We start from the raw sequence: 69,308 nt of genomic DNA, 5'->3' as shown, positions 1-69,308 counted from the left end.
GCTGGTCTGGGGAAGTGCTGAGCCGGGCACATTCCCCTAGAGAGGCCTGCTCTGGGCCCAGGAGGCCTGGTGCAGGTCAGACCTCATTCAAGCTCTCTTCCCAGCTGGGAGGGTTTTTTTTGTTTCCTCTGAGACAGAGTCTCTCTCTGTTCCCCAGGCTGCAATGCAGTGGTGTGATCTTGGCTCACTGCAAACTCCACCTCCTGGGATTACAGGTGACCACCACCACACTCAGCTAATTTTTGTATTTTTAGTAGGACAGGGTTTCCCCATGTAGGCCTGTCTGGTCTCGAACTCCTGACTTCAAGTGATCTGCCCACCTTTGCCTCCTAAAGAGCTGGGATTACCGGCGTGAGACTTTGCACCCAGCCAGAGGCTGGGAGTCTTGAACAACTAGGGCAGTGGGTTGGTTTCAAACTTGACCTCAGGTACATCAGAATCACCTGGGGTATCTGGTAAAAGAACAGACTCCCACGCCCTGGCCTCTGAGGTTCTGATTCAGTCAGTCTGAGTGGAGCCCAGGGAGCTGAAGTTTTGGCTTTCCTGGTGATTCTGTTGCCAGAGGCCCAAACTGTGGAAAGCTGGAGCTCAAGAGGGTGAATAGCACAAAGCCAGGCCCAGCTCCACTGCTCACATGCTGCTGACCTCCTAGAGCTGTGCTGGCCAGTTCGGTAGGTACTATTCAAATCTAGAGGCCAGGTACGGTGGCTCATGCCTGTAATCCCAGCACTTTGGGATCTGAGGTGGGCGGATCTCTTGAGGTCAAGAGTTCAAGACCAGACTGGGTAGCATGGCAAAACCCTATCTCTACAAAAAGTACAAAAAAATGTAGCCGGGTGTGGTGGTGTACACCTGTAGTACTAGCTGCTCAGGAGGCTGAGGTAGGAGAATGGCTTGAGCCCAGAAGGCAGAGGTTGCAGTGAGCTGTAATTGCACCACTGCACTCCAGCCTGAGTGACAGAGTGAGACCCTGTCTCAAATAAACAAATAATTAATTTAAATTAATTAAAATGAAATAAAATTAAAGTCAGGTCTTCAGGTGCACCAGACGCATCTCAAGTGCTCAGTAGCTGAGTGTGGCCAGTGCAGAGCAGATGTAAAACGTTTCTTTCTTTCTTTTTTTTTTGAGACAGAGTTTTGCTCTTGTTGCCAAGGCTAGAGTAAAGTGGTGTGATCTCGGCTCACTGCAACCTCCGCCTCCTGGGTTCCAGTGATTCTTCTGCCTCAGCCTTCTGAGTAGCTGGAATTACAGGTGACTGCCACCAAGCCTGGCTAATCTTTGTATTTTTAGTAGAGATGGGGTTTCACCATGTTGGCCAGGCTGGTCTGGAACTCCTGACCTCAGGTGATCCACCCACCCTGGCCTCCCAAAGTGCTGGGATTACAGGCGTGAGCCGCCGTGCCTGGCCCGGGTGTAAAATGTTTTTGTCCATCCATAGCAAGTTCTTCCAGACTGCTGTTCTCCAGTGTCAGCTTCACAGAGGCAGAGATCTTTGCTCTGTTCATTGCTACACCCACAGCGTCCAACTCAGTGCCTAAAACAGAGCTGGAGATCAGTAAATTTTTTTTTTTTTTTTTTTTTGGAAACAGAGTCTCATTCTGTCATCCAGGCTGCAGCACAATGGCACAAGCTCAGCTCATTGCAACCTCTTTTTTTTTTTTTTAAAGACGGGGTTTCACCATGTTGGTCAGGCTGGTCTTGAACTCCCAATCTCAGGTGATCCACCCGCCTTGGCCTCCAAAGTGCTTGGATTACAGGCATGAGCCACCACACCCGGCAGCTCACTGCAACCTCTACCTCCCAGGCTCAAGTGATTCTCCTGCCTCAGCTGGGATTACAGGTGTGCACCACCATGCCCAGCTTATTTTTGTATTTTTAGTAGAGATGGAGTTTCACCATTTTGACCAGGCTGGTCTCAAACTCCTGACCTCGAGTGATCCGCCTGCCTCAGCCTCCCAAAGTGCTGGGATTACAGGCGTGAGCCACCATGCCGGGCCCAGTAAATCTTTTTCATTTGTGTTTTTATGGTGGTAACATATATGTAACATAAAATCGACCACATTAACTGTTTGGGAGAGCACAGGTTGGTGGCACTAAGTGCATTCACATTGTTGTGCAATCACGGCCACCGTCCATCTGCAGAACTTTTTCATCATCCCAAACGGAAACTCTAAACTCAACCAAAGCTCCCATCAATCAATGTTTTCTGAATAAATGAATAACCTTGGTCAAATCACTTCCGTTCTCTGGGCTTCAGCTTCTTCATTTACAAAACAGGTAGCATGGCCTGTAATCCCAGCACTTTGGGAGGGGGGTGGATCACGAGGTCAAGATTTCGAGTCCATCCTGGCCAACGTGGTGAAATCCCATCTCTACTAAAAATACAAAAATTAGTACTGGCACACGCCTGTAGTCCCAGCTTCTCAGGAGGCTGAGGCAGGAGAATCTCTCTGTTTTTTTTTTTGTTTTTTTTTTTGAGATGGAATTTTGCTCTTGTTACCCAGGCTGGAGTGCAGTGGCGCGATCTCGGCTCACCGCAACCTCTGCCTCCTGGGTTCAAGCAATTCTCCTGCCTCAACCTCCGGAGTAGCTGGGACTACAGGCGTGTGCCACCATGCCCAGCTAATTTTTGTATTTTTAGTAGAGACGGGGTTTCACCATGTTGACCAGGATGGTCTCGCTCTCTTGACCTCGTGATCCACCCGCCTCGGCCTCCCAAAGTGCTGGGATTACAGGCGTGAGCCACCGCAGTGGGCGATAGGAGAATCTCTTGAATCCGGGAGGCAGAGGTTGCAGTGAGCCGAGATCTTGCCACTGCATTCCAGCCTGGGTGACAGAACAAGACTCCATCTCAAAAACAAAAACAAACGAACAAAAAACCCAAAATAGGGATCGTATGCGTTCTCGCCCGGCAAGTTCATTGCAAGGATTAAATGAGATGAAGCCTGTGTTTAGCACAAGCCCTGGCACACAGCAAGTGCTCGTCAAGTATTAGCTGTTCCTGTATTATTATTACCTCATCAGGAAGTCTTCCCTGAACATTCCACACCACTCTGCAAGACCAGAGCAGCCCCATTCAAGGCAACTGAAACAGAGACCGCTGCTGGTGTGAATCACGTGGGCGTGTTCTGTCTCCAGGGCGTGAACTCTCGCTTGCCCTTTGTGTGCCAGCTAGCTTAGTTACCCGGATGACCAAGGGCCCCCACCCACATCCCAGAACAACCCTCTGAGATGGGGAAAGGAGTTGGAAGGAACTCTTATGTGGATGCCATTGTACAGACGGGAATGCTGAGGCCCATGGTACCGAGGAAGCCAGTGACAGAGCCAGGACTCAAAGCAGGCTTCCCGATTCCAATATCCTTCGGAGACACCACCCAGCACAAGGGAGCCAGTAACTGAAGAAATGGGTGGATGGATGAAGTGAAAGTCGTCAGGCTGGAGGGCCCCATTTTGCAGCTGAAGAAACAGGCTCAGGGAGGGTAAGCAGGGCGCTTGGCAAATATTTGTGGAATTGATCACACATGGTCAGAGGGCAGGGCACGCCAGCCAGGGGCTCTGAACCTGTAGTACCTTTAATCTCTGCCCCAAAGGGACAGTCAGGACAGTTTCTTGCCCTGGACAGGCAGTTGTCATGATGGGGTATGCCAGTGACACAGCCCAGGGCTCTTCCTTTTCCATTTTTTTTTTTTTTTTTTTTTTTTTGAGCCGGAGTCTCACTCTGTTGCCCAGGCTGGAGTGCAGTGGCGCAATCTCGGCTCACTGCAACTTCTGCCTCCTGGGTTCAAGCAATTCTCCTGCCTCAGCCTCCCAAGTAGCCGGGATTATAGGTGCCACCAAGAGACGCCAACTCTTGGCCTCGTGATGGAAAGAAGGCGTCTCTTTGGCTTTGGTGTCAGCCAGCCTCAGTTCTGTCACAGGTCCCGAGACAAGAGAGGAGTCTTCTCACGCCTGTAATCCCAGCACTTTGGGAGGCTGAGGCGGGTGGATCACGAGGTCAAGAGATCGAGACCATCCTGGTCAACATGGTGAAACCCCGTCTCTACTAAAAATACAAAAATTAGCTGAGCATGGTGGCGCGTGCCTGTAATCCCAGCTACTCAGGAGGCTGAGGCAGGAGAATTGCCTGAACCCAGGAGGCGGAGGTTGCAGTGAGCCGAGATCGTGCCATTGCACTCCAGCCTGGGTAACAAGAGTGAAACTCCGTCTCAAAAAAAAAAAAAAAAAAAAAAAAAAGAGAGGAGTCTTGCTAAGCTCTGAAACTTTCTAAGCTCCAGACCCTTCCGGGACGCTGTGAACGCTGTGGCCTCCAGCCAGGGGCGAGCTGGCAAATGTTTAACAACTTGCTCTCTCAAAGGAAAAGAGAAAAAAAAAAATAAAAAGGAAAAAGGTGGCTTGCGGCTGTAATCCTAGCAATTTGGGAGGCTGAGGTGGGCAGATCACTAGAGGTCAGGAGTTTGAAACCAGCCTGGCTAACACGGTGAAACCTTGTCTCTATTAAAAATACAAAAAATTAGTTAGGCATGGTGGCAGGCGCCTGTAATCCCAGCTACTAGGGAGGCTGAGGCAGGAGAATTGCTTGAATCCAGGAGGCAGAGGTTGCAGTGAGCCAATATTGTGCCACTGCACTCCAGCCTGGGTGACCGAGCAAGACTCCCTCTAAAAAAAAAAAAAAAAAGGCAGGCATGGTGGCTCACGCCTGTAATCCCAGCACGTTGGGAGACTGAGGTGGGTGAATCACAAGGTCAGAAGATCGAGACCAGCTCGGCCAACACGGTGACACCCCATCTCTACTAAAATACAAAAAAATTAGCTGGGCGTGGTGGCAGGAGCCTGTAGTCCCAGCTACTTGGGAGGCTGAGGCAGAGGAATCACTTGAACCCAGGCAGCTGAGGTTGCAGTGAGCCTCCATCACACTATGGCACTCCAGCTTGGTAACAGAGCAAGACTCCGTCTAAAAAAAAAAAGAGTCATTTCTATGATCCAAACTAGAGGTGAGGTGGGAGAATTTTTGGGGACTGGCGAGGACAGGGGAAGGTCACATCTTGCAGTCCTTAGAGGTGCATCAGGGGAGGGCAGAAATCGGGCGGGTACCTCACCTCTTCATGGTTCAGAGGCTCCTGCGAGCATGTCTTTCTTTCCCAACCAGCAGAGGTGACCATGTGGCTCCCTGACCTTCTCTTTGGGCCACTTTCAGAAGCCAAGCAGTGGGGAGGTCAGAACAGCCAGGCGCTGGTGACAGAGTTTGCCCAAACCTGGAAAGACAGGCTCCCCTGTTCCCACCTCACTCACCCCGCACACTTACCCTGACTTCACTCCTGGGGCTGCAGAGTTGGGGGTAGAATTGGCCCCTGCCACCCAGGCAGCCCCTCCTGTCCCTGCGTGAATGCTGGCATAACCCTGGGCACCCAAGAAAGCGCACCTTTGGCCAGGTGCGGTGGCTCGCCCCTGTAATCCCAGCTCTTTCGAAGGCCAAGATGGGTGGATCACCTGAGGTCAGAAGTTTGAGACCAGCCTGACCAACACAGAGAAACCCCGTCTCTACTAAAAATACAAAAATTAGCCAGGCGTGGTGGCGCACGCTTGTAATCCCAGCTACTTAGGAGGCCGAGGCAGGAGAATCTCTTGAACCCGAGAGGTTGTAGTGAGCTGAGATCAAGCCATTGCACTCCAGTCTGGGCAACAAGAGCAAAAACTCCGTCTCGAAAATAAAAAAGAAAGTGCACCTTTGGCAATGGGGTGCCAGATCACGGTGGCACCTCTCGCCTTGGTGGTGGTATCTGGGGCCCTTGCACCCAGGGAACAGGGAGCCTGAAGCGAAGGAGACTTGACTATTGAAGCTACACTGAGGACAGTCCTTCTCACTTTGGGAGAGGAGATGGCACTCCCTGCCCACTGTTCCAGAATTGTTCTCCATGGAAGGAGAGGAGAACGCCGTGACACATTAGAGCAGAAAGGGGCTCCGTGGCGAAGGCAAGGCTTCTGTTACAAAGATGGGGACCTGATGCCAGCCAAGGGGAAGGGCGTGTTCACAGTCACACAGGGACTCAGAGGTCGAGTTGGGACCTGGACCCAGTGCATGGGTGGCCAGTCTCTCCTCTCCTCTCTACTGCCTGCCAGAAGGGGCTGAAAGGTGGGGGCCCAGCAGCATGGCTGTCCTGGGGGAGGGGTGACCAGCCAAGGTAGGACATTTTCCAGGGGGACCCTTGTGCTGGGTGACCACCTTAGGGGAGGGCGTACCACCTCCTAGGGAGCAGACCGCCCCCCCGAAAGATGCAGGGGCCTGAGAAGTGTGGTATCTGTGGGTTTGGGGGTGGCAGTGATTTCGCTCGGGAGCGGGGGACCTGGGTCGGCCTGGCTTTGCCGCTAACCTTCTGTGCGCTGTTGAGCAGGCCGGGGCCCCGCCTCGGCGACAGTCTCTGGCTGTAGATGGGTGGTTTGGGCCAGACCAGTGTTTTAAAACCTGTCTCAAGCTGCAGACTTATTTTCTGGATGCTTAGTATAGAAAACAGACACAGGAAGGGCAGATGCAAGGGCGGTGGGGGCTCGCAGGAGGAGCCCCGCGAAAGGTGGAGCAGTCTGGCTCTGGAGCCTTCGCTGCTAGACACCCCCTCCCTCCCCGGAGCGGCTGAGCCCCGACTTAGGGCCATGGCCAGCCTGGGGATTTGATGGCAGGGGCCCGGGCCGTACCCTGAGGGAGGCAGTCTGCTACCTCTCCTGACTCCTGAAAGCTGGGGACAAAGAAATAGAGAAAGAGATAGAAAGAAAAAGAAAGAATGAGAGAGAGAGAGAGAGAGAGAGAAATAGAGGAAGACAGAGAAAAACAGGGAAAGGGAGGTAGAAAAAAGAGAAATATCCTAGATGAGATGGAGAAAGATAGGGAGAGAGGGAGGGGGAGAAAAAAGAAACACATGTTTCCACTCAAAGTTCTTTTTTGTTTAAAATAAAACCAACCCAACAATCTCTGCTGCTGACGGTTGGCCGGAGCCCAGCCCCGGGCGGAGTGTGACCGCCGGCTTCCTGGCGTCCAGCCTGGAAACTCAAGTCATCACCGCCTGAGTTTTGCTCTCTGCAGCCTCTGACATGGTGACTTGTCCCCCGACACTGGCTCAGGTCTGAGGGTCACAGGACAGTCCCTGGTGCAGGCAGGGCCCCTGAAGCCTCTCCCAGGTCTCTCGAGGTTCCTGCCCCCTAAGGGAGCCTCTGGGCAATTCTAGGCCGGGAGCCATCAGCCACTGTGAGGCCCGGAGCAGAGGGCCAGGCAGGGAACTGTGGCCAGGAGGAGGGCCTGCCTGAGCAGGGACAGGCTCAAGCTTGGCTTTAATTTGAGGCCTGATCAGCAGGGGGCCGGCATCCACCCCCCTCACCTCCTCGCCCCTCCCTGCCCCCCCCGCCCCCCCGCCCCCCGGCTGCGGAGGCCCCTCCGTTCCTGCTCTGGAGAGACACATCTCGGCTCCTGCTGCCACCCCCCCTCACCCGCCCCGTCACAGGCCCTGCCTCCCGGCACACCTGGCCAGGCCTGTTCCGAGCCCCGTCCCACCGTCTCCCACCCCCTCACGTAGATTGTGCTCTCCGTCCCAAGATTTGTTCCGGCCCAAGTCCCATATACCCAGGCAAGAAGGAGGCTGGTCTAAGAGAAGCCACAGTCGTAGAGCACATGGGGCCCCCAGCCCTGCCATGTGCCGAGTGCATCATCTCATTCAAGCCTCCTGCACCACGTGCGATTCTAATGTCCACTTTACAGATCGTGAAACTGAGGCTCCGAGGGCTTAAAACACTTGCCCAAGTCTCCTGATGGGTAAAACGTGGGATCTGAACCCAGGTTTGCTCATCCACTGTAGCTCCACAGCGGGGGGTAGTGGCAGTGGGGAGCTTCTGGGTTATGGGGCCAGCCCCAGCACCCCAGGGCCCATGGAGGGGGCGTAGCCCACCTCTCAAGCCCAGGCTTCCGTCCCTTCCGGAGCTGAGAGAGGCAGGCCTGAGAACGGTTGATCCCCCGGGTTTTGTTCTTGGCACAAAGGCACCCGGATCCAGGCTTAGCGGTGAATGGCGAGGGGCCCGCAGCCCCCTCCCTTGGGCAGGGCTGGCAGGCTCAGCCCCTGCCTGCTTCCCCGCAGCCCATGAGCTCTCAGCTTCCTATTCAGAACCCAGCTCAGCCACCCACAGGAATATCAAAGGCTGGCAGATCTGCAGGGATTAAAGGAGGCAGTGAGGGGCCAGGGTTGGCTGGGGGAGTGCTGGGGGCACGCACATGGGACTCCCCTTTTCCCAGAACCTACTCTGTGCTGGGTAGATGACAATGGGAAAAACCAGAGACGGGAGGGGACTCTCCCAAGGTCACACAGCAAGTCAGACAGAATCAGGGTGAAAATCCGGATGGCCCTGCTCCCAGCCAAGGCCTGTTTTCATCACACGAGTTTCTTCTGTGCTTTGGAAACCCCTGTCCTGTGGCCTCTTTCTGGGATGAAGAGACGGAGAGAAAAAGAGAAACGCAGACAGAGAGGAGAACCTGGCAGGGCCGACACGGAGGGAGGGAGGGAGGGAGGGAGGATTTCCTGTGGGCAGCTCCTCCCATGACTGCCTGATGGGGGCGCTGGGGACCGGGGCTGGAAGGATGCAGGTCCTGACCCCAGTAAATGCCCGGTCGTCTTGAGGGGCAGTGGATGGACGGGCAGGGGTCCCCGCTTGGGCGGAGCTCCAGGAATCGGGGAGACGGAGCCCCGCACAGGAGAATCGTGGAGCCTCCTGCACCAGGTCTGGCCCCGGCTGGTGGGAGGAGCCGCATCTGGGGGTCCTCACCGACCTGGATGCAGATGGCATCGGCATCTTTCCGGGGGACAGGGGAGTGCAGGTCTGGCTAGTGAGGCTCTGGGTGGGCGGAGAGAAGTGCGGGTATGATGGGCACTCAGGCCCTGGGGCCTAGACCCGCTGTGTGGCCTAGGGGAGGTGCAAATGCCTCTCTGGGCTTCAGCCCCACTCTAGGGCCCAGAGCTAGAAGGCCCCCTGATTTTGTTACGGGGTGAGGGTCTGCTTCACAGAATCCCCACGCGGAGGCAGGTTGATGCTGAGCCCCAGATGGGCAAAATCTCATTCAGCCCTTCTCGAAAGCCTACCAGAAGGCTACTGTTATTCACCCTCTACGTTACCAGGGAGGAAACTGAGGCTCAGAGAGGCCTTGTTCAAGTCACATGGCTGGTAGAGATTTCACAGCCTCAAGACTTCACCGCCCTGGCTCCTGGCTCCCTTCTCCCTGAGGCAAGGTAGCCGAGGCAGGTGCCTACCTGCCCCCCACCAGCCCCCCAGTCACAGGCACTGTGCCACGGCACCCCCCAGGAATGTTGCTGCATTCTTGTGGCAGGGGTGTGGCTGCCGTGGCTCTGTTTGCCGGAGGCCTGGGCCGTTGCTAAAGCGAGTCCTATCCTCAGGCGCTGAGTCAGCAGGCCGGGCAGCTCTGGCACTCCCAGCAGAGCCCGACCCTCACCAGGAAGGTGTTGGAGGACCAAGGAGGAAGCTCCACTTCCCATGGAGGAGGGGGGGGTCCCGGGCAGGAGTGAGACAAAGGCTGGGTGTGGGGGGGGGCGGGGAGTCAGACCCAGGGGTCCAGGAAGGGGAAGGGAGATCTCCTAGAGAAGCTGAGGAGCAGAGTGAGGATTTCAGACCCGAAGGAAGGCTGTTGCTTCGCTGAGCGCCGTCTGTGCCAGGCCCCATGCCAGCAGCTTTGTCCAGCCGCCTTATCTCATATAATAAAACTGACTCACTCTTCTCAGTTCCTCAGCCTCTTTCTTTCATAAGGGGAATCTGAGGTGTGCTCAGTTCTTTCGCAAGAGAAGGACACAGCCAGGTCTGTGCCCCGGGTGGGAATGGTGGGGACGTGACTCCCCCACCCCTCCTCTATGATAGGCCCTGTGAGCCTGGACTCCCACTCCTGGCCTCAGTTTCCCAGCTTTGCTGGGGTTGGCCAAGAGGGAGAGGCCCTGTGACTTCCTCCTCATGGCTAATACCTTTGATGAGGGATGAGTGACCTCAGCTGGCCTCCCCCACTGAGGTCATCTGTCTCCAGACATTGATCCCCCAGGAAGATCTCCCAGGAATCTGAAGGTGGAGGGTCCTTCATGCTCAGATTCCTTTTTTCATTATAAGCCATGCCCCTGGCCTGCTGCCCTCACCGCACTCCATCCGCTGCCACCATCCAGAGGGCAAAGAAAGGCACACCCTAGGAGAAACAGGAGCAGAAGGTAGAGGGCCCGGGGCCAGGAGGGTCTGGGGATCGAGGGGGCCTGGACTGCTGGCCTCCTGGTGCCAGCTCTGCTCCCTTCTGGGTCTTCCCAGGAATGGAATTGGCAGGTTGTGGGCTCCGGATGCCAGTGTGGGAAGACAGGTGGAGCCAAGACAGTGCGGGGGTCAGGAGGCAGGGAGTTTCCACGGCAGGTTTTGATGATTTTTGATAAGAGAACCAAGGGGCGGTCAGAGTCCGTGGGAGCCAGGGCTGGGCAGGGCAGGGTGTGGGGAGGGGCAGTGATCTGACTCCTGGCCAGCCACGCACTTGTGTCCCACTGCCCAGGGCCTCTGCCCAGGTCTCAGGACCAGGTGTTCCCAGCCGCAGCTGCCCTCCAAGGCTTGGAGTCGGGGGGACTCCAGTAGATGACATGAATCTGGGGACTTGGGACTGAGAGAGGCAGTGTCTGCCATGCTGATCCCCCTTCCGCAGAGACGTTCACCTGAGAGCAGCTGGACTGAGCTGAGGTCCCAGTCTGATGCGGTGAGGTCGCTCTGCCCTGGGAATATCCCTACTCTGACATAGGATCCACAGCCTCTGCCCTCACGGAGCTCCTAGTCTGATGGCAGAGGCCTGGCCATCAGATCCTGCTCAAGCCTCCACTCTCCCAGGAAAGCCACAGCCTCTGCCCTCTGAGGAGGGGACACACACTCCATTCTTGGAAGAGCCCCCCAATCTGCTAGAGGAGTCACCACCTCTTCCCCTTGGGGAGCTTGCAGTCTAAAGGCAGAGGCGGGCAGACGTAGTGCTGACTGGCGGAGCTGCCCAGAGCCCGGGCCTTTCACCTGCTGGGCCTGTGGAGGCCAACTTGGGGTTGAGGAAGGCAGGGCAGGGCCCAGAGATCCCCACCCCTCCCAGGGATCAGCCCAGGGTCAGGCTTGGGCGAGGCCTGGCCTGGCTGCCCTGACTGGGGGGTGGTCTCTGCAGACGGGCCCCGAGGCACATTCTCAAGCTATGGCATGAGGCACAGCTACTGGGCAAAACAGTTATTACCGCCCATCACTGGCGAGACAGGGAGGGTCTATTACAGGGTTGGAGCTGCAGGCAGCCCCTCCTTCACTCCACCCTACCCACCGCGCACACATACCTGCACCCACACACACCCATGGGCAGACTCACTACCTGCATGATTTTGAACGAATCCCTTCACTTCCCCATGCCTCAGTTTCTTCATCTGTAAAAGGAGGATAATAACATAGGCCTGCCTGGACACGTGAGGCCTGCATATGCCAGCGTCTCCATCCCTTACCTGGTTCCATTGCACAGGACACATGCACTGTCAGACGTGGACACTCTATGACCCTGAACACTCACCTGGGAACTCACATGCAATGTGCACACACGTCCTGGGAACTCACATGCAATGTGCACACACGTCCTGGGAACTCACATGCAATGTGCACACACGTCCTGGCTTGCACACTTTCACCCAAGTGCACACACACCTGTATAAGAAGTTAGAGAGGGGCCAGGGGCATGGTGGCTCAAACCTGTAATTTCAGCATTTAGAGATGCTGAGGCAGGATTGTTTGAGCTCAGGGGTTCGATACCAGCCTGGGCAACACCGGGAGACCCTGTCTCTACAAAGTTTTGTTTTTTGGTTTTTGGGTTTTTTTTGAGATGGACTCTCGTCTCGCTCTTGTCCCCCAGGCTGGAGTGCAATGGTGCGATCTCGGCTCACTGCAACCTCCACCTCTTGGGTTCAAGCGATTCTCCTGCCTCAGCCTCCCGTGTAGCTGGGATTACAGGCACCTGCCACCACGCCTGGCTAATTGCAGTGAGTCAAGATCACGCCGCTGTACTCCAGCCTGGGCAACAGAGTGAGATTCTGTCTCAAACAAACAAACAAAATTTTTAAGACGTTCTGGGCACATAGCCAAGCTCACTAAGTGGAAGGGATGATCATTGTGCTGTTGCTGCCCTGGAAGTTGTCTCTGGGCCCCTTTCTCCTCTTCTGAGCCAGAATTGGAAAGGGTCTGAGGGTCTGGGATGAGGCTGTCTCTTTTTTTTTTTTTTGAGATGGAGTTTCACTCTTGTTACCCAGGCTGGAGTGCGATGGCGCGATCTCGGCTCATCGCAACCTCCGCCTCCTGGGTTCAGGCAATTCTCCTGCCTCAGCCTCCTGAGTAGCTGGGATTACAGGCACGCACCACCATGCCCAGCTAATTTTTTGTATTTTTAGTAGACACGGGGTTTCACCATGTTGGCCAGGATGGTCTCGATCTCTCGACCTCCTGATCCACCCGCCTCAGCCTCCCAAAGTGTTGGGATTACAGGCGTGAGCCACCACGCCCGGCCCCGAGGCTGTGTCTTTCTATGGCAGAGCTGCAGGTTTCCTCGCCAAGAATCCAGTCCTGTAGATCTCAGATCTCAGGATCAGGGCAAGGGACTGGGGCACTTTGGAGTGTGCTTGTCCTTGGAGACACGTGGTCAGTCTCCAGCCTGGATTTTGGTATTTCTAGTGACCACAGACCTGGAGGAGTGACAGAGGTGTCCTAACCCTTAGCAATGTCCAGTCTGACAGGAGAGGCACAGCCCCTTGCCCCAGGAGCATTGAGTCAGAGGAGGAAGACAGCACAAGTCACCCTCTTAATGAGCCGAGACTTCAGAATGGCAGAGCTGGAAGGCCCCTTAGAGATGTTTCTTGAGTCACCAGGAGCTTGGTCTGGAGAGATTCACTTAGGGTCCCAAGGGTGGGGGTGCACTGGGGGACAGAGAGTGGGGAGTGTGACGCAGCAGGCCTGAGGCGAACTACAGCATGCATACCCTGACTACAGGCCTTCAAAGTCAGAATGGCACACTCAGCCCCCGGCTCAGACAAACCTTCTGTCTCACTCCCACCCTCGCCCAGTCAGTCAGCAAGCGCCTGGTGTGAGCTTCTGTTTTTACAGATGGGAACATGAGACCAGAAGGAGGAGGGAATTTTCCAGGTGTGAGACTGAGCAGACGCCCTCCCAGCTTTAGTTTTCTCATTGGTAAATATCTACAAAAGTGGCCTTTCCATACAGGGTTGGTACGATGATGACAGAAGGAAGCACAGAGGCAAAGCTCAGCCAAGCCTAGCTACGACGACGACGATGATGATGAATTAGTGTTATGAGGTGCCAGTGGCGCCACTGGGCATGGTAACGGCAGCTGAAGGCTTCTTGGAGGAGGTGACTTTTTTTTTTTGAGATGGCTGTCGCCCAGGCTGGAGTGAAATGGCAAAATCTCGGCTCACTGCAACCTCCACCTCCCAGGTTCAAGCAATTCTCTTTCCTCAGCCTCCTGAGTAGCTGGGATGACAGGTGCATGCCACCGCACTTGGCTAATTTTTGTATTTTTAGTAGAGACAGGGTTTCACCATGTTGGTCAGGCTGGTCTTGAACTCCTGACCTTGTGATCCACCAGCCTCAGCCTCCCAAAGTGCTGGGATTACAGGTGTAGGCCACGGCAAACAGCCAGTGGTGACCTTTAAAGGCAGGGATGGCCAGGTGCAGTGGCTCACGCCTGCAATCCCAACACTTTCGGAGGCGGAGGTGGGCAGATTGCTTGAGTCCAGGAGTTTAACACCAACCTGGGCAACATGGCGAGACCCTGTCTCTATTAAAAAAAAAATACAAAAATTAGCCGGGCGTGTTGGTGCAGCCTGTGGTCCTAGTTACAGGGAAATCGAGGTGGAAGGATCACTTGAGCCGGGGAGGTGGAAGGCTGCAGTGAGTCATGGTCGCACCATCGCACTCCAGCCTGGGTGACAGAGCGAGATCCTGTTTCGAAAAAATAAATAAATACGTTTTAAAATAAATTTAAAACAAATAAAGGCAAGGGTGATGAGTTTGGGGAGGAGGGGCGGAGAGAGAGGCGCGGCCCGACGAGGCTGGCGGGGCTCCGCGGGAGGAACCTGCAATGGTATGCAGAGCGCGTGGGACTCCCCGGACCGCGGCTTCCCCTCCCGTTTCCATGGTGACGGAGGCCGCCGCCCCCCAGGCCCGGACCCCTTTTACGAGACGCAGAGGCGGTTCCTCGCCGCGGGGTAGGGGCTCTGGCTCCGCGGTAAACTGCACGCGGCGACCCTCAAAGGCGGCACCTGCGGAGCCGGAAGCTGGGGCGGACCGGGGTGCGAGACTTGGGGGATGGGGGTGAGGTTGGGACCGGGGCTGCCCCGCTCCGCTTCCTCTCGCCTCTTGAGCTCGCTTCTACACAGCGCTTCCCACCCCAGGAACCTGGATTCCCCCGGACCTGCTACCAGGGCAGGTGGGGTGCCCTGTCCCCCGCCCCTGCCCCCACCCCCAGCACACTTCCCGCCTGCCCTGCTGGGCCCGGAGTTCCACCCCCTGCCCCCCACCGCACCCCCGGCCCGCGTCCCTCCCCGCGTCTCCTCTGGTCCCGCTCCATTGTCCTGGGCTCTCTCCTGCCTCCTCCCACCTCCCTCTCCTCCACGTGGCCCAGGCTCCTTCCTGGGCTTTCCTGGGCGCCCAGCATTCTCCATCTGCCTCTGTGTCTAGTCTCTCCATGTCTCTTTCTGCCGGCCTCTTGTCTCTCAGCAGCAGGAAGAGGAGAGGGAGCGGTGGTGGCGATTGAGGGTCCTTCCAGGGAGGAGACTGGATGGCCCCAGGCAAGGGACTTCCAGGGCTGGGGGGCCTGGGTCCCCAACCGTGCCCAGCATTGGTCAGGGCCCTCTTAAGGAATCAGGAAGTAAGAATGGAGGCCGGGCACCGTGGCTCACGCCTGCAATCCCAGCACTTTGGGAGGCCAAGGCAGTAGGATCCCCTGAGGTTCAGGAGTTTCAGACCCATGACGAAACCCCGACTCTACTAAAAATACAAAAATTAACCAGGCGTGGTGGCGTGTGCCTGTAATCCCAGCTACTTGGGAGGCTGAGGCAGGAGAATCGCTTGAACCCCGGAGGTGGAGTTTGCAGTGAGCCGAGATCTGGCCACTGCACTCCAGCCTGGGTGACAGAGTGAGACTCGGTCTTGGGGAAATAAAACAAAGATTAGTGGGCCATGGTGGTGCAGGCCTGTAAAACCAGCAACTTGAAAGGCTGAGACAAGAGAATCGCTTGAACTCAGGAGGTGAAGTTTGTAATGAGCTGAGATTGTGCCACTGCACTCCAGCCTGGGAGGCAGAGCGAGTCTCGGTCTCAAAAAAAAAAAAAAAAAAAAAAAAAAGAGTGGAGATGGGAGAGTTTTTCAGTTCTGTATTTATTTTTGAGCAGGCCATTGATGCCTATGGTGCTACAGACCACGGGGAGAATACACAGGGAAACCGCTGTGCTCCACACCAGGGGGTTCCCAGTCTCCCCTGTCCCCGACCCCTCCCCAGCTCCAGTCCAGGTCCCTGGCCCTCTGCTCAGCACAAGGCATGCTGGCAGCCACAGAGGCATCTACTGACGTGAACACACACCTCCACTTACTCAGTGCTGGCAGGGGGATACCACAGGGGCCCAACCAGGGAACATGTGAACGGTGGCAAGAATGGACAAGTGGCCTGCAGCATGATGGATGGGCTGGCAGACAGACAGACAGATGGAGCTGCTAGGAGGTGACTACCTGGCTGGGCAGGGCTGTCTGCGAAGTGATGGATGGGATGCAGAGAGAGCTGAGAGGGGCTGGGCCACGGTGGGAAGGAAAGATGGATGGATGGATGAACAGACTGACAGATGAAGGACACAGCTGAACGGGTCGGGGGATAGATGGGTGGGGTCTGGACAAGTGATGAGAGAGCCTGCTGAGGACTGGGACAGGGTCTTGCAAGAGTGTTGCGGTAGAAGCGATGGACAGGACTGGGTGGGGACAGACTGCTCACTGCAGGGCTAGCTACAGGCAGACGACAGACAGATGGACCCATGTGTGGATGGACGAATGGGCAGAAGGATGGAGGGGGAACCGGGAGGGAGTGAGCAGGGCCCCGCTGGGACTGGCTGATGAAGATGGATGGACAGACAGAGGGAAACAGAGCAGGAAGGGGAATGAGGGGAGGGGAGACCATGTCCTGTCCCGAGGTGGTCCCTACAGAGCCCCTGAGACCTGGCCATTAGAAGAGTGTGTGTGAGTGTGCACGGACAGGGCTGTGTGAGTGTGTGAGTGTGCACGGACAGGGCTGTGTGAGTGTGTGAGTGTGCGTGGACAGGGCCGTGTGTGTGAGTGTGTGTGTGTGTGTGCATGGACAGGGCTGTGTGTGTGTGAGTGTGCACGGACAGGGCTGTGTGTGAGTGTGCATGGACAGGGCTGTGTGTGAGTGTGCACGGACAGGGCTGTGTGTGTGAGTGTGCATGGACAGGGCTGTGTGTATGTGTGTGTGAGAGTGTGCACGTACAGGGCTGTATGTGTGTGTGAGTACATGGACAAGGCTGTGTGTATGTGTGTGAGTGTGAATGGACAGGGCAGTGTGTATGTGTGTGTGTGCACAGACAGGGCTGTGTGTGTGTGAGAGTGTGCATGGACAGGGCTGTGTGTGTGTGAGTGTGCATGGACAGGGCTGTGTGCATGTGTGTGTGAGAGTGTGCACGGACAGGGCTGTGTGTATGTGTGTGTGAGTGTGCACGGACAGGGCTGTGTGTGTGTGTGTGAATGTGCATGAACAGGGCTGTGTGTGTGTGTGAGTGTGCATGGACAGGGCTCTGTGCATGTGTGTGAGAGTGTGCACGGACAGGGCTGTGTGCGTGTGTGCATGAGTGTGCATGGACAGGGCTGTGTGTGTGTATGTGAGTGTGCACGGACAGGGCTGTGTGTTTGTGAGCGTGCATGGACAGGGCTGTGTGCGTGTGTGTGTATGTATGTGTGTGTGTAGGCGTCTGGTGTGGCTGTGTTCCTGGCACTTCCTGGTGTTTGTGTAGGCTTGTGAGGGCCCAGGCCTGGAGATGGGCACGGGAATAGAGACCTGGAGGAGCGTAGGGTCTCTCTCCTTCCCTCCGGGGCTGAGGGGGTCCTGATGGGCTTATCCTGGAAGCGTAGCAGCCAGGGGGTCTGGGGCAGATTTCTGGTGAATGGGGGCCTTGTGCGTTAGTGCCTGCAGGGAGGGGAGGGGGCTAGAGTCAGATTCGGAGCTTCTGGGAGACAGAAAGTAAACAGAGGGGCTTCCCTGACCCCTTCCTCCTTGCCTCCTTCCTCCTTCCGAGCCTCCACCCAGGCCTGCAGCCAAACTGTCAGGACTCAGGAAGGGGTGGCACCTGGCAGCTTCTCTGCCAGCCTGGGGCCCCCAAATATGGTGTCAATGATAAAAATAATCCTAGCTGACATTTACGGAGTACTTGCCATGTGCCAGGCACATCGCCAGGTTTTTCAGGCTCCCGTGTCTCCCCTACAAGGTGGGAATTGTACTATATTTATCCCCACTTGACCGAGAAGAAAAGCTGAGAGCAGTGAAGCGCCTCATCCGAATCTCCCAGCGAGTGGCCGTGGGAAGCCAGAAATTTGCCCTCTGACCAACAACAGCTTGATCTTCCTCTGCACATCTGCCCAGGGGACACCGGTTGTCAGGCTGACCCTCAGAACACGGTGCAAGGAGGAGAGGAGGGTAGAGAAAAGATGGCAGCGATTTCCAGAGACCATGTGGTTAGCTGAGTAGCATGAGGACCTTTAGAGCCCAGCGGCCTGGATTTCAGATCCTGACCTTGCCACTTCCTGTGCAAGACTGAGCAGGTCACTTCACCTGTGTCGGCCTCAGTTTCCTTATCTGTGAAATAAGGAGTGTGCTGCTCACAAGGGCTGTTGGGAGTATAAAATAAGATCATGTAGGAAATAAGTGCCTGGAGGGCTGGAAGTCCCCAGGGCCACAGACGAGGACCCTGGGACTCAGGTAAGGCCACCTCCTGGGGGCTCTGGGGCACAGGTCGCACTGCCTTCTGCGGCAGCGGGAATCCCCCATTTGTCATTGTCTCTGGATTTTATCCTGGGCCTCTGGGCATGACGCCATGCTCTATGCTCAGCATATGGTAACTTGTGCCATCATCATACTGCTCTAAGAGGCTGAGCTGCTGTCACCTCCCAATGCGCTGATGAGGAAAGGGAGGGAAAGACAGCATTGACTAGCCTAGATCACGCAGTGTAAGCGCTCATCACAGTCAGTTGGGAAGCCGCCACATTCATTTGCTCATTCATTTAACAAATTTGTACGCCAGACTGGGGGTGGGGGCAGTTCATGACTCACAGAGCGGCAGCAACCCCGGCCCTCCTCCTGGAGCTCACACATGGATCAGGGGTGGTGGGTGCAGGGGGAGACAGACAATAGACAAATGAACGGTAATCTCTGGAGTGTGGCAGCTGGTGGTGGTAATTGCTATGAAGAAAAATACAGCAAGTAAGGGGGACAGGGAGTCCAGGGGTGGAGTGGGGTGAGAGGCTGCTATTTTAAACAAGGTGGTCAGGAAATGTGGCAGAGCTGAGCTGAACTTCCAACAAGGATCTGAAGGAGGTGAGGGAGCCAGCCCTGAAAATTTGGGGGTAGGGGCACAAAGTGTTCCAGGCAGAGGCAGAGGGGACAGTATGTCAGAACGTGTAAGAGCACTGAGGTGGGCCTGGCCTATTTATAGCATTTTTTTTTTTTTTTTGAGATGGAGTGTCACTTGTTGCTCAGGCTGAAGTGCAATGGCTCAATCTCAGCTCACTGGAGTGCAATGGTGCGATCTCAGCTCACTGCAACATGCGCCTCCCTCGTTCAAGCTATTCTTCTGCCACAGCCTCCCAAGTAGCTGGGATTACAGGTGCCTGCCACCTTGTCCGGCTAATTTTGTATTTTTAGTAGAGACGGGGCAACTCCATGTTGGTCAGGCTGGTCCCGAACTCCTGACCTCAGGTGATCAGCCTGCCTCAGCCTCCCAAACTGCTGGGATTACCGGCGTGAGCCACCATGCCCAGCCAGCACTGTTATTTTAATTTAATTTAATTTAATTTTTTTTTTAAAGACAGGGTTTCACCATGTTGGTCAGGCTGGTCTTGAACTCCCGACCTCAGGTGATCTACCCGCCTTGGCCTCCAAAGTGCTTGGATTACAGGTATGAGCCACCAGGCCTGGCCAATTTTTTTGTTTTTTTGGTTTTTTTTTTTGAGATGGAGTCTCACTCTGTTGTCCAGGCTGGAGTGCAGTGGCACCATCTCGGCTCACTGCAACCTCTGCCTCCCAGATTCAAGCGATCCTCCTGCCTCAGCCCCCTTAGTAGCTGGGATTACAGGCACACGCCACCATGCCTGGCTAATTTTTGTATTTTTAGTAGAGACGGGGTTTCGCCATGTTGGCCAGGATGGTCTCCAACTCCTGACCTCAGGTGATCCACCCACCTCGGCCTCCCAAAGTTCTGGGATTGCAGGCATGAGCTACCGCGCCCGGCCTTTATTTTATTTTTATTTTTTCACACACATCCCACAGGATGAGATGGTTTTTCTTCGATTTTTAAAAACACACCTGGTTGAAGACTGGCACTCAGAGGCCAGAGAAAAGCCCGTGGTCCCGGTGGTCCGGGAAAGGCACTGGGGGTCGAAGCTGAGTAGTGAGAGAGGAGGATGTGGCCGGATGGGGAAGGGAAAGCCGAGCAGAATGAGGGGCGCCCGCAGGGAGCCAGGTGATGCAGGAAGGGGGCTGTGAACGCAGGCAGGAGGTGGGTGGAAGCCGCCCAAGAGACGGGGCGGCCGCCTCCCCAAAGCCGGCCCAGGCTGAGGCCCCGCCCCGCCCGGAGGCTCCGCCCGCATCCAGGCCCCGCGGGCAGGATTTACCAAGAACCCACTTCAAAGGCGCCCAGGAAGCGCAGGGGAGCCCCAGAGGAAGCGGCGCAGCCTCTAATCCAGCTCTGGGGGTGGGGGAAGCCCCGCAATTATTGGGGGGCTTCCTCTTGCGCTACCCCCTTTAAAACCCTGGAGCCCTCATTAAGTCTCCCCACCCCCACCTCAAATTGCCTCCTTGTTGGAGATGGGGCGGTGTTCAGCAAAACCTTTATTCGGACGAGTTCACCCCAAAACCTCACCCGAAAAGCTGAACTGTCTCTCTTTGCGGCTGCAACTGGGGAGTGTGCTCTTTTAAAAAAGATAGGGCCCTAGTTACCGCATGTGTTTGCAACGCACATTTACTGGGCACCACTGTATGCCTGGCACCATGGGGATGGCAAGAGGGAATAAAGCCAGGCCTCTGTCCTTCAGGGACCCCCCTGCCTAAAGAGGAGGGAGTTAGAGCATGCGGTGAGAGCCGGGATTTGTCCCGGGAGGAATATTTGGCTTGGTGGGGGAGCCCAGTCGGCTCTCCAGAGTGACTTGATTGTAAAGCTAGCAATAGCTAAGATTCAGTGCACATTCACTGTGTGCCCAGCACTGAGCGAAGGGCATGTGATACACGATGATTTCACAGAGTTCCAGCAGCAGCCCTGGAGTGTGGAAACCAGGATGATCGCACCCACATGGCTCCCCCAAGGCCACACGGTGGGTTACGTGGGAGAATCCGAGTCAGCTGGACCCACTGCTCATCATTCACTGAATCTGTGCTGGGCGCACACTATAGACCAGGCACTCCCGTACCCTTTTTGCACTCTGTTCTCCTGTTATGTACACCAAGGCAGGTCTGGTAGGAGCTGCCCAGATGGAAGGGGCATCCGGGGAGAGGGCACAGCTGGGACAAAGGCATGAAAGCCCAGTATGTGTTCAAAAAAGGGCGGGTCGACTCAGCTCTGGGGGAGACACACTGAATCTTTCAGTCCCACCTCTGCCGCAAACCAGCTGTGTAACTGTGGTCATTTCGTCTCTCAGAGCCTCACTTTGTTGTTGCAAAAATGGAGGCAGCATTAGTTTTTCCTTCCAGGGCTAAAGAGGATTAAATGAGTTCAGAGAGGTGAAGTGGCCTGCCATACAGCAGGCTGTCAAAAAATGTGGATTGAAATGAATGGAGGGGGCTGGGTACCTCCGGTGGCTCACTTTGGGAGGCCGAGACAGGCGATCACTTGAGGTCGGGTTGGAGTTCAGCCTGGTCAATATGGAGAAGCCCGTCTCTACTGAAAAGACAAAATTAGCTGGACATGGTGGGGCATGCCTGTTATCTCAGCTACTTGGGAGGTTGAGGCAGGAAAATCACTTGAACCCGGGAGGCAGAGGTTGCAGTGAGCCGAGATGGTACCATTGCATTCCAGCTGGGGCAACAAGAGCAAAATTCCATCTCAGAAAAAAAAAAAAAAAAAAAGTCCTTCAAGAAATGTGGATTGAAATGAACGGAGGGGGCCAAGTGCAATGGCTCACACCTGTAATCCCAGCACTTTGGGAGGCCAAGGAGGGGGAATCACTTGAGGTTAGGAGTTCAAGACCAGCCTAGTCAACATGGTAAAACCCCGACTCTACTAAAAAATACAAAAATTAACTGGGTGTGGTGGCACTTGCCTGTAATCTCTGCTACTAGGGATGCTGAGGCAGAAGAATTGCTTGAACCCGGAGGTGGAGGTTGCGGTGAGCCGAGATTGCACCACTACACTCCAGCCTGAGAGACAGACCAAGACTCCGTCTTAAAAAATAAAAAAGAAAAGAAAATGAAGGGAGGGAACTAATTTAGAATGTCACCATCAAATGTGAGCATCTGCTGAGTGACTCCTGTGTACAGGGAACCGTTCTAGCTGGTGTTGGATTCATTCCCCACCTCTAAGGGGTTTACAGTCTAGTTGAGAAGACAGTTCAGAGAGTTTGAAAAACCCTGGTTGGCTGAGACCAGGGTCCTGGTGGTCATACAGCGTTGAGGCCCCTGGGGTTCTAGGGCGGGCCTGACCCCTGGGGGCTTCACCCAAGAGGTAGTAATTAGACTGCCTTGAAGATCCCAGCTGTAGAGAGTCGGCACCTTTCAGGAAGGCGGACTGCTCTCCGGGTTCAGTGGAATTCAGAGGCAGTGGCGGAGACAGGTACCCCTGAGAGTGTGTGCTGGATATAGACTGTCTGGGCTGGAACCCCAGCTCCAAATTTTACTTCTGAATTTGCTTTTCTGCAAAATGTGGACAGAAGCAGTGCTCACCTCATGGGGGTGTCATGAGAATTAAGTGGATCAGTATCGATGAGGTACTTAGAACTGGACCTGGCACATAGTAATGCTTTCTAAGTATTGGCTACAATTATTATTTTTTTCTTTTCTTTTCTTTTTGAGACAGAGTCGCCTTCTTTCCCCCAGGCTGGAGTGCGGTGGTGTGACCTTGGCTCACTGCAACCTCTGCCTCCCGGGTTCAAGCGATTCTGCTGCCTCAGCCTCTGGAGTAGCTGAGATTACAGGCACCCGCCACCATGCCCAGCTAATGTTTTTTTTTTTTTTTTTTTTTTTTTGGTATTTTTTTTTTAGTGGAGATGGGGTTTTCACTGTGTTGGCCAGGCTCGTCTGGAACTCCTGAGCTCAGGTGATCTGCCCCCCTTGGCCTCCCAAAGTGCTGGGATTACAGGGGTGAGCCACCTTGCCCGGCCTTTTCTTTTTTAAAATTTTTTGTGAGACAGGGTCTCACTTGGTTGCCTAGGCTGGAGTGCAATGGTGCAATCACAGCTCATTGCAGCCTTGACCTCCCAGGCTCAAGTGATCCTCCTGCCTCAGCCGTCTCAGTAGCTGAGGCCACAGGTGCTCACCACCATGCCCAGCTACTTTTTTTCTTTTGTAGAGATGGGGTCTCACTATGTTGTCCAGGCTGCATTATTTTTCTGATGTTCTTGGCCAAAGGCAGGCACAGATCAAAGGTGGGGTAAGTGAAGCCATGGCTTCAGCATTCACCTTTGTGGTCTCCTTGCCCCCAGCCCCCAGCCCCCAGCCCCAGCTAAGTCCTAACAAAGGCAGGCTGGTGGGCTGGCGGGCTGGTGGGCTGGAGGCAGGGATTGGCAGGTGAGGCAGTGACACACAAACACACACTCACTTGGGCTCCACCTGCCTGTACTGGAGCCCTATCTGCCGCAGTGGCTCTGAGGCCCTGAGGGCTCCTTGGGGCCTTTGTAGGGTAATTCCACCTCCATTAAGGCTGATTATGTCACTATAAATACCACGTTTTGGTGCCGCTTTGTAAGACTCACTGAAGAACTTTCCTCTTAGCACCCAGTCACCCAGAACAGGAAGGACTCTGAGTCGGACAGGAAAGAGGGAAGGGTGTATCACCAGATGGGTGACTAAAGGCCAGGGAACTGCCCCCATCCCACACCCTCTTACTCCCACGTGACATACCACTCCTTCCCACAGGCCTCTGCTCACGTCACATGCTGCAGATGGGTGACACCCTGCTCTGTACTCCCTGCCCCCAACTTATGCACGTACTGCTGGGCACAGGCCCCACAGCCGTTAGGGCCTGCCTGCACCCCTGCCAGGTGCATGTGCTTGGATCCACACATGGAAACTCACACTTGCCACCAGAAGGACCAACCAACACTACATACAGAGACGTTCACGAAACACAGAACTTGCAACACTGTCATTCATTCATTACTTCATTCATTCAGGGGAGGCTTGCTGAATATCTAGTGTGTATCAGGCACTGTCTGTTTTCTTTCTTTCTTTCTTTCTTTCTTTTTGAGATGGAGTCTTGCTCTGTCGCCCAGGCTAGAGTGCAGTGGCACAATTTCAGCTCACTGCAACCTCTCCTCCCAGGTTCAAGTGATTCTCCTGGCTCAGCCTCCCAAGTAGCTGGGATTACAGGCATGTGCCACCATGCCTAGTTAATTTTTGTATTTTTAGTAGAGACGGGGTTTCACCATGTTGGCCAGGATGGTCTCGATCTCTTGACCTTGTGATCCACCCACCTCAGCCTCCCAAAGTGCTGGGATTATGGGCGTGAGCCACCGCCCATGGCTGGCACTGTCTGTTTTCTACAAACATCCCTGTCCTCCTGCAGTGTGACCTCTAGTGACACGTCTGACATATGGAGCCTGCAAGTGGCATGTAGCATACATGTACAAACAGTGGCTTCCACACAACTCACACGGAGTCTTACACATACCAGTGTCCCTAGTCTAGAGGCTCCAATACAACATACAAAACACTTAACCCTTACCATGTACTACACACATGCCCACACTCATCCACACACACCACATGCCTGTCCACAGAGCCCTGGGCACAACACATGCCCTGCTCTTCACAGATGTGGCTTCCCGCTCCTGAACCGTGTGTAACCCAGTAGCAGCTGAGATTTCATGCGTGCTTTCTGTGGTTTACATGCGTGACTTTATTGGATCTTTATGGTAACTCTTCAAAATAGGCTTTACATCTTCCCAGTGAGCAAACTGAGGCTCAGGGAAGTGAAACAACTTACTCAGAAACTCATGGGCTGACTCTGCAACCACTGTGAAGTACTCACACGCACTCATAAACAAATCCTCTCACACCCACATGCACGATCATACACACATACACCAACACTTTTTTTTTTTTAAGACAGGGTTTTACTATGTTGGTCAGGCTGGTCTTGAACTCCTGACCTCAGGTGATCTGCTTGCCTTGGCCTCCAAAGTGCTTGGATTACAGGCATGAGCCACCACCACACCCGGCCACTTTTTTTTTTTTTTTTTTGAGACAGAATCTTGCTGGCCTAGGCTGGAGTGCAGTGGCACAATCTCAGCTCACTGCAATCTCTGCCTCCTGGGTTCAAGTGATTCTCCTGCCTTAGCCTCCTTAGTAGATGAGACTACAGGTGTGCGTCACCACGCCCAGCTAATTTTTTTTATTTTTAGTAGAGATGAGGTTTTACCATGTTGGCCAGGCATGTCTGGTACTCCTGACCTCAAATTATCTGCCTGCCTTGGCCTCCCAAAGTGCTGGGATTACAGGTGTGAGCCACCTCACCCAGTCACATAAACCAACACTTATGTCCATACACACACACACAGTCGTACATACATCAGCACTCTCATGTCTACACACATACATGCACATTCAAACACAATCTCACACCCTCACACACATGCACTCATTTTCACAGGCACTTGCACACTTACAGGCTTTCCGAAGACCAAGGCTCTCCTCCCATCCTCTTGGTCAAAGGCTTTAATTAACTCCAACACCTGTAATTAACCCTTCCTCTCTCCCTGCAGGAGAGGTGTCTGAACCCACTTCCCAAGAGCAGGCACCAAGGCGAGAGGCCAAGATGTTCACATCTGGCAGAGAGGACTCAGGTACCTGGGTAGCAGGTCCTGGGCATCGAAGGGAGGATGGGGTCAGAAAGGAAGAGGTAGGCAGAGGGAGTCTGGGGCCTCCCAGGAAATCAGGCCTGCCACAGTTGCTCCTCCTGGACTGGTCAAATAGTGATTGGGCAACAGGCAGCCGTGGGTGGCCGGGCAGGCGGGCCAGAAACATTTCCCATTTGTTTCCTTCACACCAGCCGCTTCCGTCAGGAAGGGAGATGAGCTCACATCTGAGGAAACTTTGTGAAGAGGTCTTACGAAGGGGCAGGTAGTAGGCAGGCGTCCTCAAAATTGTCAAAACCTACGAACCGATCCTGCCGTGGCAGGATTGGGGGCCAGGGGTGCTCTGCACAAAAGCGCCTCACCCCACCCCCCAAAACAAGCAGTGATTCAAGCAGTGACCACCGTGATTCAAATCCTGCTTCTACTACCTGTGAGCTGTGCACCCTTCGGGCGTGTTCTTTACACTCTTGGAGCCTCGGTTTCCTCTTCTGTAACGTGGGGATGATGACCCTTGCCTCCCAGATGAGAATTATTAATAAATAAGATAGTGCATGTCTGATCCACTTCCAGAGGAGATGAACCTACTCTTAGATCACAGTAGGCTTAGAGGCTTCTGAACAGAGATACTCTTCTTGACCATCAGCAGCTTGGTACACTCTTCAAGGGTTTTAGGAAGGGGGGCATCCAGGTCTATTTCCAGGCCACTCTCCCAGGCCTGCTGCTTAGGAGTTAACTGCTTATTGGACCCCCAATCCATTTCAGCCCAGGCCTTCAGGCCGGCGTTGAGCTCAGTCGCAGAGGTAAAGGGCAGGCTGGGCATGGCTCAGCGCAAAACCATTCCAGGTCGGCTCCGAGGATACCGGGCTCAGAGATCCCCGGTGACTAACCCCTAGGGGCGCTGGCGCTTTGAGATGCTCAAGCTCTGGAGGGCCTGCGGAAAGCCTGCGAGTCCAGAGGGCCCCAAGATCCTCCCCCAAACCCCTCCGGACTTCCCCTCCCTCCCCTTCGGTGCCAGCCCGGCCCCTTTAAAGACATTCCTGAGGGCGTGGCCTCGGTGACGTCACGCGGGGCATGAATGAACAGGAGCCGGTTCTCACCCAACTTCCATTAAGGACTCGGGGCAGGAGGGGCAGAAGTTGCGCGCGGGCCGGTCGGCGGGAGCGGACACCGAGGCCAGTGCCGGTTTGCGGGAGTGCGGGAGCCGGGAGCAGGGGATCGGACCGAGAGCGAGGAGCGCGGCATGGAGCTCTGGGCAGCCCGCGCCTGTTTCGCCCTGCTGTGGGGCTGCGCGGTGGCCGCGATCGCGGCAGCGCAGGGCAAGGAAGGTGAGTGCGCGCGGCGGCTGGACCCCGGGCCCCGGGGCCCGCGGGCCCGAGTGGCCCCCAGAGCCCCGCGCACCTTAACGCACGCAACTTTGGAAACCGACCTGGTGCCGCCCAGTCCCGGCGCGCTGGAGTGCGGAGGGCGCACGGGCTGCGGTCGAGGCGAGCCCAGGCCCCCACCCGGGGTCACAAGAGCTCTGGAGAATAAGGGGTTTCGGCTTGGGCGCACGGGCCTCGGGGGCTGCGGAGAAGTGGACGCGGCGCAGGCCACGCGGTTGCAGCTCAGGCAGCGGCTTCAGCAACGCGTCCCGGCGGGGGGCGTGGGGAGTCCCTTGGAGAAGGGAGTGTTTGGGCGGCTTTCCGCGGGCTCAGCTTCTTAGTGACCTGAATTCACTAACCTACTTCCCGGGGTTTTGCGGAGAAGGCATACTGTGCAGGCCTCACATTTTGGGGAGGGGGCTCCGGCGAGCGGGAGCCCCCAGGAGAAGCTCCAGTTCCCTGAGATTTTCTCCACGTCCCCCTTCACCTCGAGTCCCGAGGGAGAGCGTGGACGGAGGTTCGGGCCAATCCCTGCCCACACACTCCTTTCTCTCTTTCCCAAGCCGCACTCCAGGGCTCCCGGGGCAGGTTAGGGGCCCCGAGTGCGGACAGGAAGTCCCAAAGTCAAGCGTTCTGAGCAAGGGTGACTCAGAACGAGGAAATGCGGCAGGTGGGGGCGCGGTCTCCCCAGGTGTGGAGCTGTCAGCCCAGGGCCACCAGGGAGTCAGGGCACCCGGAGGTGGGGGACTGAATCACCCACCCCCGCCCCAGTGTTCCCGGAGCTGCTCGGAGTGTGGGGCCACAGACTTTGCCCACAGTGCGGCGGGTGTGTGGATGGGGGCGTTGACCCTCTGCTAGGGTCGTGGCGAGGATGGGGGCTCCTGCCTCTGGCCGAGGACCTTCCTGTCCACCCAGCCGAGGCCAGCTTCAGTTTCCAAGAGGGCAAGGTTTCCCCGCCTGCCTGGGCAGAGCGAGGTTTCCGCAGGCTCCACAAGGGGGAAGCCGGGAGGAAACCCTGCGCCGGTGAGAAGTTTCCTTTTTTTTTTTTTTTTTTTTTTTTTTGAGCCGGAGTTTCGCTCTTGTGGCCCAGGCTGGAGTACAATGGCGCGATCTGGGCTCACTGCAACCTCCGCCTCCCGGGTTCAAGCAATTCTTCTGTCTCAGCCTCCTGAGTAGCTGGGAGTACAGGCGCCCGCCGCCACCACCGGCTAAGTTTTGTATTTTTTAATAGAGTCGGGGTTTCACCATGTTGGTCAGGCTCGTCCTGAACTTCTGACTTCAGGTGATCCACCGCCTTGGCCTCCCAAAGTGCTGGGATTACAGGCGTGAGCCACCGCGCCCGGCCTGTTTCCTTCTTTTTCTGCCTCCCAAACTGAGTTTGGAGGTTTTGCTGTTCCGTGTTGGGAGGAAAAGAGGCCCAATCTGGAGCTATTGGGCAGTGGCAAGTTGGGGGTGACATCCTGTCTCAGTCTCTGGAGCAACAGGGCCCGGGTCCCAACGGGGACCTCTAGTTGCAGGAGGCACGCATGGCAGGGATTTCTGCCGCCACCAGTATCCGCCCCACTAACGTTTGGTCCTCCCCCGTCCTGGGGGACTGTGGTTGGAGAGAAGGGGAGAGACAGCTGGAATCACTACAGGCCTTTCTCCTCGGCTGCCCATGGGGGGTGGGGATTAGGCGGGTGCTTTGCTCCTGCAGCCCCACGCTGGCCTGGAAGCCTGAAGCTGCCTTGCTCTTGCTCCTTTCATTCCCCTTTCCCCAGCCTGTGTGATTAAACCCCACCCACACGCCCCATGGGATGGGGGGGCGAAGCCTTGTGTATTGCACTGGGGTGGGGGGGACATTTTCACTTCGACTCTGGTCCCCGTGAAAGATTCCCTAGAGAAGTGTGCCTGGGTGGGGGTGGGCATGATGGCCCAGCTGGCAGCTGCTGGTTTCAGTTCCTGGGAATCAGGCGGGATGTGGTGGGTCTGCCTGGGGGTGGCTTAGGGGGCAGGTAGGAGGACACAGGTGCCTTTTCCACCTGCCCCCAGCTGCTTTGGGCTGCTTTCTTGCCCCCTTGCCCCTAGGCTGTACTTGGTTGCCCACTTGGCTCCTGTTATATCCTCAACAGCCACTGAATCTGCCCTCTGTTTTACAAATGGGGTAAGAGAGGGAGGCCCGAGTGCTTACCAACCAGGGCCCTCTGCACCGAGGACCAGCCCCGAGCACCCCGCTTCTCGGCTGCCAGAGCCAAGGGCCTTTGCCCAGTGGTTGGTGTCATGGTGGATTTTCCTGGGAAACGGGCATAGCTGGGCAGGGGTCTGGGCAGGTGGCCGGAGGTGCTGAGCTGGGATGCTGCTGATGGGAAGAGGGCTGGAGAGTGCCAGGAAGTTCTTGGTTTCTGTTTCTGCCGGGGGCCCCCCCCGTCTGCCCTCTATCCCCTTCCCTTTTTCTTTCACGTTTTCCCCAGAGCCCCCATTTCCATGCTTCCTTTAGGGATTAGCTAGTCTTGGTTAAAGAGGAATGGGGGGAGCAGGGGGGGAATCACAGGGGAGTGGGTGGTAGTCCTGTATTTGTGGAAGAAGCCGTGGAGCAATGTGCCCCCACAAAGATGGCACTTACAGTGGAACTTACGGTAAAGAAGGAGGGGTGTGTGTGTGGTGTGCGGTGTGTGTGGGTGTGTGGTGTGTGTGTGGTTTTTTTTCCCCCCAGAAATGGGAAGGTAAGGGGATAGAGGGCTCATGGATAAGCCCTGCTTAGCCTAAGCCTCTCCAGGAAGCTGTCTGGGGCAGCTGAGGGGCTCCCAGGCTCCCACCCTTTCCAGGGAAGCAAGAGCTGGAAGAACCTGGGGAAAGAGCCGCACCCGAGTCAGGGCGGAGGGACCCAGTGTTGGGCGCTTCCTGTTCCTAGTGGTTGGTTCGAGGGAATTTCCCTGGGAGGGGGCCGGCATTGGAAACCCCTGTCGAGGGGGGGGACTCCTTCCTGCGTGAGGGCTTTTCTTCTCCGATGGAGCCCTGTGCTACTTCTAGAGCTGGGCCCAGGCTGGAAAGGGTGGGCCCCCGTGCCAGGTTAACCCTTCAGAAGCCTGGGCACCCTGAGCCCCCTCCCCTGGGCACACACCTCAGCTTCTTGCCAGTCCGAGGTGGGGGCTGCAGGACTGTGACGAACCTTTGTCCTTCTACCCACCCAGCTGAAGTCAGGAGCTTCCAGATTCCTTCCTGTGTAGCTGGAACATTCCATTTGCTAGTAGGGTTAGTGAGTTTCCAAGCCCCGGTCCTGGGCATGTCTGAACAAATCCCTGCCCCTGCCCACCCCGTTGCCCCCAGCCACCCTCCCCTATCCCCACAGCCTCTGCCATGGGGCCGGTGCCACACTGGATTTCCTCTTGCCTCTCTGGGCTGCCGGGGCCTTCCTAGAGAGGTTTGGCTCAGGTCAGTAGTAGGGGTGGCAGCGCCTCACACCCCAGCCTGGGGGCGTTCAGCCCAGGTAGGAGGCCCATGTCACTTCAGGAAGGGGTTCCAAGACCCCCCTCAGAGCCCCGCTCCCATTTCCGCAAACCAGGCCATCCCTGCTCCCAGCCTGCCTGGAGCTCTGTCCACCTTCTGAGTCTCTCTCCGGTCCTGGCCTTGAGGAATGGGGCTTCTGAGGCAGACCCCTCATGCTTCAGGGCCCAAAGGAAGCCCTGACTTGCTTTCTTTACCCCCACCTTAGGGCTTTCCCCTGTGAATCCATCTTGCATAGATTCTATTCTCAGTTTCTCCAATCTCCTTACCCTCCAGGGAGGGTAGTGCTTATTGGCAGCTACCTGGACTTTACTTGGAAATGGAGCGGGGGCAGTACCTAGGGTCTTAGGTTTTGGCTATGGCCTCTGAGCCTGGCAGAGAACCTGGGGTGGATCAGCGGGAGATGCGCAAGGGCAGGACTCCGTGTAGGGAAGCCCCTGGGGGTGTGTCCCTCGCCAGGCTCCGGTCGCCTTTCTGGGAACAGCATAGTCCTGACACCTGGATCCTCTGGGCCTAGAATGCCCCCTACATGGGCTTCCATCCCTGATCTCCCAGGAACCTCTGGAGCACCCCTGGCAGGGCAGTGGTCAGGATGTGAGGGGCAGGGGTGGTGGGAGTGACTTTCCCAGGGAGGGGACCTCGCCAGCTGTGTGTATCTTTGGGCCCCTCCTAGGGGGTCCCGTGGGTTCAGGGCTTTATCCCGCCTGTTCTGTGGCTTTTGTGGTGAGATCGGTTTCCAGATACCCGCTTCCCTCCTCCACCCTGGAGCTGTTCCCACCTGTTAACAGCACTCTCTTCTTGGAGTGCCACAAGATGCATGTGTACTGTAGGTGCGTGTGTGTGTGCTACATGGCCTGAGTGGGGCTGGTGTGTTTCCTGCTGGGGGGAATGTGGCAGAAGCAGACACCAGTGTCCCCAAGGCCCACATGCATGGGAAGTGCTGCCGAAGGGCCTTGTTCAAGGAAGCAGACGGGACGGTGGGGTGTCACTTAACACTCTGCTCGGCCCAGCTCTCTGCCCAGCTGCTGTTCTCCTGCCAGGCTGAGCTCCCTGGCCTGCTCTGCCCAGCTGGGGACTAACGGAGGGGGGCAGCAGGCTGGAACCCTGGCTTGGGAAGCAGGAGGCCCAGACCCGACCCCAACCTGCTGTGTGGCTTCAGCTGGGTTCCAACCCTTCTCTGGGCCTGTTTCCCCCATGAGTTGAGGGATGGTTTTCTTGGATACGGTAACCCTGCATGGTGGGGTCCCTCGCTCTTTCTCTCTCTGAGGTTTGGGGTTCCCGGAGCGATCCTCACCTTTCCTGCCATGGTCTGACTCCTGGAGACACCCCCAGGCTCACCCACTGTCCCTGCTCTCTTTCAGTGGTACTGCTGGATTTTGCTGCAGCTGGGGGAGAGCTCGGCTGGCTCACACAACCGTATGGCAAAGGGGTACGTAAGCCTTTGGGCGGGGACAGGCTGGGAAATGGGGCTGCCGGTCCCCTATAGAGATGGAGAAACTGAGGCCCAGCGAGTGTGGGGCCTGGCTTCAATCCAGCAGCTCAGCCAGGTCTCGGGCTCAGGGTCCGGCTTCTCACACCAGGCTCAGAGTCAGCAGGCCCAGGCCAGGGCTGGCTGCGGGGGGGGGAAGGTACTGGGGGTGGGGGTAAGCCTGAGAGGTGGGGGAAGTGGGGAGACAGAGAAGGCCCGAGTGGAGTTGGGCTGTCCCTGTCCCAGAAGGGCTGACAGTCAGAGGGATCTCTGGCACCCCCCATCCACCTCTTGGGAGGGAAGGGGTTAAAGATGCCCCCTGTCTTGAGGCCTCAGCCCTGGAGGTGAGGGGTGAAGGAGAGACGGGGATCAGGGGAACCTGATCAAGTTCCTTCCTGCCCGCCCCTTTCCCACCTCCAGCTGTTACTTCCCCTTCCTGTGGGGGGCTGCATTTCTCTGCCTCATTCTCACCCAGGTCTGTCCCCTCTGTGCTGTCCTGAGGTGACCAGGAGCGGGGGCAGGAGCGGGGGGTTCTGCCCCGGCTTTGTGTGTGTCTGCTGTGTGATCTTGGGGAAGATGCTGCGGTTCTCCGGGCCTCAGTTTCCCTCTCTATACAATGGGCCCTTGCTGAGTTTGTCCTGGGCCCTAAGCTCAGACTGGGGGCTGTCTCCCGGGGGCCATTCGGAATAGTTCCCACAGCTGGCCAGATCTGTATGAGTCGGTTTCTTGTCCCTAGCCCTGGGCAGGCTTGGCTGGGGTGTAGTTCTGAGCAGATTTCTAGGACCTTGGAAGTGTAGCCGGGAGGGAACATGGGTCCCCAAATACAACCCAGTCATTATACCAAGTGGGAAACTGAGGCCCAAGGGCGTGTAGAGCCTTGGCCAGTGCCACGCAGTGTAGCCCGGGCTTCTCTCCTCCTCCCCTTTGCTTTCCATTCATTCTTTTGTTCATTCATTCAACAAACACTTCCCTGAGCACCTACTCTGTCTCAGGCAGGCTCTAGGGACACAGAGGTGAATTAGATGCAGACCCTGGCCGAGGAACCCCAAATCTAGTGTGGGAGCCCAGATGTAGGGGTCTTAACGTGCCGTACCAAGTGCACCTTGGTAAATGGCAAGGGGTACGGGGTGAGGGGAACATGGCGACTGTGGGAGCTGGGTGGTGGGGGCACTTGGCCCAACTGTGGCCTAACCTGGGAATTCTTTCTGGAGAAGGCTGAGTTGTGATCCAGAGAGGGAGGAACGGGTTGATCTGCTCCAAAGCCAAATTGTAAATGACAGAGAGGATCATCCATTGTTTTTGACTTAATGCTACTCCTTTGCTTGCCAACACACATGCGTGTGTGGTGAATAATACCCAGAGTAACAAATAATCATACTGGCTGCCCTTATGCCTATTACCTTGTGCCCAGCACTGTGCTCGGCCAGGGTAGACATTCTTTCCTTTATCCTCACAGCAATTCTGCGAGGTAGGGAGTCTTGCCCCCATCATACAGATGAGGAAATTGCGGCTCAGAGAGCATAACCCACCTGAGGTCATGTGGAGCCCCAGACGCCACCCGCAGGCTCATGGTCTAACAGAGAGGTCTGGCATCCAGACCTGTGCCAGAAAGACCAGGGACCAGATTCCCGCTCAGCCACTTATGGATTCACCCCCCACCCGCCCCAGGCCTCAGTTTCCTTCACCGTAGAACCGGGAGAGCACGAACCGGAAAGCATCTGCCTAGTGCCCCACTCTGCCACCTGGTCCTCAGTTTCCCCAGGCACCTGCCCACACTAACGTGTGTCTTCCCCCCCAGTGGGACCTGATGCAGAACATCATGGACGACATGCCCATCTACATGTACTCCGTGTGCAACGTGATGTCTGGCGACCAGGACAACTGGCTTCGCACCAACTGGGTGTACCGAGGAGAGGCCGAGCGCATCTTCATTGAGCTCAAGTTTACCGTGCGCGACTGCAACAGCTTCCCCGGCGGTGCCAGCTCCTGCAAGGAGACTTTCAACCTCTACTACGCAGAGTCGGACCTGGACTACGGCACCAACTTCCAGAAGCGCCAGTTCACCAAGATTGACACCATTGCGCCTGATGAGATCACTGTCAGCAGCGACTTCGAGACTCGCCTCGTGAAGCTGAACGTGGAGGAGCGCTCCGTGGGGCCGCTCACCCGCAAGGGCTTCTACCTGGCCTTCCAGGATATTGGCGCCTGTGTGGCATTGCTCTCCGTCCGTGTCTACTACAAGAAATGCCCCGAGCTGCTGCAGGGCCTGGCTCGCTTCCCTGAGACCATCGCCGGCTCTGATGCACCCTCCCTGGCCACCGTGGCCGGCACCTGCGTGGATCATGCTGTGGTGCCACCGGGGGGCGAAGAGCCCCGTATGCACTGTGCAGTGGATGGCGAGTGGCTGGTGCCCATTGGGCAGTGCCTGTGCCAGGCAGGCTATGAGAAGGTGGAGGACGCCTGCCAGGGTAAGTGACGGTTCTGAGTGGCAGGGAAGGGGTTCTGGAGCGACACACTGCATTCCCATTCTGGTCTTTAGCTTTGGAATCATGGGATCTTGGTAAACTCATCCCCACTTTGATGATGTGCATTAGTTCTGTTAGTGGAAATGATAGATCCTTCCCAGACATCAGTTTCCATATTAAAGCTGGATTAACTCATTCATTAATAATGGATGAATTGTGGCTGGACCCAGTGGCTCATGCCTGTAATCCCAGCACTTTGGGAGGCTGAGGCAGGTGGATCACTTGAGCCCAGGAGTTTGAGACCAGCAACATAGTGAAGCCCTGTCTCTACTAAAAATACAAAAATTAGTCCGGTGTGATGGTACGCACCTTTAATCCCAGCTACCTGGGAGGCTGAGGCACGAGAATTGATTGCTTGAATCTGGGAGACAGAGGTTGCAGTGAGCCAAGATTGCACCACTATACTCCAGCCTGGGTGACAGAGTGAGACTCTGTCTAGAAAAACAAAAAATGAATGAATGAATTGAGAAACAGTAGAGTGTGGAGGTTAGGCTTGAGGACTCTAGAACAAGAACGCCTGTGTTCAAATCCCAGGTCTACATTTTTAGCTGCGTGGCTTTACGTCATTTCCTTGACCTCTCTGTACCTGGGTTTCCTCATTTATAAAACGGAGATGATCACAGCATCTATGTCATAGAACGTCTGTGATCATCAAATGACTTAATAGCAAAGCGCTTAGGTCACTGCCTGCCATGTAAGTACTTTTAAATGTGGCTGTTATTTTTTATTCATCCCGCAAATGTATACTGAGTGTCTCCTGTGCACCGGCACTGTGGTCTCATGGTAGGAGTACCAGGAACGAGTTCCTTGTCTGTTATCAACTCTCTGTGTGACCTTAGGCAAGCTACTTAACCTCTCTGGGCCTCTTCTGTACATGGAGGTAACTGAGTTGGACCTGGGGTGCACATCCCCTGGCCGCATATCAGGATCACCAGGGGAGCTTTTGGGACATGCTTTTGTTGAGGGAGAGGCGGAGAGGGCCCAGGGTCTGCCTTTCTTGTCTGAATCTTCCCAGGACCCACAGATTTTCCACTGGGGTCTCTATTGATGACACACTGGGTCCAGAAAAGAAGCCAGTTAGATCAGACTCTCCTTGGGGAATGAGGTTTGGGCATTAGTGAGCTTACATGGAGCAAGCTGTGGCTTGGTGTGCCCAGAGCCTGTGACAGCGGAAATCTCCACAGCAATGTGGATTTTCAATGGGTGACTTTTTCTGGAAATGGCCCTGGGGCAGGGCATTTGTGGAATGCAGGCGGACCTTCGGAGGGCTGGCTCATCCCCTCTCTCTGGCAGCTTCTTTGCTGAGATAAGCGGGGCATTAAGAAATTGGAGGTTTAGTAGCTGCCTTGCACACACCTGCGGCGTGACCTTGGCTAAACCCCCCTCATCTCTGGCCTTGGGTTTCCTGTGAGTGAAATGAGAAATTTCAATAACACCAGAAGACTTTCTGCTTGTTTGATAGCCATGGATCCTGTAGCCCAGGAAGGGGGTTGAAGGGTGGGAGGACCCTGAAACCCCTTCTGATGAGCCCCACTTGCCTGTGGTGTGGACTCTGCTCTGGCCCATCCCATTGCCCCTTGTATTCCCGGCTCCCCTCTGCCGAGCGAGCCTCCCTTCCCCAGGCGGCCCCTGCTTTAGGTGACCTCGAATGCACACTCCCAGTTTCAGACAATGACTGTGGGGTTGGTGGGGGCCGGACGAGGCAGCCCAGTGGGGCGAGCAGGCTCCTCCCACATGACATCTTCGCACAAGAATGCGGGGGTGGGGGCGAGGGGCAGCTGAAAACTTTCCACAGGCTGGTGATGCAGGCCCCGAAGAGATAAGTGGACGGTTGGGGGGTGTCTCTCCAGGAAGTGGGGCAGCCTTCCCTCCTCTAGAGGTGGGGGGTCAGGGTTCTGGCAGACTTTGTTTGCAGAGAGCCAAGCAGCCTCCTGCTGGGAAGATCAGCCCAGCAGGAGGACGAGTTTCCAGGAGCGAAATCCCCAACTTAGCTGGTGAGACTCTGTCAATCGCTAGTCACCTACAGCTGGGATCCTCCCACCAAAATTCCTCTCAGTGTGGCCGGGTGCTGGTACGGGAGATGCCAGGAACCCCTGGCTGGCTCCACCTTATGCTTCTAGACTTTTCTCAGCAGCCCCTGCTCATGCTGCTGTGGGAGGTGATGACAGTCGCTACCGTAGACAGGTGCTGTCTGAGGGGCAGGCGCTGAGCCAAGCAAGCACTTTATCAGACACGAGAGTGGAATCCACACCACCTTTCTGCGTGGCGGGGATTAAGATCAATCCCATTTGACAGATGAGGAAACTGAGGTTCAGAGAAGTAAAGAGGCTTGCCTGGAGTCACACAGCGGATGTGGCTGCGTCAGGATCTGAATCCAGGCGGTACAGCGGCGCCCAGGCTGCAGGATGGGTTAGGAAATGGGGCGGGAAGTGACCAGTTCCTTTGGAATCCCTGACTCAGCTTCTGGACCTGGAGCAGGTTCTCTGGCCAACCCTGGGGATGGCAGGCTCTGTTGCAGGGGCTTGAGGGCTCTGTCGGAGGCAGGGGTGCTGGAGAGGGCACTGCTGGGCACATTGCTGGAGAACCAGAGGGAGGCACAGGGTCTACCCTCCCTGCTGGACTCTCCAGGCCTGGAGACCCAGATTCTTTCACTGGGGCTCCTGCTGGTGACCAACCAGACTGAGAGAGTGTCAGGGCACCCTGAGGTCACCTGGCACCCTGTCTAGGTTATTCCCAGTTTGTCTGTTTCTCCTCAGGGTTCTTTCCTCAGGAAGCCTGGAGCTCAGGAAAGAGTTAAGTGGGCAGAGGGAGGGAGGCACCTCCCAGGTGCTGTGTGCGGCAGGTGGGCATGCTGCCCAGAGCGCTCCCGTGAGCTATGTGAGGAATGAGCCAGCTTCCCTCCATTCCCCAGCCCCGCCCTGCCCGCAGGGACAGCGGAGTCACTCGGGCTGACCGGGCTGACCGCTGTCCCCGGGGGCTGCTTTATCTCCCTGTCTCCGCTTCCTGTGCTGGCTTTAGCAGCTGAGCTGGCGGGGCCCCTGCTGGCGCCTCAGCCCTGGGGACCACTGGCCAGGTGAGCAGGTGGCCAGCGGCCTTGGCCAGCAGCTCAGCTGAACAGCTGGGAGGCCAGAGCTGGGTTGTGGGGGGTTGGAGATTCCCTCCTGAGAGGATCTTGCTCAAGGGGCTAGGCCCCTCGAGGATGGCCCCTCTCTACTGTAGTTTTATAATCCGCCAGTTCCTAGGGACACCCCGTTCCAGGCACCACGCTAGACGTCTCATAAGCAGGGCTTCCTTCTGCCTTCACAAACAACCCAGAGAGGATGAGGACTTGATTCCCATTTTACAGATGAGGAAACTGAGGCCCGGAGAGGAAGCAGTGACCAGTGACCAAAAGAACTGGGGCCTGGCACAGAAGGGCAGTTGCCCCTGCCGTGTGTCCTTCCACCCATGGGTTGTATGACCTTAGCAAGTCCCCTCTGGGTCCCACCTCCATCTGTAAAATGAGTGGGTCGGGGCTGTGACACTGAGGGACCTGCCAACCTGGTGATCAGAGCTTCCCATTGGGGCTCAGTCTGAACACCGGGCAAGCTGTTGACCATGTGACACAAGTGTGGCGAGGAGGGGTCCCACTGCTTGCAGTCCAGGTGGCCTAAGGTCCACAGCTGACAGGGATGAGTCCCTGGCCAGGGTATGGCTCTGGTTAAGGTGGTCTTTTCTTTATTGGGATGGAGTCTCACTCTGTCACCCAGGCTGGAGTGCAGTGGTGCAATCTCGGCTCACTGCAACCTCCGCCTCCTGGGTTCAAGCCATTCTCCTGCCTCAGTCTCCTGAATAGCTGGGATTACAGGCATGGGCCACCACACGGGGCTAATTTTTTGTAGAGACGGTTTTGCCATGTTAGCCAGGATGGTCTTGATCTCCTGACCTCGTGATCCGCCCGAGTCGGCCTCCCAAAATGCTGGGATTACAGGTGAGAACCACTGCGCCCGGCAAGGTGGTCTTTAGATAGGATGATCTCGGGCCATGGCAGGGGCTGCTGGCAGGATCCCTGTTTCTTCAGGTCACGGTTGTCCCCCCTGCCCCGTGGGGGACTCTGGGAGCTGTGGGCTGTGGCTCCCAGGCTTGTCCCCTCCCTGGAAAGTCCCACTGAGCCTTATTTCTTTGATGTTTCTTCTGGCCTGCAGGGGGGTACCAGTCGGCAGCACCGCCCCAGCACCCCCCCACCCATGGTGGCTCTCACCTCTGTGCCCTGCCTATCCCACCCACAGCTCATACTGGGGGCAAAGCTAGGCACTGGTAGCTCCACTGGGCGGGCACTGGCCCTTCCCTCCCTCCCTCCCTCCTATAGGTAAGTGGGTCCCCAGAACGGAAGGAAGGAGTCCAGGGAAAGCAAACAGAAGATGAAAGGCTGGTGGCAGGCCAGGAGCAGGAGGCGGGGGCCGGGGTGGGGAGTGGCGCTTATCAATGGTGGAGGAATGTGCCTGCAGATAGCTCCCTAGGGTATGTGTGAAAGGGACAGGGTGCTGGCAGCCGTCAGGCCCTGGGGACGAACGGACGACAGGGCCTGCTGGGAGCAAGAAGCCACTAGAGCTCGAGGTTGCTGGGTCAGTAACCCACAGGTTGCCATTCACTGCCTGTCAGTGCCAGAGACAAAGTCCAGGCTCCTCATCCTTGAGCCAGGGCGGTGCCTGCGGTCACCTGGCTTGGGCAGTGACTGGACCTAGGTGAATTGCCACCATGACCTCTTGACCTCACAACCTTGCCACTGCCAGCCTGGGAGGTGGCTGTGCCTTGGGAGGAGGGGCTCCATTGGGGGCTGGACTTGCGTCACAATAAGGGCGTCTGTCCCTGAGTCATCTCATGCTGCCACCTGAGGGGCGGGCATCAGGAACTGGAAAAACCAGGGTAAGGCCCGAGGTGCAGCCACTGTGCCCCAGTTCCCCTGCTCCTAGTGGCCCGGGCCTGCCAGGCAACTGGGGCCAGAACAGCTCTCCACGGGTGTGCCACAGGTGTGCCACAAGTGTGCCAAAGCTAGGCTCTTGTGCAAGGAAGGTAGGCATCCTGGTGGGCCACCTCCACAGCTCTCTCTGGGCCCTGAAACTCTCCTCGCTGCTCTGGTCCTGGAGTGCGTATTTCACATGCCCATGGTAGGTTTTGCCACCCGTTCTCTCTCCCACTGACTCTTCTAACCACCTGTCCACCCATCCACCCCTCCACCCACCCACGCACCCACCCACCCATCCATCCATTCATATAGCCATTCATCCACCCATCCACCCACCAGCCCACCCATCCACTTCTTCATTCATCTGTCCATCCTCCCCCACCCACCCATCCACCATCCACCATTTACCATCCATCCATTCATCCAACCATCCACCTGTTCATTCATCTGTCCCTCCTCCTCACCCATCCATCCACCCACCCATCCATCCATCCAACCATCCATCCACTTACCTACCCACCAACCCATCCATCCACTTGTGCATTCATCTGTCTGCCCATCCATCCATCTATCCGTGCACCCACCGGCCAACCCACCCATCTACCCATCCATTTATCCATCTGTCCATCCATTCAGCAAACATTAACTGTGCACCTACTTCATGCAAGCCCCTGTGCTGGGCCATGGGACACAGATAAATTGGTCTCCATTCCTGCTCCTCAGGAGCTTCCCGTCTCACAGAGGCTCCTGATACATGCAGAAATAATTTCAAATGGAGCATGAAAGCCAAGCTGTGAATTCCCCCGGAGCTGAAACGGTGTTTTTCTGTCTCACCATCATATCCTAGCACCCAGCATCGTGCTAGACATGTGTGAAGTGCCCATTTCTATTTGGTAAACGTAAGATCAATAGATGCCCTAATGGGGGCCGGGGGTTCAGGAATTGGGCAGCCTGGGAGGGCTGTGTAGAGGAGCTTAAGCTGGGTATTAAAGGATGCATAGGAGTTTGCTGGTTGGCTAAGAAATGGTGGGAATTGGTGTATGTAGGTGTGTTTGAGTGTGTGTGACCCCTGTCCCCACTTCCCGCCCAGAATGCCAGGAAATCCAACTAGATAAAGTCAGGAAGAACACAGGGGCTTGCTGGTGTCCTACTCATGAACTCTGGGACCCCTGAGCACTTGGAAACTCTAGGGGGCCCTGGGGACAGCCCCGGGTAGCTCTGTGGTTGGAGGAGGGGAAACACAGCTCATCAGGCAGGCACATGCCCTGTTGACGCTGCCTCTCCACTGTATTATCTGGCACATCCGCAGCGGAAATCTCTCCAAATTCCCTCTTTCCTGGCGGCAGCAGGCAGGCCACCCCCGGGCGCTGGGGCCAAAGAGCCCATCTCTTCCCCGACTTCCTCCTCTTGGCATAGGAGCAGCCGCATGGTGGGGAGTCGGGGCATTGTGAGGGTTTTCAGGTGGCTAAAGCCTTCGGTGGGTCGGAGCCCGAGCTGTGGGGGTTTGTGGCCTCTGCCCAGCCTGGGAGCCTGGGCTGGGAACGCCCCCGAGCTTCCCAGGTCTGCTGGCCCTGGACCACCTGGAGCCAGCACTTAGCCAGGGCGAAGTCTCCTCGGCAGACAAGTCAGGGCATTTGGGGAAACTGAAACCCCAGGATAGACATGGCCCAGCTTTCTGGAGTCTCAGTTTTACTTAAAGATTTGGTGGAGGAGAGAGCTATTTTTGTATCATATAGCTACGTTATGGGGAGGTGGGCAATATACTCATGGGTTTCCAAATACAATAGGAGACTGGAAAGACATTTGGGGCTTGAAGGAGACCACTTTAGCCACCCCAAACAACCCTCCTGGCCGGAGTCTACACTCTCCTGCTCACAGACACAAAAGTGCCCAGTTTGAGAAGATCTGTGGTGGGGATGCCTCCCCCTCCCTCCACAGCACACAGACCCCCAGCTGCTCTGAAGTTAGTCGGGAGTTTCTGGCTTTTGAAGTGACTATCTCCTCTCTCTTCAGGCTTGTTTCAGAATGTTGGTTTCTCTCTGCTCTAAATCGAAGGGTTCCTAAGAACAGAAGTGGGAAAGGAGGCCAAGCGCGGTGGCTCACGCCTGTAACCCCAGCACTGTGGGACGTCCAGGTGGGAGGATCACTTGAGGCCAGGAGGTCAAGAGACCAAGCTGGGCAACAAAGCAAGAGCCTGTCTCTCAAAAATAAAATAGGCCAGACAAGGTGGCTCACGCTTTTAATCCCAGCACTTTGGGAGGCCAAGGCGGGAGGATCACTTGAGGTTGGTATTTCAAGACCAGCCTGGCCAACATGGCGAAACCCCATCTCTACTAAAAATACAACAGTTAGCCGGGCCTGGTGGTGGGTGCCTGTAGTCCCAGCGACTCAGGAAGCTGAGGGAGGAGAATCGCTTGAACCCGGGAGGCGGAGGTTGCAGTGAGCTGAGATCCTGCCACTGCACTCCAGCCTGGGCAACAGAGCAAGACTCCATTTCAAAAACATAATAATCAAAAAATAAAGAATAAAGTAAAATAAAAAGAAGTGGGAGAGGAGAGCGGCCGAAGGTCAGACATCCTAAGTTTGAGTTTTGGTTTCCTGTCTTGGGAGCTTAGTGACCTTGTGCAGGGTTTTTGTTTTTTTTGCCTCTCTTCACCTCCAAAATGGAACGAGCGCCAGTAGTGCCTGTGCATAGCAGGTCTATTGCGAGGACTACATGCTTGTAAAGTGCTCAGCCCGAGCCCTGCGCACAGTAGGTGTTTACCGGCGGTCACTGTCACTGGGACTTCAGGCTCCATGCAGAGCAGGAGTCGGGTCCTGGGCCTCCTCTGTCCTGCTGCACGGCCCAGGACAAGCCCCCTTCCCCGTGCTGGGTGCCTGAATTCTTCCAGGACCGACGCTGAGGGTCTGCTAACGCAGGGTGGGCCAGGCGGCTGAGGGAGGCTGTTTGTGTGGTCCCTGGGCCAGGTGGGGAGGAGACAGGGATGCAGCCTGGCTCTGGGAGCAGAGTCACTATCTGGCACCTGACAGAGCTGGGTTTCTTTTGAGTCCTGTTCCTCCGACTCCTGGTCCCTCTCTCCACCTCTGCTCACACAGGGGACTGGACGAAGAGACTCTTCGCTCCAGATTCTGTACCTGAGCGTTAGCAGGCCTGCTTGGACCACGGCCATTGAAATTGGCTTCCCTGGAGTGGGTAGTCCTTAGGCCATTGGGGGCCAGGCTGTCCCCAGGATCTAGGACAAAAGTGGCTTCTAGGTACAGATTTTTTCCTGACGGCAGGGATCTGACCTCCCCACATCAGACCTCCAGCGGCTTTCCATTGCCTCCAGATAAAGTCCCAGCTTCTTGGCCTGGCATTCAAGGCCTTTCTCAACTGCTTTATTGCTTGCTGTTCCCCACATTCGTGTCCACAAACCCACTCATACCTTCCTTATTAGTCATGCTCATTCTCACTCCTAACTCCCTCTCCCAATATCTATCGCTCCCCTCCTGAACTCTTATGCAGCCTCTAAACCCCAGCCAAAATGTCCCCTGTGATGTCTCGGACTCCTGGCCAAGATTGTTTCCCCTTCTCCACCCACTTATCTCTTAGCTGGTTTCCTCCGTCCGTCTTGCAGACCTCGTCAGGTGCTTCTGCTCTCTGAGATCAGGGCTTTGTTTTCATTTTGGTGCGTACCCAGCGCCAGGCCAGGCACAGGGAGCGGATTAGTGTGTGTGGTGAACATGGCGCTGAGGGTGGAGGTGACTCAGAACCCTCTCCTCAGAACAATCTGGAGGATTGTAATTGTAGGATTGCAGGGGGAGCTCCGTAGGGTGACCTTCACCCACCCTGGCCACTTCAGCAGCTGCCCAAGCCCTGGCCAGCCCGGCACCGGGAACCCTGTGTCTGGGCAGCTTCCTGCCGGTAGGGCCAGGACGGGGTTTAGGGCAGGGGCAGGATAAGACAGGATAGGGAGGTGGGAGGAAGAAGCCCCCGGAGTCAGGTGCCTTGAGCCCCCAGCCTGCTGGGCCAGGACAGGACCGGCCACTGGGGGAGGAAGAGCCACTTCCTGGCTGCCCTTGTGACTGGCGGATATGACTCGGCCCTGGAAGCAGAGCCAGAGAAAATGCCGGGGGGCTTGGCCTTTCCTGCTTCCTGGTCAGCCCCGCGTGGACAGGCGGGCAGGTCCTGGGGCGAAGGGAACACCTGCAGGGATGGCATCCTGAACTGATGAGGCTGGCTGGTGAGTCAGGGTGGTGGTGATAGTCAGTCAACAAACACACATGGTCAAGAAGAGGCAGTCATTGTCCTGGGCAGCTCGAAGCTACCCAGGTGGGGACCTGACAGCCTGGTCTGCACGGATGAAAGGGGATGAGGCTGGTGGGTGGCGTGCTTGGTCAAGTGCTGAGCTAGGCTATGATGGGATTCTTGGGAAACTGAAAGGCGAGGTGTGGCCTTGAATGCCGGGCTCAGGGGCATGGTGCTTCTTGCAGGAGCCAGTGGGGAGTGAAGCAAAGGTTTGCAGCATGTGTGTGAGGCACTTCCTGGGTGCCTGGTACGTGCTAGGCTCTGGCCACGCACTTTTCCATCACAAGACATTTTGCCAACAAGAAAACAGGTCCATAAAGATTTACTGACCTGCCTGGGGGGTGGGGGTCCCAAGTGAGGGAATGAGACAGTCACGTGGGGCGGGAGCAGATTGAACTGATGTCCTTGTGCCCTGTCTGTCCTGTGCCAACCAGCCTGCTTACCTGGATTCTTTAAGTTTGAGGCATCTGAGAGCCCCTGCTTGGAGTGCCCTGAGCACACGCTGCCATCCCCCGAGGGTGCCGCCTCCTGCGAGTGTGAGGAAGGCTTCTTCCGGGCACCGCAGGACCCAGTGTCGATGCCCTGCACACGTGAGTCTCAACGTGGGTCAGGGTGGCGTGACTGAGGGTGACTTCGCCTGGGTCCAGCAGAACACTGACTCCTCCTCTCTGCAGGCCCCCCCTCTGCCCCACACTACCTCACTGCCGTGGGCATGGGTGCCAAGGTGGAGCTGCGCTGGACGCCCCCACAGGACAGTGGGGGCCGTGAGGACATCGTCTACAGCGTCACCTGTGAACAGTGCTGGCCCGAGTCTGGGGAGTGCGGGCCGTGTGAGGCCACCGTGCGCTACTCGGAACCTCCGCACAGGCTGACCCGAACCAGTGTGACGGTCAGCGACCTGGAGCCCCACATGAACTACACCTTCACCGTGGAGGCCCGCAACGGCGTCTCGAGCCTGGTGACCAGCCGCAGCTTCCGCACTGCCAGCGTCAGCATCAACCAGACAGGTGAGGCCCAGGTGGACGGCTGTGCCCTTTGGGGCCTGCCCAGGTGGGGCTTAAGGAGGGTGGCCACCTGAGGCTCGGGTGTGTTTAGAGAGAGGCAGCAGAGCAAGCAGTCAAAGGCTCGGTCTCTACAGGCAACTTGTCCAACCCATAGGCCCCATGTGGCCCGGGCCGGCTTTGAATGTGGCCCAACACAATTCATAAACTTTCTTAAAACATTATGAGATGATTTTTGCAATTTTTTTAAAGCTCATCACCTGTCGTTAATGTTGGTGTATTTTATGTGTGGCCCAAGACAGTTCTTCCAGTATGGCCCACAGAAGCTGAAAGACTGAATATCAGCTCTGTGACTATGGGCAGGGTAATCTCTCTGGGTCTCAGTGTTCTCACCTGTAAAGTGGGATAATAACTGAGAATTGAGGCTGGGTGCAGGGGCTCATGCCTGTAATCCCAGCACTTTGGAAGGTCAAGGCGGGCAGATAACCTGAGGTGAGGAGTTTGAGACCAGCCTGGCCAACATGGGGAAACCCCGTCTCTACTAAAAATACCAAAAATAGCTGAGGGTGGTGGCATGCACCTGTAATCCCAGCTACTCAGGAGACTGAGGCAGGAGAATTGCTTGAACCCAGGAGGCAGATATTGAAGTGAGCTGAGATTGTGCCACTGCACTCCAGCCTGGGCGACAGAGTGAGACACCATCTTAAAAACTAAGAACATTGGCCGGGCTCGGTGGCTCAAGCCTGTAATCCCAGGACTTTGGGAGGCCGAGGCGGGTGGATCACGAGGTCAAGAGATCGAGACCATCCTGGTCAATATGGTGAAACCCTGTCTCTACTAAAAATACAAAAAATCAGCTGGGCATGGTGGCTCATGCCTGTAATCCCAGCTACTCAGGAGGCTGAGGCAGGAGAATTGCCTGAGCCCAGGAGGCGGAGGTTGCGGTGAGCCGAGATCGCGCCATTGCACTCCAGTCTGGGTAGCAAGAGCGAAACTCCGTCTCAAAAAAAAAAAAAAAAAAAAAAAAAAACTAAGAACATTAGTAATGAGGATTTTAAAGTATGATATTTAAGGCTCTTAGAATAGTGCCTGGTCTGCAGAGAGGATTGAGCAAAAGTTATTCTTCTCTTTCTTTTTTCTATTAGTTATTCACTTATAAATATGGGGTACCTCTGATGTGCCAGCCCCTGTGGTGGGGCCAGGGGAGGGGCCTGGGGCTCTGGCCCTGTGCTCTGGAGCTGGAAGTTTAGGGTCCTAGGCTGGGATCTAAAGAGGCTGAGGCAGGAGGATACTGGAGCTCAGGTGTTGGAGATCAGTGTGGGCAAAGTTTTGTAGAGACCCCACCTCTACACAAAATATAAAAATTAGCCAGGTACAGTAGCGCAAGTCTGTAGTTCCAGCCATTCAGGAAGCTGAGGCAGGAGGATCGCTTAGCACAGGGGTTCAAAGCTGCAGTGAGCCAAGATCGTGCCACTGCTTTCCAGCCTGGGTGACGGGGGGCGATCCTGTCTCAAAAAAATTAAATAAAAGAACCTGAAGTGTGGGGGATCTGGCTCGAGGTCCACTTGTCCCCCCAACTCCTGCCTGTGAGCAGGCAGCTTCTCACACCCTTCCCCCACCGCCTCCCCTGCCCAGAGCCCCCCAAGGTGAGGCTGGAGGGCCGCAGCACCACCTCGCTGAGCGTCTCCTGGAGCATCCCCCCACCGCAGCAGAGCCGTGTGTGGAAATACGAGGTCACCTACCGCAAGAAGGTAACTCCCAGAGGGTCAGGGCTGGCTCCAGCTGGGCTGAGAGCAAGGGACAGGCTGGTCACATAGGTGCTCACCAGACCACCCAACCACCTGAAGAAGCACCCTTCTGCAGATGAGGAAACTGAGGCCTGGGGTCTGCCAGGGAGTTACATCTCCCAAGGCAGCACAGCAGAGATTTGTAGGAGAGAAGACGTGGTGTCCTTAGAAGAGGCAGTCAGGGTTGGGACAGGGGCAGAGTCTTTGGGACCCCACACACCTAGGTTTGAGTCCTGGGTCATGAATTTAGCGGTTCTGACCTTGAGTGAGTGACTTCATTTCTGAGCCTCAGTTTCCTCCTCTGTAAGAAGAGCCTCAAGTCTGCTAACAAGGCAAGCCACCTTGCTAGCTGGGGGTGGTCTCCAGCGGGCTGGGCCGAGGCCCCACCCTGCCCTCACGGCCTGCTCCTCTGCCTGCCACCCACCCCCAGGGAGACTCCAACAGCTACAACGTGCGCCGGACGGAGGGCTTCTCCGTGACCTTGGACGACCTGGCTCCGGACACCACCTACCTGGTCCAGGTGCAGGCACTGACGCAGGAGGGCCAGGGGGCCGGAAGCAAGGTGCACGAATTCCAGACACTGTGTGAGTTGGGGGGCCCTGGTCACGGGCCGGGCCAGGGCCCAGAACCAAGCAGTGGAGACATTTTGGGAGAAGGAAGTGAATCAGAGAAGTTAGAAATGAGCCGGGCGCTGTGGCTCACGCCTGTAATCCCAGCACTTTGGGAGGCCAAGGCAGTGAGTGGCTCAGGAGGTCAGGAGTTCGAGATCAGCCTGACCAACATGGTGAAACCCTGTCTTTACTAAAAATACAAAAATCAGCCGGGCATGGTGGCAGGTGTCTGTAATCCCAGCTACTCAGGAGGCAGAAGCAGGAGAATCACTTGAACCCGGGAGGCGGAGGTTGCAGTGAGCTGAGATCTCACCATTGCTCTCCAGCCTGGGCCACAGAGCGAGACTCCATTTCAAAAAAAAAAAAAGAAGTTAGAAATGCCCCTCTCTTGGTCACCTGGGGCCTGGGACAGCCCTGCAGGGACTGGCTCCAAGACTGGGAAGGGGGAAGCACAGAAGGCTGAGGTGGAGGACCCGGATGTGGATTCGCAACAGTGATGTGAGGAGGAGGGTGTGGCCTGCACTGGCAGACTCAAATTCCAATCCGCATGGCAGGAAAAGCCGGAGCTTTAGGCCCCACACACCTGCAGTACCTCCTGAGAGACCTTCAGGAAGGCCTCTGCTTGACCGTCTATGAAATGGGGCTAAGTGCCCTCCGGAGCCTTCCCAAGTGCAAGCACCCAGCACACAGTAGGGGCCCAGGTGCCTTGGGTGCAGTGCGGGTGTTGCTGTGATCGGTGGGGGACTCCCTTGTCATCAGCTGCTTTTCTTCCACCAGCCCCAGAGGGATCTGGCAACATGGCGGTGATCGGCAGCGTGGCTGGCTGTGTGGTCCTGCTGCTGGTGCTGGCAGCAGTTGGCTTCTTTATCCACCGCAGGTTTGTCAGCGCCCACACCCTGGCTCCACAAGGACTTGGGTGGGGAAATGGGGCCGGAACCTCAGTTTCCTCATCTGAACAATGGGGCCACAGGACTCTAGTCTCGTCATCCCTGTCTCCGGATGGTGCCAGGATATAGGAGCTGGAGTGTGTAGTGCAGCGCCTGGCACGCGGCGGGGCCGGGACACGGGGGTCTTTACCGCTGCTCTTGTTATTAACGATGTGTCCGCAATTCCTCTGGACACGCAGGCAGGAAACCCGGGTAGCTCTAATGGGAATGCCCTCGTCACGCCTGCTTAAAGGGCCATTACGGGGCCTAGATCCGGGGGAGGGAGTCCTGGCTCGCTCACTTTCTCCCCGTCCCTCCACCCGCCTTCTCCACACCCTCAGCCCTGAGCGGAGAGCTTGGGCAGCAACAGAGGGACTGGGCCGTGTTCCGAGCACCCTGGGTCCCTCCAGGACCAGAGCAGGGTTCGGAGGCTCCCCCGCAGGAGCAGTCCTGGCTGACCTCTCTGCACTTGGGTCCCTGTGGGGTTCTTTCAGGAGGAAGAGCCAGCGCGCCCGCCGCTCCTCGGAGGACGTTTACTTCTCCAAGTCAGGTGAGATGCAGCCCCCGCTCCAGGCCCAGCCCTGCCCCGATCATCCCAGGAACCTCCCCAGCTCCGTGGGGGAGGTGAGGGCAGCCACAGTGTTCCCAGGGCACTGGGGTGCAGCCATAGGCTTCCGTGGGTAGCTCTGGGGGGTCTGTCCCCCACAGCCTGGTCCAAGTCTCTGAGGTCCCTGGTCATGTGACCTCGTCTGTCTCCACGGCACCCCTCACAGGGCCTCTCTTGAGCTGCCTGTGACCCCACCCCTTCTCCTTCCAGAACAACTGAAGCCCCTGAAGACATATGTGGACCCCCACACATATGAGGACCCCAACCAGGCTGTGCTGAAGTTCACCACCGAGATCCATCCGTCCTGCGTCACTCGGCAGAAGGTGATCGGAGCAGGTGAGGTTGGCCCCCTGCCAAGGGGCCCTGAGGAGGCAGCAGGCGGGTGGTGATGATACAGGGTGGGAGCCCTCATGCTGGGGCTGACTGGGGCACTCTCCCGACCCTGCCTGCCCACAGGAGAGTTCGGGGAGGTGTACAAGGGCATGCTGAAGGCGTCCTCGGGGAAGAAGGAGGTGCCCGTGGCCATTAAGACGCTGAAAGCTGGCTACACAGAGAAGCAGCGAGTGGACTTCCTCGGAGAGGCCGGCATCATGGGCCAGTTCAGCCACCACAACATCATCCGCCTGGAGGGCGTTGTCTCCAAATGTGAGGCTCAGCTGGCCTCAGGGCCTGCTCGAAGGGGATAGGGAGGGGCCACCTGGCAGGGGCTCTTCCTGTGACTGTTCCCACCTCTCCCTCATACCTGAACCCACCTCCTCTACACCTGTGCCCACCTTCCCCCATACCTGCACCCACCTCCTCTACACCTGTGCCCACCTCTCCCCCATACCTTTACCCACCACCTCTACATCTGTGCCCATCTTCCCCCATACCTGCACCCACCTCCTCTACACCTGTGCCCACCTCTCCCCATACCTGTACCCACTTCCTCTACACCTGTGCCCACCTCTCCCCCATACCTGTACCCATCTCCTCTACACCTGTGCCCACCTCTCCCCATACCTGTACCCACTTCCTCTACACCTGTGCCCACCTCTCCCCCATATCTGTGCCCACCTTCTCTACACCTGTGCCTACCTTCCCCCATACCTGCACCCACCTCCTCTACACCTGTGCCCACCTTCCCCCATACCTGTACCCACATCCTCTACATCTGTGCCCACCTTCCCCCATATCTGCACCCACCTCCTCAACACCTGTGCCCACCTCTCCCCACTCCTGTACCCACCTGTCCCCACACCTGTGTCCACCTCTCCTATACCTGTGCTCTCCTTCTCCCATATCTGGGCCCACCTCTGCCACACGCCTGGGCCCACTCACCTGTCACTTGTGCCCACCCCCTACAGACAAGCCCATGATGATCATCACTGAATACATGGAGAATGGGGCCCTGGACAAGTTCCTTCGGGTAAGGATGTGGGTTGTAGGGGCTGGGGATGCCCAGCCATTGAGCCTGGGGCTGGCCTGATGGGTTCAGGGCTGGCTGGTGGCTGAGCACCTGTGCTCTGGCAGGAAAAGGATGGCGAGTTCAGCGTGCTGCAGCTGGTGGGTATGCTGCGGGGCATCGCGGCTGGCATGAAGTACTTGGCCAACATGAACTACGTGCACCGGGACCTGGCTGCCCGCAACATCCTTGTCAACAGCAACCTGGTCTGCAAAGTGTCGGACTTTGGCCTGTCCCGCGTGCTGGAGGACGACCCCGAGGCCACCTACACCACCAGTGTGAGTTGGGGATGGGGATCTCAAGGGAGAACAGCCTTCCCCTTGCCCGTGTCCTCTCACCTGCACACCTGGGCATGGGCCTTAGGAGGCGGAACACCTGTAGGAGTGCAGGAAGGGGCCGGGGGACCTGGCTGCAGTGGCCCTGGGGCCAGCCAGAGGGGAGAGTGGTGACTGGGCCCGGGATCCCTGCAGGGTGGCAAGATCCCCATCCGCTGGACAGCCCCGGAGGCCATTTCCTACCGCAAGTTCACCTCGGCCAGCGACGTGTGGAGCTTTGGCATTGTCATGTGGGAGGTGATGACCTATGGCGAGCGGCCCTACTGGGAGCTGTCCAACCACGAGGTGGGTGCCCTTGCCCTCCACAGGCCTGCCGGACCTCAACTCAAGCCCTTTACTCATCCCAAACTCCAGGGGCTGAGCAGAGGAGAGTTTACACGAAGGTTCTTACGTTTGTTCCATAAATGTTTCTTGAGGATCTACTGCGTGCCAGGCCTTGGGCTGGGTTCCAGGAGCTGGTTCTGAGCGTGCAGAGATGCAACAAGGAGTAGGGTGTGCATGTGTGTCCGTGTTTCCGTGTGTCCGTGTGTGTGTGTGTGTGTGTGTGTGTGTGCCTGCTGCCTCACTCAGCCTGGTGGCCTGGGAGGCTTCTCAGAAGAGGTCATGTCTCTGCCAAGACCAAGGGTACTTTAAGCAGCCAGATGAAGAGAAGGAGGGGAAGAGAGATGGGAGGGAGGTTGGGCTGAGGGTGCACAGTGTGGCTGCTACCTGGTGCCCTGAGAGGGAGCAGGGGCAGAAGTGCCTTCTAGCTAGGAGCGGTGGCACGCTCCTGTAATCCTAGCACTTTGGGAGGAGTATCACTTGAGCTTAGGGGTTCGAGACCAGCCTGGACAACATGACAAAAACCCCATCTCTACAAAAAATTAAAAAATTGGCCAAGCATGGTGGCACGTGCCTGTAGTGTCAGCTACTCAGGAGGCAGAAGTGGGAGGATCACTTGAGCCCAGGAGGTTGAGGCTGCAGTGAGGTGTGAGTGCGCCACTGCGCTCTAGCCTGGGTGACAGACTGAGACCCTGTCCCTCAAAAAAAAAAAAAAAAAAAAAAAGTCCCGGCTGGGTGAGGTGGCTCATGCCTGTAATCCCAGCACTTTGGGAGGCTGAGGTGGGTGGATCATGAGGTCAGGAGTTCGAGACCAGCCTGGCCAATATAGTGAAACCTTGTCTCTACTAAAAATACAAAAATTAGGCATGGTGGCACACACCTGTAGTCCAGCTACTTGGGAGGGTGAGGCAGAAGAGTTGCTTGAACCCTGGAGGTGGAGGTTGCAGTTAGCTGAGATTGCACCACTGAATCCCAGCCTGGGCGACAGAGTGAGACTCCCTCTCAAAAAAAAAAAAAAAAAAAAAAAGTCCCTCCAGGGAACTCAGGAGATAGCACCTTAGGCGTATGCCCTTTGGGCAGCTCTGAAGGTTAGGTGTCAGTTCAAGAAAGGCCCTTCTCGTCTGTTTCTGGGATGTTCCTGTTTCCCTTCCTTCCCCTGCCCACTTCCATATGTTGGAGGCTGCATGGGGTTTCAGTGGCTTCCTACCACAGCACCCCTGACCTTCATGTCCCTGCCAGGTGATGAAAGCCATCAATGAGGGCTTCCGGCTCCCCACGCCCATGGACTGCCCCTCTGCCATCTACCAGCTCATGATGCAGTGCTGGCAGCAGGAGCGTGCCCGCCGCCCTAAGTTCGCCGACATCGTCAGCATCCTGGACAAGCTCATCCGTGCCCCCGACTCCCTCAAGACCCTGGCTGACTTTGACCCCCGGTGAGTTCTGTGCCCTCTGCCCACGGTGACCGCAGCTTCCCTTCTGCAGACTCCTGAACCACTTCAGGAGTGGCCACCCAGGGGAAGTCGGAGCATGGTGGGGTCTCAGAGTGTATGTGTGGACTTGACTCCGAGTGGACACGATGGACCAGCGAATCCTAATAGAAGCAACCAGCTGATATGTCCGTGCATGGGGCATTGCGCGAGCACTCAGTATGTTTTCCTACATTTAAACAACCTACAAGATGGCTTCTCCAATTATCCTCATTTTGTAGAAGAGGAAACTGAGACACAGGGCAATTGAAAATCTTTTTCTTTTTCTTTTTTTTTTTTTTTTTGTAGACAGAGTTTCGCTCTCGTTACCCAGGCTGGAGTGCAATGGCGCGATCTCCGCTCACCACAACCTCCGCCTCCTGGGTTCAGGCAATTCTCCTGCCTCAGCCTCCTGAGCAGCTGGGATTACAGGCACGCGCCACCATGCCCAGCTAATTTTTTGTATTTTTAGTAGAGACGGGGTTTCACCATGTTGACCAGGATGGTCTTGATCTCTCGACCTCGTGATCCACCCGCCTCGGCCTCCCAAAGTGCTGGGATTACAGGCTTGAGCCACCGCGCCCGGCCTATTTTTTTTTTTTTTTTTTTTTTTTTTTTTTTTTTTTGAGAACGGAGTTTTGCTCTTTTTGCCCAGGCTGGAGTGCAATGGCATGATCTCGGCTCACCGCAACCTCCGCCTCCTGGGTTTAAGTGGTTCTCCTGCCTCAGCCTCCCAAGTAGCTGGGATTACAGGCATGTGCCACTCACGTCTGTTAGTTTTGTATTTTTAGTGGAGATGAGGTTGATCGGGCTGGTGCTCCTGACTTCAGGTGATCCACCTGCCTCAGCCTCCCACAGTGCTGGGATTACAGGCATGAGCTACCACACCCGGCCTAAGAGGGACTGAATGTCTTACATGGCTGGAAGTGGTCAGGCTGGGATCTCTACTCATAACATTTTATGATCTGGTAGTTATTGGTGGTGGTCCTGTTAGTGGAGTGGAGCAGTAGTTATAGACGCTGAGTGCTCCCAACGTGCCAGGAGAGCTCACTGAACCCTACCTGACTGGGCTTCCCTGTTGCCCAGATAAGGAAACCGAGCGAGGCATGGGGCAGCTGAGTCAATCATCCGGCTTAGGGAGCAGAAGGCACGGGGTCCAGGGTGCCAGGCGCTGCAGCCCCTCACCTACGGTGCTTTCTGTGGCAGGGTGTCTATCCGGCTCCCCAGCACCAGCGGCTCGGAGGGGGTGCCCTTCCGCACAGTGTCTGAGTGGCTGGAGTCTATCAAGATGCAGCAGTACACGGAACACTTCATGGCGGCTGGCTACACTGCCATTGAGAAGGTGGTGCAGATGACCAACGAGTGAGTCAGGCCCTTCCCATGCCACCCGCCGCCACCCCCCACTCCAGAGGCTGCCTCCACCCTGCCCCACCCTCTTCCCTGCCCCTCAATTCTCTCTTTGTTCTTTCTCTTCTGAGAAGAGGCTCCTAGGAAGGGAAGGGTCGAACCCCGCCAGCAGCTGGCAGTTCCGAGTGTCCACTCTCAGCTCCTTCTCTTCCTACATCCTTTACCAGAGTGGGGAAATACCAGTACGCGTAATCATCACAGTAGCTACTGTTTACTGAGGGCTGACTGTGTGCCGGCGCTGCTTGAGCACTTTGAATGACAACCCGGTGGGGTAGGTCCTGTTAACAGGTGAGAAACACGGAAGTGCAATGGCCTGCCCAGGGTCCCACGGCCACTAGGGACAGATCAGGATTCCAGCTGCAGTCAGGTGGGGTCCCAGAGCACAGGGATCGGAGAGGTCCTTGGTAGAGAAACTGAGGCTGCGATGTTACCGGCTTGCCTGAGGTCACACAGCCAGTTTGTGGCAGGGTTTTTCTCCAAGATGCCCTGGCTGCTGCCCAGGAGAGAGAACCCCTGCCTACCACTGGCACCTCTCTCCACTTGGTTGGCTCTCAGCCTGCAGTCCCACCTGGAGAGACGTGCTGCTTACCCCGTGCCGGCCCTGGCTTTGGCCCTTTGTCAGGCTTCCCCGTGGGAGCGCTTCCCTCCTTCCCAGCTCCAGCGCTGAGACTTTTCCCGGCACGGCCTTGGCACAGACACCTCCTTCTGTCCCACGAGGGGGAAGACACTATCCTCTTAGCCTTTTGTGCCTCTAAAAATAGTGGCAAGTTTCAACAACCCAGCTTGTGCATGATCCAAGGTCATGGTGGGAACAGACCCAGAGGCTGGGAGGTTTTGGGAACCTTATGGAGGGCGCGACCTGGGCCTCCCACGGTTCTGGGTCACAGACGTTCTGGGATTTGAGCCTGTTCATGACCATCCTCTGGGGCCTTCAGAAGCTGCCCAGCTGGGCTTCCAACCTGCGGGCCAAGGCCACGGCCCCCCTCAGGGGACAGCCAATGATGGGAATCAGGTAGGGACAGAGCTGACCAGAGGGAGGCAGGGAGACATGGAGAGAGGAGATGAGTCACAGGACGTCTTTTGCTGCCGGCCAGCGCAGCAGGGCCACAGGCTTGGGCTCTGCACACATGCCTGAATTTAGGGCCCGCATCTGCCGCTTCCCAGTGGGTGATCAAATTTAATGGGATCACATGGGTGCAGTGTAGATGACATGCCTGGTATACAGTAGGCGCTAAATCCTCACTGCTCTCTTTTCCTCCACTCTCTTGCTTTCCTCCCCTAGAGCTGTGCAAATGCCCTTTCCTTTTCTCCTTTTCTCTGGGAACATCCACCAGACCCTTTGTCCCTCCAGGGGCTCCCACCAAGGACGACACAGCCTCTCTTCTGGTGACCAGAGCTGAGGGCAAGGAGAAGTGTTTATAGGAAGCACATGTTCTTAGAAGCTTCCCGAAATAGCCCGGGGTGCTCCTCGCCAATTTCTTTCCCACGAGCCGGGACAGGCGGTCTTGGATGGATGGAGGCTCTGTGTGTGTGTGTGTGTGTGTGTGTGTGTGTGTTGCCGTGTGTGTTGTTGTGAAAGGCCTGGATAAAGACAGGAAGTCATTCGGCGCCCCCCTGTCCCCCCAACCCCGCTCCTCCCACCAGCCGCTGGTGCTCAGAGCTGGGGCCGGCATGACTCGGGCCGACACTGCCTCCTCCTTCCCCTCTGCCTCTTTCCAGATAAATGGGGATCTCAAAGGACTTTTTAAAACCTGAAGCCTGGGTCTACACACGCCACGGATCCAATGGGAGGCTTGGAGCTGGTTGCAGGGGAATGCGTGCCTTTCCCAGGGGGATCAGGATTTAGGCTTTAGTGTCCCACCAGCCCCACTTCTTGGCCTCCTGCTGCCTCCTTGACTCCCTCCCAGGGGACCAGCTGCCTGCTCCCGTGGGATCCCACAGCCACTTTCTCTTCTCCATTTTTGCTATTTTGGAGTCAGTTGGGTTTCTAGCTGGACTAGTGGTCCCAGATGTTTTGTGAGCAGCTGATGAAAGGGGTGGATGTTGCACCCCAGAAAAGGACTCAGCCCAACCCCAGGCTTTGCCCAGAGCTGGGATTACAGCATCTGCATTCTGTGTGGGGGTCGAGGGCATAGGCTGGTAGATCTTAGGGTCTCCGGTCAGTGCCCGTGGCATAGGCTTGGCCCTGAAGGAATGCTTGCTGAATGAATGAATAATCTTATGTGTGAGGCTCCAGGAGCTATTTCTCACTCCCGTCCCCTGCATCCAGGGCCAGAACACAGTAGGAGCTCACTGGGTATATGGTCTTGGAGTTTTCTACGCAGGGCCTCAGAAGCAAACTGTGCTCCCATCCTGTGAGATTAACCACTGTCGTTTGGAAGAGGGATCAGAGGTGGCCCAGAAATGGCCCAGGCTCTGCTAAAGCATTCATTTGCTCATTCATTTATGCAGCAGACACTCCCTGGGGACCTACTATGTGCCAGGCCTATCCTGGACCCTGGGCGGGGTGGGAGGGGGAACAGGGGCTGTGGGAGTGATGGGCTTAAGGTCTCAGCACTTGTCCTCCTGGACCTTACAACCCACTGGTTCTTTGTTTGTTTGTTTGTTTGTTTGTTTGTTTATTTTTTGAGACGGAGTTTCGCTCTTGTTACCCAGGCTGGAGTGCAATGGCGCGATCTCGGCTCACCGCGACCTCCGCCTCCTGGGTTCAGGCAATTCTCCTGCCTCAGCCTCCTGAGTAGCTGGGATTACAGGCATGCGCCGCCATGCCCAGCTAATTTTTTTGTATTTTTAGTAGAGACGGGGTTTCACCATGTTGGCCAGGATGGTCTCGATCTCTTGACCTCGTGATCCACCCGCCTCAGCCTCCCAAAGTGCTGGGATTACAGGCGTGAGCCACTGCGCCCGGCAACCCACTGGTTCTTAAACGGGATGTCAGGTTTCTGGGATTCAACCAAATGCAGACTCCCTGGCCCACCTGCAGAATTGCAAGTCGAGTCTGGGGTCGGGCTAGGGGTCCTGTCTCCTTCCCTGTGGTCTTAGTGCTTGTCCACGGGCCACAATTTGAGACCTTCAGGTGTGTGGGAAGCGGCTGCTTTTTCAGCACCTCCAGCTGGATAGGTTAGAAACGTCCCATGGCTGTAGCATAGGAGTTCTCCTGAGTGTCCCAAATGTCCTGACCTTCCTGCTGCTGTGGGAGCACTGGCCTCTGCTGGAGGTCCTGGAGTCCCCTCACTCACCTGGGTCTGCCCTTCCCTCTCTGCGTCTGTCCCAGGGCTCCTGTGGGAAAGTCACGTCTGCAGAACTGCAGCTAGGAGCTTGCACCGTATAATTAGCTCCCTTTACAGCCAAGAGACGGCCCATAAAAACCTGGGTGTTTTCATGGGTTTGGGCTAGTGGGTGAGGACAGTGGAGGAGAAAACTCCCAAAGTGAGTAATAAATGCCCTCCTCACAGGTTCGTGGGAGCATAGTGATTTCATGAGGGGATGGAGGGGCATGGAAGGGGGAGGCGGGAGAGTGTGTGCCCTGTGGGGGCGGGAAAGGAGGGTTCCTGGCACCTCTGTCCATCTGGTACTGATGCTGCCTTCCCCTTCGGCTGCTGGTTTTGAGGTCTCTCACCCTCCAGATGGACAGTAGCTCCCATTTTACACGGGAGGAAACTGAGGCTCCCCCAAGGAGACACCTTCCTAGACACTGGATCTGGTGATCCGTAAGCCCCACCCATGGAGATTCGAAGTTTAGCCCTTCAAGTATCTCCTGAATCCTTCCTTCATGACCAGCAATGGGAACTTGGAAGGAATGAGAAAGAAATAAGGCAGTGGGTGGGATTTACCTTGGGCAGAGGGGCTTTGAGCGACATCCCTAGAGATTCCTGGGAAGGGGTCCTTAGCCGGGACCCTGGGGACAGATTCGGGGTGAGAGGAGGGGAGGCATTTGTTCATAGCTGGTTTGATTCCCAGCCCTTCCACCTCCTAGCTGTGTGACCTTGGGCAAGTTGCTTGACTTCTCTGATCTCAATTCTCTAATCTGCAAAATGAGGATGAAAAGAGCACCTACCTCACAGATAATTCAGAAGATTTGATTTTTTTTTTTTTTTAAACATTGTACAGAGTTGAGGGCTTCTGTCGTTTTCCTAACTTTGTTGATGGTGAGCCACCTTGGGAAGCTTCTAGGCTGTGGCTCCTTTTCCCAGGCCCACCTAACCAGAGCTCTCTTGCCCTACAGGTCCCCCAGGCCCCCTCTCCGCCCTCTTCCTCTGCCCCCCTCCATTCCCCTCCCCAGCTGCCCACCAAGTCCTGTCCCTGCCCAGCCCGGCCCCCTCCCCTGCTCCAGTCCCTAACTCTCCCTCTCTCCCTCCGGGCCCATAGCGACATCAAGAGGATCGGGGTGCGGCTGCCGGGCCACCAGAAGCGCATCGCCTACAGCCTGCTGGGACTCAAGGACCAGGTGAACACAGTGGGGATCCCCATCTGAGCCTCGACAGGGCCTCGAGTCCCCTCGGCCAAGAATACTTGAAGACACAGAGTGGCCTCCCTGCTGTGATGGGCCACCGACGACCTTATTTATTTCCAGTTATTTCCTACTGATACCCCCTGGAACACTGCTGGAGGGTCTTGAATGGCACCCTGGCCAGAACTGAGGAGACGCCCGGGGATGCTGAGCCAGGCGAGGGACACACAGCTGAGCACTTAGCAAGAAACGGGCATCCCTGGAGCAGGAGCCGCGCCATGGCCTTCAGACAGACACGGGGGACCTTCCCAAACCCACCTGCCCTTCGCCTTCTCCCACATGAGGCCATCTCAGGAGACAGAGAGCTTGCCCCAGCGCCAAGTGAACAGGGTACCTCAAGCCCCATTTCCTCACGCTAAGAGGGCAGACTGTGAACTTGACTGGGTGAGACCCAAAGTGGTCCCTGTCCCTCTAGTGCCTTCTTCAGACCCCCGGGCCCCGTCCTCACCCCTGACGGGTCAAACCCTTGATTCCCGGGCCTTTGCAAGATGCTTGGTTGTGTTGAGGTTTTTAAATATATATTTTGTACTTTGTGGAGAGAATGTGTGTGTGTGTCAGGGGGCCCCGCCAGGGCTGGGGACAGAGGATGGCCCGTGTCAGACATTCCTGAGCTGGGGACCCGGGGACCGGTGCTGCAGGAGCGTCCTGCCCATGCCCCGGTTGGCCCCATCTCTCACCCCTTTAGATAGCAGCAACTTTTCTGTCAGTGTTAATGATTTTTTTGTTGGAAATTTTTTTCGAATCTTATTTATTATTTTTTTTATATTTATTATTAGAAAGTGACTTATTTCTGCTCTGAAATAAAGTTGCAGATGATTCAAACTGATCTTGGCTTTCAGTCTTGGGAAAAGCAGTGGGGTCCCACTTCCTGGGTGGGCGTCGAGGGGTTGAGGGTTCCCCTTAAACCCTGAGTGTTTAAACAGAGATTCGTGCAGAAGGCGGACACGTCGCATAACCCCGAGAGCAGGGGTGGGTGGGAGGTGGGCAGGGCGCCAGGGAGCAGGTTCTGCGGAGACCAGCCTCCATGCCAGCAGGCCCCAATGGCCTTTGATCTCCAGGCTTTTCAGAGGCTTCCGGAGGGCTGTGAGGTAGGAGAACAGCAAGAACAGCCGTCAGCTTTCCTCCCACGGCTCCCCGGCGCTGTCGAAATAGATCCTTCAAGCATCCATGGAGGGCTCTGAGGTTTACACAAGCTTTTCACAGGTTTCAGCTTGTCGGAACCTCAACACTTAGTTATGAGTTTTGTGGGCGGCCCCATTTTACAGAAAAGGAAAACCAAGCTGGAGCCCAGCAACTGTGCCTGCTCAAGACCACACAGCAAGGTAGGGGCAGAGGCCAGAATTGAAAGCAAGGCCAGAAATCCAGGTGAGATGCTTCTCTTGTAGATGAGGAGATGGAGGTTCAGAGACAGGCAATGACTAGCCCAAAGTCACACAGCAGTCTCAAGAAAAGCCAGAGTCCTGGCCAGGTGCAGTGGCTCACGCCTGTAATCCCAGCACTTTGGGAGGCCGAGGTAGGTGGATCACCTGAGGTCAGGAGTTCGAGACCATCCTGGCCAACATGGTGAAACCCAGTCTCCACTAAAAATAAAAATTAAAAAAAAAAAAATTAGCTGGGCATGGTGGCAGACGCCTGTAATCTCAGCTACTGGGGAGGCTGAAGCAGGAGAATCATTTGAACTCTGGAGGTGGAGGTTGCAGTGAGCAGAGATCACACCATTGCACTCCAGCCTGGGCGACAGAGTGACACTGTATCTCAAAAAAAAAAAAAAAAAAAAAAAAAAAGCCAGAGTCCTAGTCTTAATTTCTTTCTTCCTTCCTTCGTTTTTTTTGTTTTTTGTTTTTTTTTTGTTTTTTTTTTGAGACAGAGTTTCGCTCTTGTTACCCAGGCTGGAGTGCAATGGCGCGATCTCGGCTCACCGCAACCTCCGCCTCCTGGGTTCAGGCAATTCTCCTGCCTCAGCCTCCTGAGTAGCTGGGATTACAGGCACACGCCACCATGCCCAGCTAATTTTTTGTATTTTTAGTAGAGACGGGGTTTCACCGTGTTGACCGGGATGGTCTCGATCTCTTGACCTCGTGATCCACCCGCCTCGGCCTCCCAAAGTGCTGGGATTACAGGCTGAGCCACCGCGCCCGGCCCCCTTTTTTTTTTTTTATATATATACAGAGTCTCGCTCTGTCGCCCAGGCTGGAGTGCAATGACGTGATCTCTGCTCACTGCAACCTCCACCTCCCGGGTTCAAGCGATTCTCCTACCTCAGCCTCCCTAGTAGCTGGGATTAAAGGCATGAGCCACCACGTCCGGCTAATTTTGTATTTTTAGTAGAGACAGGGCTTCTCCATGTTGGTCAGGCTGGTCTCAAACTCCCGACCTCAGGTGATCCGCCTGCCTCAGCCTCCCAAAGTGCTGGGATTACAGGCTTGAGCCACCAAGCCCAGCCAGAGTCCTAGTTTCAAACCTGAGCCTTCTCCACTATACTGGTTGCCGCCCTGCATGTCAGAGGTCATTCATAGTGGGGGTTAGGAAGGTGGCAAACAAAGGTTACCAGGAACGTAACCAGGGAGCAGAGATGATCTAAGGCACAGGAGGAAGACTTCCCGGAGGAGACAGACCTCAGGAACTACTAGGAGTTAACCAGAGAAGCCGAGGGAGGGGTGATGTAGAGTGAGTGCGGGGGCGTGAAACCACACGGTTGTGCAAGGGAACCACAAGCAATTTGGTGTTATTAAGGCATGACGTGGGGTGCTGGAGAGGTCTCCAGGGCCTTGTAAGACAGGCCCAGGAGTGGGATTTCAAGTTGAGGGCAATAAGGAGGCACTGAAGGTTTTAAGCAGGAAGTGGTATGATTATTGCCACTGGTAGAGGCAGGCCTGGAACCCAGGGTTCCTGACTCAGCCTGGAGCTCTGGGGAGATACGGGAGAGGTGCTGGCGAAGTTCAGAGGGTGTTCTGCCTGCCCTGGGGTCCCAAGGCTGGCACGCTCTGCCCTGAACCCTGCTGCTGCAGGAGAGGTGCCGCCCTCTGGGTCCTGGCCCACGGGGCATCCATGAGACACCTGATCACCTGTGTCAGGTGTGGCTGGGGTTGGGTGAGCAATGGGAGTGCAGGGAGCACCTGCTGGGCCTTCCTCCCATTAGCACTGGGCTGCCTGAGTGTGCTGGGTACGGTGGCTGAGTCGGGCCTTCCTGTGCCTGACCCTGGCCTGGCCTGACACAGGTGGCCACCAGAGCTCAGAGCTCTATGGCTGGGCTATGGCTACTGTCATTACCACTGACAAAGCTGTTGGCCCAGCAGGGAGTCAGCCTGCAGCTTGCAAACCCACAACAATCTGGGCTATGAGGGCACATCAAGACCAGTCCCTTTCCCAAAGCAACTCAGCCATGGCCCTGCTGATGAGCAGGAATGAATTTGGGAAGCGGCTTAGCATGTAGGGAGGTGGCTTCATGTGCTCTCTTCCCTGGAGCCCTGGACATGTGAGAACACGTATATCCGTGGGCCACGGACAGGTCCGATGCTCAAAGCCCAGTGAGCAGCTGTCTGCAGTCCACTACAATTGGTAGGAGGGGAAACTTTATTTTTAAATCAAAGCAAATCCAGATCTGTCTCCTAGAGGGCCTAGATGCAGGGACACCCCCGTAGCAATAAGAACACCCAGCCCAGCTGGGCGGTGGCTCATGCCTGTAATCCCAGCACTTTGGGAGGCCAAGGAGGGTGGATCACCTGAGGTCAGGAGTTTAAGACTGGCCTGGCCAACATGGTCAAACCCTGTCTCTACTAAAAAAAATTACAAAAGGTAGCCGGGCATGGTGGCGGGCACCTGTAATCTCAGCTACTCAGGAGGCTGAGGCAGGAGAATCGCTTGAACCCAGGAGGTGGAGGCGAGATCGTGCCATTGCACTCCAGCCTGGGCAACAAGAACGAAACTCTGTCTCAAACAAACAAACAAACAAACAAACAAAAACAACCCAGCCCTCAGATCTTGGTTCCTAAAAATCATTTTCTAATAAAAGGGACCAGGACTCCCTAGAGAAATGGCTGATTCTGGGGCTGAGGCAGGGAAAACACAAGATGAACTGGGAGCATCTTGGAGCATCAGAGAGTAAAGAAGTGTTCAAAAATAAACAGGTGGGGCTGTGCCAGAGAGACACAGGAGCCAGCCCCAAAGAACTCCCAAGGGACAAACCTAGAACAAGCTGAGCAACAAAACGACGCAGTATTAGATTAAATCCAAAGTCGAAAATAAATATTCATGAGTCCCTACTGACATAAATAAAGGATTAAAGACTGGGTGCAGTGGCTCATGCCTATAATCCCAGCACTTTGGGAAGCCAAGCTAGGTGGATTGCTTGAGCTCAGGAGTTTGAGATCACCCTGGCCAAGATGGCGAAACCCTGTCTCTATCAAAAATACAAAAACTTGGCCAGGCGTGGTGGCTCGCGCCTATGATCCCAGCACTTTGGGAGTCCGAGGCAGGTGGATCACGAGGTCAGGTGGATCACGAGGTCAGGAGTTCGAGACCAGCCTGGCCAAGATGGTGAAACCCTGTCTCTACTAAAAATACAAAAACTAGCCGGGCACGTTCGCGGGCGCCTGTAATCCCAGCTACTCAGGAGGCTGAGGTAGGAGAATTGCTTGAACCTGGCAGGCGGAGGTTGCAGTGAGCCGAGATCATGCCATTGCACTCCAGCCTGGGCAACAGAGCGAGACTCCATCTCAAAAAAAAAAAAAAAAAAAAGAAGAAAAGAAAAATGCAAAAAATTAGCCAGGCATGATGGCACGTGCCTATGGTCCCAGCTACTCAGGAGGCTGAGGCAGGAGGATAGCCCGAACCCGGGAGTTGGAGGTTGCAGTGAGCTGAGATTGTGCCACTGCAATTCAGCCTGGGTGACAGAGTAAGACCTCATCTCAAAAAACAGAAAAATAAATGCTTGAATAAATAAATAAGTGAAGAGAGACTAGGCAAGCCTTCCTTAAAGATGAATGGATTCTTTCCCTCTTGTGGGTAAAGCTTACTTGCCCCCTGCCTGGACTGTGGACTGGACACCCCTCCGAAGAAAGGCAGTAGGGAAGTATAGAAAGGGTTAAAAAAAAAAGAAGAGAGAAAACAAAAAGCAACTTTACAGTAGAGAAACCTGGCAGACACCACCACAACCAAGTGATCAAAGTTAATATCATCAGAGAAAAAACAAACAAACCAACTCAGAGCAGGAGGAACGCTGCGTTTAAGATCAGGTATCAGCAAACACTTACACAAGGTTTTCTGGGCACCACCCACTGTTCTAAGCACTTTGTCTGTGTTTATTTATTTAATTCTTCCAACAGTCCTTCAAGGTAGATGCTATTATTGTCCATTTTATAGATTTGAACACTGACGGGAGGGAGGTTACATAACTAGCCAGAACCACCCTCTCCCCTCTCTGCCATCGTGGACACTTCCCTAGATAAGGTCTGAGAAGCACTGGTTCTGGGGAAACTGAGGCACCATAACCTGTCCACAGTCTCCAAATGCAACCATGCCCCACACCCCAGGCACCCAGATGGTTTGCTGCTCTGTGGCCATTCCCTACTCTATGCCAGGCTGGGCGCAAGTCCACAAAGATGGATAAAGTCCCTGTCTGCCTTCATGGGGTTCTCAGTCTGGTGGGGGCAGCAATAATAATAGAGTAGGACCCAGGCTAAGAAGGGGCAGAGCTGGGTATTATAGGAGTCAGAGGTTGGTGGGCAGGGGAGGCACCTGACCCAGCCTGGAAAGTCCAGACAGGCTGCCTGGAGGAGGAACCATCCAAGCTGAAGTCAAGGTCAAGCAGGAGTCCACCAGGTGGGGCAAGAAGTGTCTCAGAAGAAACTGGCCCTGACTCCAGACCTCTGTGGGTGGGGCTTGAGTCTCCCCTCCAACATCTGGGCTTCATTTGACCAAGACAAGCTTCCTACACCTCTTATGCCACCCTAACCCCTAGGCTCTTGTGCCAGGAGCAGCTGTAGGACAGCAGCCCTGCTTTCATTCCCACCCCAAGCAGAACCTTCCTCTTTAATTTTAGTCTTCTCAGCTGAGAAGTGGGCTCTGAGCTGTAGGGGCCTTGGTGAGCCTTTGAGGCATCCAGCAAAGCCCTGAAGCGGGCACTGGGCAGGGAGGTGCCTGCTTTCTCTGCTGCTCCCAGTCTGCATGGCAAGTGAAAACCGCGTCGCCAGGCATCAGCCTTAGATTTCCTAATTAATTAGCACATTTTAGAGGGACAGGCAAGCTCTCTGCTTGCCTCCCCATTCACACCCCCGCAGCTCCAGCTGTAGCCCAGGGCCTGGGATGAGTCCTGGCATACCATAGATGCTGCTAGAACAGAGGGTGAGTGAATGGGTACGGGAAGTGCCTGAGTCCTCAGCTCGGACCCTCTGTGCCTTCGCCCATGCTGTGCGTTTTGCCTGCATTGCCCCTCCCTGGAACTGGGTCTGGTACCCAGTAGGCCCTCAATAAACATTTGTTCAATAAACAAATGAACTGGCAGGACAAGGGTTGGGCTTTTGAGATCTGAGGGCCCTGTGGAGGCAGACGTGGGTTTTGGGAGCACGGTTAAGCGCTGTGCAATGGCCCTGCGCTCCCTCCGGCTGGCCGGAAGGGACCACAAAAGCTGGAAAGGAGAAGCAGTGGAGCGTTTCTGAACGCCTACCATTGTAGGCGGTGGGTGTTCCTCTAGCATTGCCCATTCCTCTAGGAGCTGCTAATTAATTAGGAAATCTAACGCTGGTGCCAGGTGACACGGTTTTAACTTGCCACGGTGCCAGTGACTGTGCCCAACCGAGATCCACACTGTCTTAGGCAAGGGTCACAACGACCCTGGGAGGTATATATTTATCCTATTCTGGGGACCCTGAGGCTCAGCAGGTCACAGTCATCAAATTCCCGCAGCTAGGAGGTGGCAGAGCAGCATAGGAGACAAGGATCAGATGATCCCACCGCCTTCTGCTGAGTGACATTTGGGGACTTTGGGGTTCTTTTTAGGAAATGGCAGGAAGACCCTCGGACTGGGAAGGGAAGACAGAGGTTCGGTTGGGCGCCTCCTCTTGACTTGGCTGTGCAGTCCTGGGCATGTCCCTTGGTGTCATGGGGGCTCAGTTTGTCTGTCTGTAGTGAGGAAGGCTCCAGGAAGTCTGTCCTGGCTGAGACGAGGGGCCCCTGCTCCCACCACAGAGTTGCCCCTCCCCACTCCTGGCACCTTCTCCCCAGGCAGCCCTGGGCAGCCCAGGTAGCCCGGCCAGCAGGCCCCACTCCAGCCCTCTGGGTCTGGTTTTCCAGTCCAAACCATCAGCCAGTTTCTGTCGGCAGAACCAGACCCAGTTTCTGGGAAGCTGCAGCCACATCCCACCCCTGCCCGGGGTGGGGCCCCTTTCTCCCGCTGGGCCCAGGCCCCATTTCAGCAGCCTCATCACATTCCCCACGGCCTCAGCAGCCTGATGGACGGACGGATGCAGTTTCCACACTGGGCTGGCACAGCAGGCGGCTGCAGGATCAGGTCTCCTGCTGGGCGGAGGGGCCTTTCCCCCAGGACCAGGCCTCATGCGCCTGCCCAACCAATCTCAGCGCCTGGGCACAGGACACACTTCCCCCAGACTCTGCACCCCTGCCCTGTACTCTAATGGGGTCCAGACTCCCGGACCTGCCCTCAGTTCACCATGAACCCTCGCCCACCCCCTCACACCTCTCTCCCTATTTCTGTCAGTGGAAACTGCACCCACCTTTCCAGGCCAACAGACCTTTGCAGCCTTGGTGCAGTGGTTCATGCCTGTAATCCCAGCACTTTGGGAGGCCGAGGAGGGCAGATCACCTGAGGTCAGGAGTTTGAGACCAGCCCAGCCAACATGGTGAAACTAAATCTCTACTAAAAATACAAACTTTTTTTGTATTTAGCTGGGTGTGGTAGCACACACCTGTCATTCTAGCTACTTGGGAGACTGAGGCAGGAGAATTGCTTGAACCCAGGAGGCGGAGGTTGCAGTGAACCAAGATTGCATCACTGCACTCCAACCTGGGCAACAGAGTGAGATTCCATCTCAAAAAAAAAAAAAAAAAAAAAAAAAAAAAAAAAGCCAAGCACAGTGGCTCGTGCCAAATCCTGGCACTTTGGGAACCTCAGGGCGGGCAGATCACAAGGTCAAGAGATTGAGACCATCCTGACCAACATGGTGAAGCCCCATCTCTACTAAAAATACAAAAATTAGCTGGGCATGGTGGCACGCACCTGTAGTCCCAGCTACTTGGGAGGCTGAGGCAGGAGAATCGCTTGAAACTGAGAGGCGGAGGTTGCAGTGAGCTGAGACTGTGACAGAGCGAGACTCCATTCACCCAACAACAAAAAAAAAAAAGAGAGAGAGACCTTGCAGAGCCCACTCTGCTGCCAGGCAGTGGGGGCACATCAACCTGGCCTCCCGCAGGCTCCCATCGAGGCCGGCTGTGGATCACAGAGGGCTTGAATGGCACCCAGGTGTGTCTGTCTGTCTCTGACTCTCTCTTTCGAAATTCTGTGTAAATGTGTGTGTGTGTATGAGTATGAGCGTGTAATAAAATGCTAATAGCTAACAATTATTAAGCGCTTTGCTTAATAATTGCTGGCACTGATCAAAGTGTTTCCCATGGATTAACTCACTTAATCCTTCCAACAACTCTGTGCCCTAGTGCTACTACTGCCCCAAGGGCTAGGGGCTGTATCTCCCATCTGTGCAGGGCACTCTTGGCTTCGGCCTGTCCTCCTGGTATAATTGGTTGTAACAGCTCCCCCTTTCACCCTCTGTCTTTAACTGGACAGTGATTGATCCAGTCATCCTACCATGAAGCACAGAGAAGTGAAGGGTTTGCGCAGAGCTCCAGAGCTAGCGATTGGCAGCGCCAGGATTCGAACCCAGCCCCTCGCCACAGGGCCTTGCTCTAAGCTATCCATGGATGTCCCATCGAGTGAGCCTAGGTAGGTCCCCTCGTGCTTTTCTCTCCACCCTCCTTTTATTTTACAAGATTCTTTCCTTCCTTCCTTCTTTCTTCTTCTTCTTCTTTTTTTTTTTTTTTTTTTTTTGAGACAGAGTCTCACTCTGTCACCCAGGCTGGAGTGCAATGGCTTGATCTTGGCTCACTGCAACCTCCACCTTCTGGGTTCAGGCGATTCTCCCACCTCAGCCTCCTGAGTAACTGAGATTACAGGTGCCCGCCACCATGCCTAGCTAATTCTTCTGTATTTTTAGTAGCGACGGGGTTTCACCATGTTGGTCAGGCTGGTCTTGAACTCCTAACCTCATGATCTGCCCTCCCCGGCCTCCCAAAGTGCTAGGATTACAGGCATGAGCCACCGCATGTGACCTTTTTTTTTTTTTTTTTTTAAATTTTTTTCCATTTTATCACATCTGACTTAGTTTCTACACAAGATTCCTGAGATTTGCTAAATGCCATTCACTGCCTGGAGCTCTTCCCCACATCCTCAGCATGATCTTGCCAGCTCGTGCGTAAGACCTTGGAAGAGGATGCCCCCATCACCCATCTTAAAGGTGCATCCAATCTCTACCATGTTTCATCTGTGCTGCTTTTGACTCTGCTGCTGTGGCCCCAGGTGGTGAGATACTTACCTATCACTGACCCTGCCTTCCACTCAGCGGCCAGCTCCATGAGGTTGGGGACAGGCCTGCTTTTCCCTTAGATCCCCAGAGCTGACACCCAGTGGGTACCCCCACATATTAGATGAATGAATGCTGCTCTGTGCTGGGGAGAGGGCAAGGGCCGGGGGTGGGGAGCCCAGGCGGCACGGTCACAGAACTCCTAGTCTGTGGTAGAGAATACTTGAAATATAAATGTTGCAATATGACAGGCGTGGGGGCTGCAGGACCCAGGAATTGAACAAAATGCATATCCTGTGGAGTGTCAGGAAGCCTTCCTGGAGGAGGTGGTGTCTAAGTTGAGATTTGAAGGATGAGATGGTAGGGAAGAATGAACGGTGTTCCAAGGCTGGGGGCATAGCGTTTGTTAGGCTCAGAAGCTGAAGGAAGGCCAGTATGGCTGAAGCAGAGAGCAAGGGGCCGAGTGGCAGGGAGGGACAAGGCTGGAGGGGTGGGCAGGGTCTGAGCCTTGTTGCCCTGCTGAGGATTTTATTTTTATCCGAAGGGTGGGCAGCAGGAAGCTGATCCGTGCTCCTTAACTGACAGGTGGTGACGGCAAGCCAGGATAAGGGGCAAAGAATATCTCAACTTTTACTTTTTCCAAAACTGCACTGTCCCCTTGTGAAAAAAAAAAAATGGTCTAAGTGTTGACTCACACCAAAGAAAAGCCAGTTTATTTGCCTGCCCTTAGTGGAATTGCAGCCAGTGCCGCCTGTCCCTGCCGGCATGCTCTTCAGAACCTCGGCCCGCCCGGGCTGAGCCTCCGAGGACGCAGGTGTCCTGGCCCTGCCCCACGACCCCCGCCCCAGCCATCTGTCCCACCCCCAGTCTCGGAGGCTGGGAAGGTCCATTGTGGCGGCCTCTGACATCACGGCGGGGGGCAGCGTGATGTCACAGGGCCCCATTGTGGCTGCACAGGAGGGTGTCCCCTACCAGAGGCCCGATCCCCACCCCCAGCCTCCAATCCTATTAAGCACGGGCTGGGGACAAAGGAAGGCGCTTTGTGTCTTGCCCATGTCTGAGGGAGGGGATGGCCAGAGGTTGTGCATTCCAGAGCCCCCCTCCCCCCTCCCCCACCTGCTGGGCCTCCAGGTCAGACTGGAGGCCCAGCTACACCACCCCCGACTATGGCTGTCTCTACACCCCAGACATCCTGGCCCTCCCTCCTGGCCCCCCCTCCCCCCAAAAGGGAGACCACAGAGGTGAAGGAGCTCCAGGGCAGAGGCGGCTGCAAGCAGGACCTGTCGGGGAGGAGGGGAGCCCTGGGGCCTCCCAGCAGGCAGCCATGGGCAGGAGAAGGAGGCCACAAGTCTGCTGGAAGCCAGGAAGACCCCAATCCCTGAACGACAGGCCTGGGGGAAGCAACCACGGGGCACAGGTGGGGGACACAGGCCTAAGAGAGAGACATGGACTTGTCACCCAGGGCACCAAGGAGCACTTATTAAACACCTACTGAGAGCTATACTGGTCTGTGCTGGGGTCATTTAATCTCACAACCCTGGAAGCTTGTGGCCGGCACCAGTCCCAGGCTTAGCTGCTCTGTACAGGCACTCGGAGAGGGAAGCCTCGAATGGGGATAGGCTGGGGACGACGTGGCAGCCCCCTTCTCTCAGGTGTCCCTGAGTCTCCAAGACTGGAGCTTTGGGGTCAGAGGACTGACTTGCAGCTCCTTCGCTGCCACTAACATGCGGGTCCTCCCTTTGCTGAGCGTCTGTAAAATGGGCCTGACAGTACCTCCCTCGTGGGGTGTCGGGGAGACAGATGAGAGCGTGTGAGCGCCCGGAATGCTGCTCACCCTCCCTCCGCTGCGGTGCGGGTATTTCCCTAGTCCTGACACCAC

General features: G+C 55.9%; 1 protein-coding gene across 3 annotated transcripts; it reads left to right on the top strand.

Annotated features, from left to right (window-relative positions):
* Positions 1 to 18,031: 18,031 nt before the first annotated feature.
* Positions 18,032 to 58,665, top strand: EPHA2 (EPH receptor A2). 3 transcript variants are annotated; one of them, XM_074380140.1, is made up of 18 exons: positions 18,032 to 18,053; positions 31,560 to 31,627; positions 33,465 to 34,134; positions 43,859 to 44,014; positions 44,099 to 44,431; positions 46,061 to 46,176; positions 46,643 to 46,796; positions 47,601 to 47,700; positions 48,244 to 48,299; positions 48,567 to 48,692; positions 48,813 to 49,001; positions 49,703 to 49,764; positions 49,869 to 50,078; positions 50,271 to 50,420; positions 51,696 to 51,889; positions 53,129 to 53,284; positions 57,698 to 57,776; positions 57,903 to 58,665. In XM_074380140.1, the coding sequence occupies exons 3-18, from the start codon at positions 33,474 to 33,476 to the stop codon at positions 57,945 to 57,947; spliced, it is 2,787 nt and encodes a 928-aa protein (XP_074236241.1). In that variant the 5' UTR covers positions 18,032 to 18,053; positions 31,560 to 31,627; positions 33,465 to 33,473; the 3' UTR covers positions 57,948 to 58,665. The 3 variants fall into 3 exon arrangements, with proteins under 3 accessions (XP_074236241.1, XP_039330012.2, XP_039330013.2); XM_039474078.2 differs by lacking the exon at positions 18,032 to 18,053 and adding an exon at positions 26,462 to 26,679; XM_039474079.2 differs by lacking the exon at positions 18,032 to 18,053 and adding an exon at positions 26,462 to 26,679 and having other exon boundaries at positions 57,698 to 58,665.
* Positions 58,666 to 69,308: the final 10,643 nt, after the last annotated feature.

This window comes from Saimiri boliviensis, chromosome 11 (genome assembly GCF_048565385.1).
Source record: "Saimiri boliviensis isolate mSaiBol1 chromosome 11, mSaiBol1.pri, whole genome shotgun sequence".
Classification (NCBI taxonomy): Eukaryota; Metazoa; Chordata; class Mammalia; order Primates; family Cebidae; genus Saimiri; species Saimiri boliviensis.
Note: the sequence above shows the minus strand (reverse complement) of the source record. Positions and strands in the feature narration are given on the sequence as shown.

What these genes read in the sequence shown, in the direction of transcription:
- EPHA2 (XM_039474078.2), top strand. Translation starts at nt 26,595, where the DNA reads ATGGAGCTCTGGGCAGCCCGCGCCTGTTTCGCCCTGCTGTGGGGCTGC. An exon ending in GTGGTGCAGATGACCAACGA is followed by an intron (nt 53,285 to 57,697) that starts GTGAGTCAGGCC and finishes CCGGGCCCATAG; the next exon opens with CGACATCAAGAGGATCGGGG. An exon ending in TGCTGGGACTCAAGGACCAG is followed by an intron (nt 57,777 to 57,902) that starts GTGAACACAGTG and finishes ATTTATTTCCAG; the next exon opens with TTATTTCCTACTGATACCCC.